Here is a 72,089-nt window from a genome sequence, read left to right on the forward strand (position 1 = left end):
ATGTATCACTACGGACTTTATTACTAAATTGCCTAAGTCTTCTAGTGGCAATGATACTATTTGGGTCATAGTGTATCGTCTTACTAAATCTGCACACTTCTTACCAATCAAAGAAACCGACAAAATAGAGAAATTGTCAAAAGTTTATATCAAAGAGATTGTCTCTCGTCATGGAGTCCCTATCTCTATAATTTCTGATCGCGACAGTCGATTTACATCTAGATTCTGTAAATCTTTACAATCTGCTCTTAGAACTCAACTCGACGTGAGTACTTCTTATCATCCGCAAATTGATGGTCAAAGTGAACGAACCATTCAAACATTGAACGATATGCTTCGTGCTTGTGTTATCGATTTTGGCAAAGGTTGGGATAGACACTTGCCTTTGGCTGAATTTTCTTACAACAACAGTTACCACGCAAGTATTAAGGCGGCACCTTTTGAAGCCTTATACGGACGAAAATGTAGATCCCCACCGTGTTGGGATGAATTAGAGGACAGACAGTTAACTGGTCCTGAAATCATAGACGAAACTACGGAGAAGATCGTTCAGATTAAGAAAAGATTGGAAACTGCCCGCAGCCGACAGAAGAGCTATGCTAATAATCGTCGGAAATCTTTAGAATTCTAAGTTGGTGATAAAGTTATGTTGAAAGTATCCCCTTGGAAAGGCGTCGTTCATTTTGGTAAACGAAGCAAATTAAGTCCGCGTTTCGTTGGACCTTTCAAGATTACTGAAAGGATTGATCCCATGGCGTATCGATTATAACTACCTGCTGAGCTTACTAGTTTATCCGACGTATTTCACGTCTCGAATTTGAAAAAAGTGTCTTGCTGATGACACCCTCGTTATTCCTTTGGATGATCTCCGCATTGATGATAAAATGCACTTCATTGAAGAACCTATAGAAGTTATGGATCGTGAGATTAAACGCTTGAAACAGAGCAACATTCCTATTGTTAAGATCCGTTGGAATTCACGAAGAGGCCCCGAGTATACCTGGGAACGTGAAGACTAGATGAGGCGGAAATATCCTCACCTCTTCTCAACCGCTAATGCCTCCGAGAAGGCTACCTAAAACTTCGGGACGAAGTTTTCATTAACGGAGATGTACTATAACGACCCTCACTTTTCCACTTCTGATTTTACTATTTTGCCCTTAGGATTTTGTGTGCTCATAAATTTCTATTTAGCAAAACGTCGACTAATGTAACATCCCGCCTTTTTTCGTTAAATTTATTTTAACACCGTTTTTTTTAGATAATATCTTTCGTTATCTAAATTCGTATCCCCCGTTAATAAGTGTTTCCAATATTTTCGTTATTTAATTATAACATCTCTCATTTACTCTAGTGTTTTTAAAATAATTCGTTTGGTTAATTCACGTGCTCGCTTTCAAACTCGAGGGACTAAGGTTGCCAAATGACCAAAGTCGCAACTAGGTTAAAGGGTCAAACCCTCCTCCCCACCACTCATTCCATTTTCTTTTTCTTTTCCATTTTTCTCTCATTTACTACTTCCATCTTTCACCATTTTCATCTTCAACAAAGATTCATCATCTAAATCCAAATCAAGAAGCTAACATCAAAACAAATTGTACTTTTGGAATCCTCTCTTCATCCTCTACGTTTTGGTACCAATTTCATAGCTTGGGGTAAGCTTTTCAAAATCTCTATATTTCATAAATTAGAACTTTTGACTTAAAAGTGTGTTAATTAGTGTCTATGGCTCGAGTCTAGCATGAATATGTGAATTATTTGCTCGATCTTGTTATTTTCCATAAATGTAACACCCTAGGAAAATCCCACATTGCCCACGGACATGAGTGATCATGGGATTATAAGGTAATACTCACGCTTAAATGACACAACGCGTTTTGGGACCACAGGCAGAGCAGGTGTGCGAGTACATTTTAGTTAAGCGTGCTCAGACGAGAGCACTACCAGGATGGGTGACCTCCTGGGAAAGTGCTTCTCGTGTGTGGTCGCCAAGAAAAATCCGTGCGCCTGCGGGCAAAGCGGATAATATTGTGGTCATGTTAAGCTGGGGTGTTACAGAATGGTATCAGAGCCACTCATGTGCCGTTGGGGGTGGTGGGGCAAACCTCATCGAGGACGATGAGTTCCTGAGGGGGGGTGAATGTAACACCCTAGGCAAATCCCACATTGCCCACGGACATGAGTGATCATGGGATTATAAGGTAATACTCACGCTTAAATGACACAACGCGTTTTGGGACCGCAGGCAGAGCAGGTGTGCGAGTACATTGTGGTTAAGCGTGCTCGGGCGAGAGCACTACCAGGATGGGTGACCTCCTGGGAAAGTGCTTCTCGTGTGTGGTCTCCTAGAAAAATCCGTGCGCCTGCGGGCAAAGCGGACAATATTGTGGTCATGTTAAGCTGGGGTGTTACAATAAACTAGCATGAACTTGAAATGGGTGTGTTTAATCTTGAGTTTTGGATGATTAAATGTTATTTAAATGTTAAAGTTCATGTATTAAATGTGTTACTAGCATCGTTAGCTTCGTTTTGGTATGTAGGTTGATTTAGAAAAACTTTGTTAGCATGATTGTTGATTTTATGATTTTTGGTTAGGGTTTGATAGACTTAAAACAAACTTTTGATGCATTGAATGCTTGTTAATGTTGTTGATAAGTGTTTAGTTACAATGTATATTTAATTACCTTCGAAACGGCATATCGTATGTGTAAATTGGATTCCCGAATCACCAATTGCATTTTTGAGCTTGAAACATTAAATAATGAACATTCAATGATTCTTTCGATGCAGATTTAATTGTTATAAAAGCTAGTTTTAGTTGATGATATGTTCTTAGTTGTATTCTTTGTCAAAATACCTTTCCAACGATATAAGATACGTGTTGTAAGTGTTTTCGGTTAATAAAATGTGCTAGAATGAAGTTTGATTAGAGACTTGAACATTTGAAACAGACAAGGCACCAGACCCCGCCCATTATCGCGGCGCGGCCACCATATGTCACGGCGCGACTTTTGCCTTGTTCAGGGGCTGTTCAACTTTGCATTTTTACGAAAATTTCTAACTATGCTACGCACCTCCGATTAACATGTAACTTGTTCTAACATGCTTATATATGATTTATTAGCTCAGAGAAATAGTTCGGGACTCGACCCGAATGTGTTGACTTTTTCGTTGACTTTGACTTGACCAAAGTTGACTTTTGTTCAAACTTAACTAATACTTGTTTAAATCGTTCTAATCTTCTTGTATACTTGATTCTTGCATGAAACTTGACAATTTGATTCACATGCTATATAATCGAGTCGTAATGAGCCATAGGACTAATTGCCCAACTTTGACCGACCATGTTTACCGATATTGATACAACCTACTTGTTTAGGTCAAGACTAGCATTCATTCATGAACTCGTTTACTTTGTGAAGTACCTTTATACTCATGCACTCGAGGTGAGATCATAGTCCCATCTTTCAATAACTTTTATACTTTTAAATCATGGGATGAGAAACATATACGTATCATACTTTTATGCTTTGAACACAAGTACAAGAACAAACATTCCACGTGCGAGTTAGAACAAAAAGGCCTCAATTCAATTATCATTAGTTACACTTGCAGGGTGTAAACGAGAACTTATGTTATGTGATCACATGGGCTTGACAAGCCCTCATTCGGACGGTTCGCTACCGTTAGCGGATGAAATATATTTTCGAGTATATAGTGTAGGTTCTAACACTATGATGACGGGTAGGGCTGTAAACAAGCCGAGTCGAGCCCGGGCTTGGTAGTGTTCGAGCTCGGCTTGTTTAGATTTCAGAAAGCTCGAGCTCGAACTCGGCTCTGTTCGAGCCTTAAATTTTGAGCTCAAGCTCAGCTCGTGCTTAATTTGAAAAGCTCGAGCTCGGATCATTTTAGGCTCGTTAAGTATCTAATAATATAAAAGCTCAGCTCGTAATATAAAAGCTCGACTCGTTAAACAAATCTCAAGCTTCAAACTAAAGCTGTTGCAACTTATTAGTTATCTTTTTGTCATGCGTACTACCTAATAAGTTTAATAAGAGGATAATGGCTAAGGCCTTCTCTCAAATGGCAGTATAAGCTAATCTTGACTCTCCTAGCCAATTTATAATGCATCTCTTTTATTGTATAGTTATCTCTGAGTCTATGTGGGAAGGGAAAAGTAGTAGCAATAAACTAAAAGTAGTGCTAACAATATTTGAATTTCAAATAAGAAAATGATGATACAGTACGTATGTGCATTCATGTGTGTATCAACATAAATTTCATAGTTAGATGAGAAAATGATATGATACGTATTCATATATGTAAATTCATATGTGTATCAACATAAATTCCAATTCGATTGTGAATATAGTTTATGTATCAATAATAAATTTTACTCACGAATAGCTCGTCATTTACAGCCCAAAATATTATTTATTAACATTAACATTATTTTTATTATATTATGTAATATGTAATGTAATGTAATTAATAACTATAACAATAACTATATGTATAATATTATTACAAAAAATGACATATTTAGAATATATAAATGAAAAGCTCGTTTAGGCTCGCGAGCCTGTTCGAGCTCGAGCTCGTTTACTAAACGAGCTTCAAAATTAGTTCAAGCTCGGGCTCGAGCTCGTTTAGGCTCGGCTCAAATCGAGCTTTTAACGAGCCGAGCTCGAGTAGCTCACGAGTAGCTCGGCTCATTTACACCCCTAATGACGGGGTACATGAACAATTAAGTCTTGATAATTGGGTGCTCCATAAAAAAATAACAACTTTGGAATGAAAACGATTTAGATAATCAACGTTATGGAAATACAAAATCCTGTGGTTCAAAAACAACGTTTACAAATACACCTATGATTTCACCAACGTTTTTCGTTGACAGTTTTCTATATGTTTCTCAGTTTCATACTTGGCTACTTGATACATGCTTCTGCATACTTGATTTCTTGCTTGGAGTCAAGCATACATGCATACGCTAGTGATAACACCTTTGGATTCAACTTAAAGCATACATACTTACGCTATTTGTAGCAATCGTGATTTTCAACTTATATTATGTCGCAAGTCATTTCAATTGTACTTTATAACTTTTGTAAACTTAAACTTATTGTCGAACCGTTTGGTAACTTAAAACTTTGCAAGTCATATACGTTTCAAATGAATGCGACATAATTTTGGTCAAACGCGTCTCATATAGGGACTATGACCACGTAACAGGACCTAAGTTAACGGCGCCATCAATGACGATTTTGACGGGTCATTACAGATGGTATCAGAGCGTTGGTTGTAGGGATCTAAGATATGCATTAGTGTGTCTGACAGAGTCGTCAGGATGCATTAGTTAATCTAGACTACAACCGGATAATTAACCATTGCATTCTGACTTGCATTAGCTATAGATAGCACTTACTTAACTACTTGTGCATTATACTTAAACCTTTCTTAGGTGAACTTCTTAATGGTACCAAATTTTTCATCATACGAATCCATATTCTGCCACTTTCTAGTAACACACGTAATTCAAGATTCATACTCGTAAGGATGACGACGACTTCATTAGTTATACTAGTTCGGGAACTCTGTCTCCTAGGTTGTTATTCACCACCGTCCCATCTTACTATCCACAAGTGATGTAAAGTTTCCACCACCATGGCAATCATTAACCACTACCGATGTTACACCGGTGTTCTTCACTATCTACCATTTCTTGATACTACAACCACTACTCTAAGTGAGTATCATCATCACTACTTATCACTACGGTTGCGTACTACTCGTTATCATAATTCGTTACTCTTTTTGTACCTAAAGACGTTATTGTTTGACTTGAACCGCACTGACGTGAACAATCAGTTATACACTTCCTGTGACGACCCGCCCTAATCCACCTGGACGAAGTCATCAACATTTGGTCCCATTGCAAGGTACTGTCCTAAATATGCAGGAATGACTCCAAGTAATATGAGCAAATGCACAGCGGAAGACTTCTTTCATACCTGAGAATAAACATACTTAAAAGTGTCAACCAAAAAGGTTGGTGAGTTCATAGGTTTATCATAACAATCATTTCAATATGTTAATAGACCACAAGATTTCCGTTTATAAATATATGTACACTCGCAAGTGTATAAAAGTATTCTATAAGTTGTAGGCACCCGGTAACAAGCCTTAACGTTCATGTTTTACCCTCTGAAGTACACCAGATTAGGTGTGTTTAAAATAACCTCGAAGTACTAAAGCATCCCATAGTCAGGATGGGGTTTGTCAGGCCCAATAGATCTATCTTTAGGATTCGCGCCTACCGTACATAGACAAGTAGTTTAATGTTACCAAGCTAAGGGTATATTTCTGGTTTAAACCCACATAGAATTAGTTTTAGTACTTGTGCCTACTTCGTAAAACATTTATAAAACAGCGCATGTATTCTCAGCCCAAAATTATATATTGCAAAAGCAATTAAAAAGGGAGCAAATGAAACTCACCATACTGTATTTTGTAGAAAAAATACATATGACATCATTGAACAAGTGTAGGGTTGGTCTCGGATTCACAAACCTATATTATTCATATATATATTAACACATATAATGATAATCGAACAAATTTATATATTAATAGTGATTTAATTGTTATTTTAAGTGGGTGTTTCATTAATAACTTAATTCATTATATTTACTTTATATACCTTAAATAAATATATACTATAAAAATATTACTATGATTGTATTAAATATAGTTTTCTTATACTTGTTAAATATATTTTTATATATCAATTGCTTATTTTGGTAAATAATATAAATAAAAATTATATTTTGTTATAATAACAATATTAATAATAATACTAATAATATTTGTAGCAGTAATAATAATAATAATAATAATATTAATAATGATAATAATAATGATACTAATAATAATAATAATTATTATAAATTACTACCTTAAGAGTATAAGCTCCAAAAATAAAACTGTCCCTGCCAAGGTTCAAACTCGACTCCTCTCGTTCACACGACACCTCCCATAACCAATTAACTAATCATCTGCTTTCGAATTAAACCCCATATTTAATCATTTTACATTGTTGCTGTTGGGTTTACGTGATTTAACCCAAGTAGAAAACCCACACGGCCCAGCAACCATCTTAGATGATCGAGTTGGGCTTGTGTAGCTGGGTTGCTACAGTAACATGCACTAATATAATTACAAAAAAAAATTCTGTTGAAGCCTGGAATCGAACTCTCAATCACCCGTAACCCAACTGACATGCTGAACCAATGAACCCTTGTTACTTTCTTCAATTAACTAGCAAGTTTAATTTTTTTAACCTTATGAAACTTATTGTCTTCTTCTTAACAAAACCCATTTAATTCATATCTTCATTATCATCATATCATCTAACATTATCACAGATTATCATCATCATTTCCTTAACTTCATCATCGTTATCATAGTCATTTAAACATCATCACTTTTATTCGTACTCATCATCATAAGTTTTATTATAATATCTTCCTCACTTAATCTAACCATCATCATACTTGTTTATTATCACAATTATCATAATAAACATCCATGAATCATTATCACCCATATCATGGAGTTATACGGAAGTCATAACACCCTCACCATTAATAAGCATTATTATGCTTTCGTGGCTTAGCAGCACAGAAGCATGAAAAGGTTTAGTACAGCAATCATCATCTTTCAACAAGAAAAAGGTTTTCGGTCCAATAATCCTAGAATGTAAACGGCCCAACACATTAATCTACTTGAAGCCCAAGATAATTTAGGATATGGATTGAACGTGAAGAGGGATGTGTTCGTGGTTGGATGTCGACAGGAACCAGAATCTTAATAACAAATAATCACGGTCCACTAATCTTCCTTCTTGCTATTTGTCGACTACAATTGAAACGACCCTACCATGCCTTATTAATCCACTAACCCACTAATCATTAAAGAACAATTCGGTTGTTGATTGATAAAAAGAAACAAAATTGTGATCGAGCTGTAAAGAGTATAACATCTTTTAACATTATTGACTCCATTATCCCCTTTCATCATCACCCACTATATCTACAACATCTTTATATAAAAAAAAATATAACATCACCTATGTGTCCCATTTAGGGATCGGCTATTAAAGGAAAGAGCAGGAAACCAAAATTCTTGAATTCAATATCATTGATTTACTTGCAAGTTCAATTATTTATATGTTGTATTGGGTATCGGATGAGAGGAAAAAAAATATGATATTGGTTGTTAGTGGTGATACAAAGGAAGGAGGAAACAATTGCAAGTGGTTTGATTTGGTGTTTTGTGATCAAAATAATTAGAAAAACAAAAGCTGCAGTAGCTTTTTAATGGTGGTTGAGTCTTGGTTTGATGGTGGTGATTGAGTGATGTCTCGGAGAAGAAGCAAGAAATGGGTTCATGGTGGTTTCATGGCGACGGTTGAGTGTGGTTTTACCATAACTGAAACAGGAACAGTTGCAGCACAAACATGTGCTATATCGATAAGGGAGGTGATGGTTTGATGAAGATAGTGGTTGTGATATTCAATCAAAACAGAAAAGAAAGAGTATTGATAAATTGAGTTTAAGAACAGAGATAAAATGGGTGTCTTTAATATTTCTGTTATATTTCCATTTGGCTGTGATCTTTTGCAGTCTTGTAAGCAATAGATACGAATAATTGATGCAGTAAACATGTTTGTTATTTAGCAACTGTGGTCGACAGATAATTCAATCAACAACAGAAGAAGAAGAAATTAAGGAAAACAGCCAAAATTTCTAATTAAAATCGTACACTTGTATGATATTGATAGTTAACAAATTTTGTTTCTATCTGATTATCTCTGTATTACTAATTCATAAATAAGATAAAGTTAATAAATTTGTAATGATAATAATAGAAATAATAATAATAACCTTATTAATAATAATAATATCAAATTAATACTAATAATGAGAATGATATTTAATAATAATAACAATGATAATAATCATATTATTAATGTTAATAATAATAATGACACTAATAATTATATTAATAATAATTATAATACTTAATAATAATAGATAATAATAATGATATTAACTTTACACTATATTATATAATAATATTTATTAAATATTATATATCACAATATAATAATAATAATTATTATTATTAGAATTCATATATAGACTCATAATATTATATATGTAAAATGGTAATTTATTTATTCTATTTATTATTTCACATTTTTAATTCCTAAGGTTTAAAGTATACATTATGGATTATATATGTCCATATATTTATATTTACATGTACCTATTTATTTACAAAGTAAAGTTCGTGAATCGTCGGGAGTAGTCAAAGGTCAAATGATTTCATATAAATAGTTCAAAGTTTTTGAAATTCAACATTACAGATTTTGCTTATCGTGTCGGAAACATATAAAGATTAAAGTTTAAATTTGATCGGAATTTTCCGGGTCATCACAGTACCTACCCGTTAAAGAAATTTCGTCCCGAAATTTAAGTGAGGTCGTCATGGCTAACAATAAAAATGTTTTTATGACAAATACAAGTTGATAAATGGAGTGTTATCAACATTGAGTAATATTTATAGAATAATTCGATTACTCGAAGTGTACATGTGACGCTATCACAGAAGACTGAGATAGAGATTTAACTTTTGACGTAGTCATGGTTAAATTCCGGAATTCAAGGGATTTAAAAGAAAATCTTGGAAATCTATAAGATCTGATTCTTCGGGATTTATGGAGATTAGGATCTCTTTAATTAAATGCGATGATCTGTCCCGATTACTTTGTTTGATATTCTTATTATAAATTAAACTCTTCCGTTCCATTATTCTCACCATTCCTATACTTTCTATCTTAGTTCATACATCCAAACGATTGTGAAAATGCTTAATCCAATTCTGATTCTTGTCCTCATCCTTACTATCGCAACAATCTTTCTCCTTTTCCAACTTTCACCAGAGGAATCTGCTTTCTTCTACTTCGCCCTTGAGGTTATAATGTTTTTAATTCTCCCGTGTCTTTATGTTGCGATAAACATTGATATACACTGTTTGTAATTCCTGTGTTTGTGATCGACTTTATATTTTCCTTTATTTTTTGGAGCTCCATGCTCTTGTTTTCTCTTCCCGATTCCAAGTTAAGCGAATAATGGTTCAGAATTTCGTAGATATAGAGTTTCGAATGATTATAATATTCTAAGCAGGAAGGAACGTAATAGCACGATTCGATTTTTAAATTTATCAAGATTACTGAAGATAAAACTATCAAGAATATATTCTTCTTGATATGTTCGGAGGTTATGTAGAATGAAAGAGTTATGTAACATGGCACATAATAATGATCTGTGAATCATGTTCCATTAGAAACTCAGCATGACTTACTGTAATATAATCACGTTGATCAAGTGTCATTATATTATACTAACTCATGCATCAGTTCCCAACATTACTTCAATAACATTCATATTTTAAGCTCGAAAGTTTACAGAATATAGAATCTAACAGTTTCTATATGATGTTACACTGATAGCACGAAGAGATTAATGAGTTCAAATAAGAATAGTTATGAAAATATTTTCAGAAATATGGAGGATATTTATAATGAAAGATACGTGGATATCTTGGAATTTCTAATATCGAAGGATGGTGAAGGAAATTTGTCCTCAAGAGTTTGAAGTCAGAAGCAAGTTATTCGCTAAAGATTTCATCAGGCTTTGAGTTATTTGGATTCTTTGAAGTCAAACTTATTCTTTGTGATTTGTCCACGGCTTCCTTCATAGTTTCGCATAATACGCTTTTCGATACTAAATTTTCTATTGAGTGTTTCTAACTTTCCATTCTTTATCATCAAACTCTTGGCCATCAAGACCATCTGAAACATGCTACTTCGTCAGTATTTTCAAAGTTAACGGATCTGGTTAAATGGTTATTAATGCGAGGTGTTTTCAGGTGTATTGTGTTTTGAGATGATTAAACGCTGATGGTAGTATGGTAAAATATAAAAGGGTTCTTTGGTATCAATAAATGAGCATGCAAATATATCAAGATTTTTATAAGGTTATTTCGAACGAAAAGTCGAAGTTGACTTGCTGGAGCTGTGACAAAATTGGCTACTTTGAAAAGGGATTGCAAAGTTATTTTTGCTAATAAATGCCAAAAGATCTGACGCGGCTACGTGTTAAACTTTTACTCAGTTGCCGAAAGTTTCTCAGGTGCATAACTATATGCATCAATCTTTTCTTCCATAGATGAAGTGCGGCTGGTTCATCCTCTCGATCGAGGTGTTTTCAAGAATCATGAAAGGTTTGAGCGCAGATTGTAATTGTCAAGATACAATTGAGGTTTAAGATAAAATCAAGTGGCAAACTTGAAGAATTGTTTAGTTTCATATGTTATAATCAATATTTTAATTCATTTTTTAATTATCCAATCTTGATAGTCCACAGTCGATAGTCCACAGTTAACAGTCCAATAATTCATATATAGTTTAATTTATAATATTCGAATTAATTAATATGTATCGTGACCCGTATACATGTCTCAGACTCAATCACAACTCAAATTATATATATTATTGTAGAATCAACCTCAACCCTGTATAGAGAACTCGATCATTACTGCATATAGAGTGTCTATGGTTATTCCAAATAATATATATAAATGCGTCGATATGATATGTCAAAACCTTGTATACGTGTCCCGATATTTAAAGTACGTAAAATAAATAACAAAAATTAAATGACGATAAATAAAATTATGAGAATGTAAATTGCGATAATTAAATTGCGATAAATAAAATGTAATCAGTTAGCTAGGAACAATTAGCTAAGAACAGTTAGCGTGGATTCTTAACAAAATTTCTCATAGTTAATTTGTTTGTTTCTATCAGATTTTATTTTGTCATATGTTTTCTTCATTATGCCACTTGTTGGATTATGGGAAGTCAAAATCCAAATATGAAATTGAATGAAAATGGTTATTCTGCGATGAACGGATACGTATATCGGTGGTTGTAAGTAGGATAGTAAATGACTGTTGAATCAGCTTCGACGAATGTACAATGTAACTTATTAAGATGAAATCTAATTATTCCTCGGGTATTACCTACCCGTTAAAAAAAAATTTACCATTAATATTTTGTACAAAAGGACTTTTAATTACAATCTTTATGAAAACATATATACCTATATATTTTCTTCAGATGAAATCATGAATTTAATGAGTTTATATGATATTAATCTCATTTGCTTTTCGGTTTGAGCTAGAATATGTAATCTCTAAAACTATTAGGAACCACATATTCTTCGCAGAATATCAATGAAGTTATGGATCAATACTTCATCGTTCATTGTTGCTGGTACTCCTTAGTATATATGGTGCGTATGATATTGATGTTCGTGGTAAAGATTTTGATGTTGAGGTGTGGGATACAAATGTTGATGTTGGTGGTGGTGATGGTACTGTTGATGTTGTTGATGGTGGTACTGGTTATGCTGCTGGTGCTGCTGCTGGTGTTTGTAACCTTCGCACCATATTCTCTAAAGCCACTACCCGAGCGCGAAGCTCGTTGACCTCTTCTATTACACCGGGGTGACTGTCGGTTCGGACGAGTGGATAAATAAGATCTAGAATTTGATATAGTATATGATCATGACGAGATACTCGGGAAATGAGAGAGAAAATGGTGTTTCGGACAGGTTCGCCGGTAAGTGCTTCAGGTTCTTCACTCAGAGGTGTATTCGGTTGGTGGAAGGGATCACCTTCTTCTTGCCTCCAATGATTAAGTAGGCTACGAACCCATCCCCAATTCATCCAGAATTGGTGATGACTAATTGGTTTATCCATTCTGGTTACACTGTCTTCGGAGCTTGAGTCGAAATCCATATCGAAATAGCTGTCGGAATCTAAGGAATTTGAACTAGTTGCGAGTTCCATCTTGTACGGTTAGATAAAGGATTTTCGATATGAGATGATTTTTGGATATCGGATGATATTCTAATTGTATATAATACCTAAATATAGTACAGAAGATCCCGTATATTACGGAGGGAATTAAGGAAACGTGTCAGATAAAGTCTAAAATAACAGATACACTAAGATATGGATTAGCAGATATGCTAAGATATGACTGTCTATACACTATCAATACAGTAATTGCAATAAGACGTGTCGAGACTGAAAATGATAAGTAGATATTTTTTGACAAATGGTGGTAAGCAAAAACTTTTAACATGCAGACCAGGTTCAAGTCTAGACTCATTAATATAACCTAACAACTACTAGGTCGAAGTCCAAACTCATTAATGCATCCTAACAACTACTAGTTAGACACACTAAAGCAAGACCTGGTTCGCTACGACCACCGCTCTGATACCACCTGTGACGACCCGCCCTAATCCACCTGGACGAAGTCATCAACATTTGGTCCCATTGCGAGGTACTGTCCTAAATATGCAGGAATGACTCCAAGTAATATGAGCAAATGCACAGCGGAAGACTTCTTTCATACCTGAGAATAAACATGCTTAAAAGTGTCAACCAAAAAGGTTGGTGAGTTCATAGGTTTATCATAACAATCATTTCAATATGTTAATAGACCACAAGATTTCCGTTTATAAATATATGTACACTCGCAAGTGTATAAAAGTATTCTATAAGTTGTAGGCACCCGGTAACAAGCCTTAACGTTCATGTTTTACCCTCTGAAGTACACCAGATCAGGTGTGTTTAAAATAACCTCGAAGTACTAAAGCATCCCATAGTCAGAATGGGGTTTGTCAGGCCCAATAGATCTATCTTTAGGATTCGCGCCTACCGTACATAGACAAGTAGTTTAATGTTACCAAGCTAAGGGTATATTTATGGTTTAAACCCACATAGAATTAGTTTTAGTACTTGTGCCTACTTCGTAAAACATTTATAAAACAGCGCATGTATTCTCAGCCCAAAATTATATATTGCAAAAGCAATTAAAAAGGGAGCAAATGAAACTCACCATACTGTATTTTGTAGAAAAAATACATATGACATCATTGAACAAGTGTAGGGTTGGTCTCGGATTCACGAACCTATATTATTCATATATATATTAACACATATAATGATAATCGAACAAATTTATATATTAATAGTGATTTAATTGTTATTTTAAGTGGGTGTTTCATTAATAACTTAATTCATTATATTTACTTTATATACCTTAAATAAATATATACTATAAAAATATTACTATGATTGTATTAAATATAGTTTTCTTATACTTGTTAAATATATTTTTATATATCAATTGCTTATTTTGGTAAATAATATAAATAAAAATTATATTTTGTTATAATAACAATATTAATAATAATACTAATAATATTTGTAGCAGTAATAATAATAATAATATTATTATTAATAATGATAATAATAATGATACTAATAATAATAATAATTATTATAAATTACTACCTTAAGAGTATAAGCTCCAAAAATAAAACTGTCCCTGCCAAGGTTCAAACTCGACTCCTCTCGTTCACACGACACCTCCCATAACCAATTAACTAATCATCTGCTTTCGAATTAAACCCCATATTTAATCATTTTACATTGTTGCTGTTGGGTTTACGTGATTTAACCCAAGTAGAAAACCCACACGGCCCAGCAACCATCTTAGATGATCGAGTTGGGCTTGTGTAGCTGGGTTGCTACAGTAACATGCACCAATATAATTACAAAAAAAATTCTGTTGAAGCCTGGAATCGAACTCTCAATCACCCGTAACCCAACTGACATGCTGAACCAATGAACCCTTGTTACTTTCTTCAATTAACTAGCAAGTTTAATTTTTTTAACCTTATGAAACTTATTGTCTTCTTCTTAACAAAACCCATTTAATTCATATCTTCATTATCATCATATCATCTAACATTATCACAGATTATCATCATCATTTCCTTAACTTCATCATCGTTATCATAGTCATTTAAACATCATCACTTTTATTCGTACTCATCATCATAAGTTTTATTATAATATCTTCCTCACTTAATCTAACCATCATCATACTTGTTTATTATCACAATTATCATAATAAACATCCATGAATCATTATCACCCATATCATGGAGTTATACGGAAGTCATAACACCCTCACCATTAATAAGCATTATTATGCTTTCGTGGCTTAGCAGCACAGAAGCATGAAAAGGTTTAGTACAGCAATCATCATCTTTCAACAAGAAAAAGGTTTTCGGTCCAATAATCCTAGAATGTAAACGGCCCAACACATTAATCTACTTGAAGCCCAAGATAATTTAGGTTATGGATTGAACGTGAAGAGGGATGTGTTCGTGGTTGGATGTCTACAGGAACCAGAATCTTAATAACAAATAATCACGGTCCACTAATCTTCCTTCTTGCTATTTGTCGACTACAATTGAAACGACCCTACCATGCCTTATTAATCCACTAACCCACTAATCATTAAAGAACAATTCGGTTGTTGATTGATAAAAAGAAACAAAATCATGATCGAGCTGTAAAGAGTATAACATCTTTTAACATTATTGACTCCATTATCCCCTTTCATCATCACCCACTATATCTACAACATCTTTATATAAAAAAAAATATAACATCACCTATGTGTCCCATTTAGGGATCGGCTATTAAAGGAAAGAGCAGGAAACCGAAATTCTTGAATTCAATATCATTGATTTACTTGCAAGTTCAATTATTTATATGTTGTATTGGGTATCAGATGAGAGGAAAAAAAAATATGATATTGGTTGTTAGTGGTGATACAAAGGAAGGAGGAAACAATTGCAAGTGGTTTGATTTGGTGTTTTGTGATCAAAATAATTAGAAAAACAAAAGCTGCAGTAGCTTTTTAATGGTGGTTGAGTCTTGGTTTGATGGTGGTGATGAGTGATGTCTCGGAGAAGAAGCAAGAAATGGGTTCATGGTGGTTTCATGGCGACGGTTGAGTGTGGTTTTACCATAACTGAAACAGGAACAGTTGCAGCACAAACATGTGCTATATCGATAAGGGAGGTGATGGTTTGATGAAGATAGTGGTTGTGATATTCAATCAAAACAGAAAAGAAAGAGTATTGATAAATTGAGTTTAAGAACAGAGATAAAACGGGTGTCTTTAATATTTCTGTTTTATTTCCATTTGGCTGTGATCTTTTGCAGTCTTGTAAGCAATAGATACGAATAATTGATGCAGTAAACATGTTTGTTATTTAGCAACTGTGGTCGACAAATAATTCAATCAACAACAGAAGAAGAAGAAATTAAGGAAAACAGCCAAAATTTCTAATTAAAATCGTACACTTGTATGATATTGATAGTTAGCAAATTTTGTTTCTATCTGATTATCTCTGTATTACTAATTCATAAATAAGATACAGTTAATAAATTTGTAATGATAATAATAGAAATAATAATAATAACCTTATTAATAATAATAATATCAAATTAATACTAATAATGAGAATGATATTTAATAATAATAACAATGATAATAATCATATTATTAATGTTAATAATAATAATGACACTAATAATTATATTAATAATAATTATAATAATAGATAATAATAATGATATTAACTTTACACTATATTATATAATAATATTTATTAAATATTATATATCACAATATAATAATAATAATAATTATTATTATTAGAATTCATATATAGACTCATAATATTATATATGTAAAATGGTAATTTATTTATTCTATTTATTATTTCACATTTTTAATTCCTAAGGTTTAAAGTATACATTATGGATTATATATGTCCATATATTTATATTTACATGTACCTATTTATTTACAAAGTAAAGTTCGTGAATCGTCGGGAGTAGTCAAAGGTCAAATGATTTCATATAAATAGTTCAAAGTTTTTGAAATTCAACATTACAGATTTTGCTTATCGTGTCAGAAACATATAAAGATTAAAGTTTAAATTTGATCGGAATTTTCCGGGTCATCACACTTCCCTCGGGAAACGCATCTTCAGGGTTGCACTAATCCTTTCGATTCAATACGAGTCACGTTAGAGACGTCGTTACACTTTGTTCATTTTAAATCTTCACGATTACGCGAACTTGATTTTATGGAGTGATGTAGGAATGGAGGTATGAGTTAGCATAATATAACGACACTCGATCAACGTGGTTATATTATAGTAAGTCATACCAAAGTTCTAATGACACGTGGTGGTGATTGGACTCGATCAACCTAGCCACCACCATGTCCAATGTACATGACTTTATATTTTGTTTTGAACATCTGAAAACTCCGAGAATATTGATAACAACCATACCAAGGACACACCTTTGATTATTGCCGAACCATATTATGCTTCCGAACGAATGACAAATTCTTTCAACTTCAAACATGTGTTACGCGCGTATACTATCTCGTTTTGCACGGTTTCATCGACGAACTACCAAAATGCATGATATGCTCACATCGAGGCGGAAACTTCTCTCGTATTACACTCGTACTTCCATATAAGGAAATCTTTTATCTAAATTCTCAATGGAGAAAGAGAGAGAGAGACTCTTCACGTTATACTAGTGTTCGCCATGAGGGTAAATAGTCCTAACGAATGTTTTCGGAAACCGATAAGAAAGTTGCTCTAACAAACGTTTTTCAGAAACTGACAAGATGAGAAAAACTTGTACAACTATACATTATAGGAATTCTATCTCGACACGGTGTGCCTTTGTCATTTGTTTCGGATCGAGATGCTCGTTTCACTTCTAGATTTCGGAGTGCCTTACAAGAAGCCTTGCGAACACGTTTAAACATGAGTACCGCATATCATCCACACACCAACGGACAAAGCAAACATACGATTCAAACCTTGGAAAACATATCACGAACTTGTATTATTGCCTTTAATTGATTCCTCTTACAACGATAGTTATCATTCGAGTATTAACGCCGCACCTTTTCGAAACTTTATATAGCCGCAAATGTCGTTCTCCTATTCGTTGGACCAAAGTAGGTTACAAGTAAACCACCGGACCCGAACTCATTTATGAAATAACTGTTAAGATCGTTCAAATCCAAGAAAGACCCAAGACGGCCCGTAATCGCCACTATGCCGATGTTAGACGTAAGCCTCTCGAATTCCTAGTGGGTGACCGTGTAATATTAAAAGTCGCACCTTAGAAAGGTGTAATCCGTTTCGGGAAACGTAGAAAGCTAAATCCGCGATATTTTGATCCTTTGAAAATCTTGGAGCGTATTGAACCCGTTGCTTACCGTTTCGAACTCCCAACTCAAATAAATTCCGTTCATCCTACATTCTGTGTATCAAACTTAAAGACGTGTCTTGCGAAACAAAAACTTGTTATCCTTTTCGATGAGCTTACTATCGACGACAACCATCACTTCCTAGGAGAAGTATGAATCGTGAAACCAAACACTAAAACAACGTAAAATCCCCACTGTCAAAGTTCGTTGAAATGCCCAAGGAAGTACCTTCGCTTATTCGTAGAATTGGCAACGCAAGATTTTGAGGAAGAAACAACGACTACTACTTCCAACCAAATTTCGGGACAAAATTTATTTTAAGGTGTAGGTAATGTAACATCCCGCCTATTTTCGTTAAATTTATTTTAACACCGTTTTTTTTTAGATAATATCTTTCATTATCTAAATTCGTATCCCCCGTTAATAAGTGTTTCCAATATTTTCGTTATTAAATTATTATATCTCTCATTTACTCTAGCGTTTTTAAAATAATTCGTTTGGTTAATTCACGCGCCCGCTTTCAAACTCGAGGGACTAAGGTTGCCAAAGGACCAAAGTGGCAACTAAGTCAAAGGGTCAAACCCTCCTCCCCACCACTCATTCCATTTTCTTTTTCTTTTCCATTTTTCTCTCATTTACTACTTCCATCTTTCACCATTTTCATCTTCAACAAAGATTCATCATCTAAATCCAAATCAAGAAGCTAACATAAAAAAAAAATCGTACTTTTAGAATCTTCTCTTCATCATCTACGTTTTGGTACTAATTTCATAGCTTGGGGTAAGCTTTTCAAAATATCTAATTTTCATAAATTAGACCTTTAGACTTAAAAGTGTGTTAATTAGTGTCTATGGCTCGAGTCTAGCATGAATATGTGAATTATTTGCTCGATCTTGTTATTTTGCATAAACTAGCATGAACTTGAAATGGATGTGTTTAATCTTGAGTTTTGGATGATTAAATATTATTTAAATGTTAAAGTTCATGTATTAAATGTGTTACTAGCATCGTTAGCTTCGTTTTGGTATGTAGGTTGATTTAGAAAAACTTTGTTAGCATGATTGTTTATTTTATGATTTTTGGTTAGGGTTTGATAGACTTAAAACAAACTTTTGATGCATTGAATGCTTGTTAATGTTGTTGATAAGTGTTTAGTTACAATGTATGTTTAATTACCTTCGAAACGGCATATCATATGTGTAAATTGGATTTCCAAATCACCAATTGCATTTTTGAGCTTGAAACGTTAAATAATGAACATTCAATGATCCTTTCGATGCGGATTTAATTGTTATAAAAGCTAGTTTTAGTTGATGATATATTCTTAGTTGTATTATTTGTCAAAATACCTTTCCAACGATATAAGATACGTGTTGTAAGTGTTTTCGGTTCATAAAATGTGCTAGAATGAAGTTTGATTCGAGACTTGAACATTTGAAACAGACAAGGCACCAGACCCCCCCCCCCCATTGTCGCGGCGCGGCCACCATATGTCGCGGCACGACATTTGTCTTGTTCAGGGGCTGTTCAACTTTGCATTTTTATGAAAAATTCTAACTATGCTACGCACCTCCGATTAACATGTAACTTGTTCTAACATGCTTATATATGATTTATTAGCTCAGAGAAATAGTTCGGGACCCGACCCGAACGTGTTGACTTTTTTGTTGACTTTGACTTGACCAAAGTTGACTTTTGTTCAAACTTAACCAATACTTGTTTAAATCATTCTAATCTTCTTGTATACTTGATGCTTGCATGAAACTTGATAATTTGATTCACATGCTATATAATCGAGTCGTAATGAGCCATATGACTAATTGCACAACTTTGATCGACCATGTTTACCGATATTGATACAACCTACTTGTTTAGGTCAAGACTAGCATTCATTCATGCACTCGTTTACTTTGTGAAGTACCTTTATACTCGTGCACTCGAGGTGAGATCATAGTCTCATCTTTCAACAACTTTAATACTTTTAAATCATGGGATGAGAAACATATATGTATCATACTTTTATGCTTTAAACACAAGTACGAGAACAAACATTCCACGTGCGAGTTAGAACAAAAAGGCCTCAATTCAATTATCATTAGTTACACTTACAGGGTGTAAACGTGAACTTATGTTATGTGATCACATGGGCTTGACAAGCCCTCATTCGGACCGTTCGCTACCATTAGCGGATGAAATATATTTTCGAGTATATAGTGTAGGTTCTAACACTATGATGACGGGGTACGTGAACAGTTAAGTCTTGATAATTGGGTACTCCACAAACGAATAACAACTTTGGAATGAAAACGATTTAGATAATCAACGTTATGGAAATACAAAATCTTGTGGTTTAAAAACAACGTTTACAAATACACCTATGATTTTACCAACGTTTTTCGTTGACAGTTTTCTATATGTTTCTCAGGTTCATACTTGGCTACTTGATACATGCCTCCGCATACTTGATTTCTTGTTTGGAGTCAAGCATACATGCATACGCTAGTGATAGCACCTTTGGATTCAACTTAAAGCATACATACTTACGCTATTTGTAGCAATCGCGATTTTCAACTTATATTATGTCACAAGTCATTTCAATTATACTTTATAACTTTTGTAAACTTAAACTTATTGTGGAACCGTTTGGTAACTTAAAACTTTGCAAGTCATATACGGTTCAAATGAATGCGACATAATTTTGGTCAAACGCGTCTCATATAGGGACTATGACCACGTAACGGGACCTAAGTTAACGACGTCGTCAATGACGATTTTGACGGGTCCTTACAACTAAATAGTAAATTTTTAGTCGACACGCACTGCTAATTAAAGTTTATGCATTTCTGTAATATTATAACTATTAAACTATATGTAATAAAGAAAAGTGACATTTATATAAATAATAAAACAATTGGGAATCTAATAAAAATAAATACAAGTTATGGACTAAAACTTAATAAAGATAATTGTTAAACTAATATAAAAAAAATAAAATATATAAATGAGTATATAGCCGAATATAATATATATATATATATATATATATATATATATATATATATATATATATATATATATATATATATATATATGTGAAAATATGATCGGCTAGTTTGTATTTGAAGATAAATACAAAATAATTTAGATCTAGAATTTTCTATAAAGGGCTAGATAATATTTAAGTTAAAAAAATTCTTTTATTTAAAGCTGGCCGAAATTTTTAAAAAGGGGATAAATCTTATTTTTTTTCTTTTTTAAATATAGAGGGGATAATTACTCTTTTAAAATGTGTGGAATGAATATAACAATGGGACTAGATACATTATTAAACAAGATAACAAATTCTTATCAACATTTTTTTAAACCCATCGGCATTATCACTAGCCATTTTTATTATTTTTTAATTTTTTAAAAAATCAATTTTTTTTACTATAAATACCCATCCACTCTTCATAAAATTTTGTCACAAAAAATTCAGAAACTCTCATTAACTCTTGAAGAAATACTTTGTAAGTTTCTTTTATTCTTTTTATTTTTTTCTCTTTCGGTTTCTTTTTTACAGGATGTTTTAATTTTGTTATTTAATATGTACGAAGTTAAATACATATTAGTATAATGTTCTAATGATCATAAACTAATTATATGAGATCTAAAATAAATGATAAATTTTATAAAGATGAGTTTAATAATTATGTGCTATTAAAATTGAATTATAAATCATTATACGATACGATTAAATATGTTAAATATGTAAAAATTATATATAATTGAAAAAAATAAGTTTTACAGGTTTCCTAACCTCTGTAAGAATTAATATTCACCGAAAATAATTCTTATAAATTTTATAAATGCTAAAAACAAATTTATAATTATTTATTGTATTCATTATATACTGAATAGTGTATAAATATGTAAAACTAAAAATAAAATAGTAAAAATTGTGAAAAAATTATTTTCACAGGTTTTATTAATCATGTATAGGTTATTAAAATTGAAACTTGAATATATATATTATTCTACATAATTAATTTCTATTTACTTGTATTGAGAACAGTTAATAAACAAATAAATATATAAAAATTCGAATAGAATTATTTTCAAGGGGTAATTATGATCAAAATATGTATTATTAAGATTCTGAAGTATTACATATTTTTGATAAATTTTATGATCAATAGATTAATTATTATTTATTTATTTACTATACGATCGCGATATATATATATATATATATATATATATATATATATATATATATATATATATATATATATATATATAATAGATAAAAATTTATGTAAATACTTAGGAACTGAAAAAATAATTTTTACAGATTGCAAATAACTTATATTAAATATTAGAATCGAAAATATAATTTATTTGCTATTCTATATATTTATTCTTCAATTAATAAACTAAAAACTGTTATTTAAGTATAAAATTTGAAATAAATAATATCTTCGGTATAAAAATATATTTATAAATTTTTATATTACCTTTACTGTAAATAGAACTTATAAAAATTGAAAAATAATTAATTAAGTCAAATTGGTATTTTATATGCATCTAAATTCTTTTTTAATGTAAACCGAAGGTAAAAATGGAAAATAAATACAAAAACATAATAAACATATTTTTATAAAATTTTATATGTTTATTATGATTATTAGACACTGAGAAAAATATAAAATATGATATTAAATTCTTTTACCTATTTTTAAGCATTTTAGTTACTAAACAATTCTTGAAGATAATATTAAATGCATAAAAATGGAAAATATTGCGTAGATTATTTTTATACAATTTTCTACTGATTAACATGCCTAAATAAGTGTATTAAAATTAGATATATAAATATTTAATATTTAGTGCAATTAAAAGCGAATTTATATATAAATAAACATAAATTCGACATATATAAATGTATAAAATATAATTATTAACTTAAATATTATTATTTTAAGTATTGGTTCACTAGATAAATGTGAAATATAAAGTTTTATACTTATCTAGTTATTTAATTAATTATCTAATTATTTAAGTGCATTATTTAATAAGTAAACTAATAATAAACAATAATACTTATAACCTAAAATAAATTAATAATGAAAATACATTATTAATAATAATTATGCTATAACTTATATAATATTATAAAGACTTATTATATAAGTAAACTAAATGTGACGTATCCCTATACGTGCATAATAAGTGACGATTATGGTCAAAAGATAACGTATGACTTATACGAACTTCAACACTACTTACGGTCGTATGTGAATGACGTCTAGGTTGCCCTTATGGGATAAGCTTGTGGATCTCGAATGTCATGACTTAGTTTCTGATCAAGAGTCCTGGGCCCCCGGTTACACCTGGTCATTCCGGACTTACTTGATAGCACCGAAGTTTGGGCAAAGTGTACAACATCTTAATGAGGATTATAACCCGAACATATCAACTTTCTAAAAATAGAAACCTACTTTAAATGGAAGCTTTCCAAAAGTAGAAACTTCTTCATAAACGGTCACTATTAATATAATTCATTATATTAATAAACAAACTTTTTCTGTTAGACAATAACTGACCAAACGTTATATCTCTAGGTTGAGATCTCGATCACTTACTCTCATTTCGATTCCTTCTTTCGTGGAATACTTCAACTACTCTTAAGTTGAACTTCATAGCCCCACTTTTTACTATTTCATAACTATTTACAAACTTTGGGGTGAGACACATGTTTGCTTTCAAACTATTTTACGCTTTAGACACAAGTACTTAAACTTTAACTATGTTGTCATGCTATGTTTCATGCTAAATCACTGCAATGATATCGTTAATTGTTATGCATAACGCAAACTTAGTTATTGTGAGTAGGCCTACTGAGAGCGACGTCTCTAACTAGTTGACCGTTGGTCTTTGGTTACATAATAATGATTTCAAAGACACTGACAGTTCAAGGTGTCATATGGTAACTTTGTTTAGTTTTGATATCATACACTTCAGCACTACTTTCAACTGTTTTAACTAAATCTCGTGGTCTAAAAACTTGGTTACTATTAATAAACCTATGAACTCACCAACCATTTTGGTTGACACTTTAAGCATGTTTTGTCTCAGGTGATGATTGCTAAAAGATTACTTGCTAGTTGGACTTGGCTGCTATGGAGTCCGCATTTATTATTTATTTAATTTTAGAACAATTACATTTTGGGTTTTCGTTTTTAATGACAATTTAATTCCGCTGCTATAATACTTTTAATTTTAAATAAAAACATCTCATTTAGAGTCGTTCTCGCTTTACACTTGTGTTTTGGTATTGGTTAGTCACATATTACCCCCGGTCCCATTTAGGGAGTGTGACAAACATGGCTATTAGTTAGAATAATTCCACGCTTCTTATCAACAACAAAGCTGGTAAATGAACCTGAACCTGCCGATTCAGTATCAAAACATCGACAGGCAGTCATATGGATGACAACCACCGCCGGAACAACTTTTTCCAGCACTTTGCTCTAATCGTCTGCACTCGTATTCACATTAACATTCTTTTTCTCTTTCAACCGACAATTTCCTTTGACTGATTATCCATCTCTTCAAACCCCAATTTTCACTATCTGATAAGTTAGGGTTTAAGTATAACCGACCGATTTGATTTTTTTTGTTTTTTTTTTTGTTTTTCGAATTCGTTCACCTTCCAGCTCCGTTGTTGTTGACGTTACCTGTATAATCAATGCTAACTACCGTTTTCACCAGAAGTTGCCGGAAAAGTTTCGCTGCTCTTTTTGCTCTGTTTTCTTGCTCGCCGAAATTTCGTGTGATTCTGTATTTCAGGTAGGAAGGATTTGTGTTGGTATAGTATTTAAATTGTGTTGCAGTTGTTGCTTGTTCTCCAAGGAATAGATTTTGAATAATACATTAATTTGGAATTTCATTAAGTTTTCGTGTTTAAATGGGGATGTCAACAGCTACTTTTACTTGTTGCAGAGGTGAACGTATAGTCATGTGAGTTGAACTCTCATGTGCGAACTGTATGGTACATTTCATTTTCAGCCGTCCACTAAAAGTAAATTAATTTTAATTTATTTCGTTAATTTTAATTTATTTCGTTTGTTTAGGCCAATGATATTTTTATTTGTAAATTGTAAATTCTTACACTCTTGAGCTGAACAGTAATGTGCCAACTACATGCAACGTTTCATTTTCAATATATATTAAGTAGCCCATTATTTCATTGAGATGCCATGAATTAATTTTGCAGTATATAAATAGATGAAAATAATAAAATAAAAATTTCTATATATTTAACTCTATCCATTTAATTCACAAAATAAATAAATTAATTAATAGTAAGAGGTAAACTCTAAAGTAATAGTAAGGGTGGTGTTTGATGTGAAGAATAAATATGAATATGAAGGAAGAAATCTAGTATATATATATATATATATATTGAAAAGCAACTTTTATTAGAAATAACACAATTACAAGTAAGGGCACCACCTTTGCAAGTAGCCCCGAAACGGAAGAATTTACATTAATACAATCACGATAATAGGTTTTGAAGAGAACAACCTTCCCGAAAATATAATCTAAATGAGATAACCACTAGGGTCATTTAGTCAAGTTAACTAATCTAGTCTTCGACCTATTGATCTTCTTGAAATCCATTCGAATGATTTTATTTGAATTTCATCTAAGGCCAACGAATTGTTCCATTTTTCCCGCGAAAGACCATTTTTTCTATGCTTTCAAATTAAATAAATGAACACCCACTCAACTGATTGCCAAACCTTTTTACCCAAGCTCGTCATTGAGACCGAATTGTTATTACCCCTACAAATCTCATTCATACTAAGGTTAATCATGTTATCAAGGCCCCACCACGCACAGACACGATCCCAAATTTCCAACACATGTTTGCAAAAGATTAAAGAGTGATACACGGACTCTAAGTCATTATCACAAAGCGGACACCTAACGCTATTCAAATCTACCCCCCTTTTGTCGAGTTCTAGCATGACGGGGATACGTTTCTGAATAGCACGCCACACAAACACTTCCACCTTTTTTGGTACTAATTTGTTTCGCATAGTTTCAAATGAGGATTTCATACCCGAATAAATAGTATCCTCGATAACCCGAGACAAGCTTTTAACAGTAAGATCCCCATCAGTAGCAAACGACCACTTCCAACAATCTTTAACTTTTCAATTAAATTGAAAGGACATGATTAAATTTGAAAGAGCTTCAAGTTCACCTCGTGTTCGACCGGAAGGTGTTCTAGACCAGGCCCACTTCAAGCTGGAGATGATGGTGACCTGATTAGGAACATCAACATCATCTGGTGCGACGGCAACAGCCTCTTGCGGGTGGTCAGCAGAAGCAGCAGCATGAGGGGAGACATCATCGACGACAGAAATAGCACTTTGGACAGCAGCATAAGTACTAGGTTAACAATGTACAACACCAAAATCAGTAGGGTAGCAGCAGCGAGTTCAAAACGATCCTTGATTAACGCATTCTTTGATGTTTCCAACCTGTATAACCTAGTTGGAGTATGTGCAAGAAACATAACATGAGTACATGCTTTATAGTTCTAGAAATGCAAGTATTTACCTAGAGGACGAATGTTCCAACTCGTATTCTAATGTATGTACGTGAGGCAGCTGATTATTTCGTGATCGTTTCAAATCTATCTCTCTCTAATCACTTCTATATTTGAACCTGAAACTTCTTGTTGAATATTAGGAGCTCTTCCAGTGGGGTATGTTGACATAAATTTAATGTTAATGATAATTAAAATCTAATCTATATATATATATATATATATATATATATATATATATATATATATATATATATATATATATATATATATATATATATATATATATATATATATATATATATATATATATATATATAAAGTGACTCCTATAATATTAAATATGGTGTAACAAATAGAGTTTTCCCTTATTATGATTTATTACGCATGTAAAAAATGATAGTAAAAATGGAAAAATGATAAAATATATATATATATATATATATATATATATATATATATATATATATATATATATATGATGATTAACCTTTCTATCTATTAAATGATGGTAAAAAATATATATAAAATTTGAGTACAAGGCTATTAAATATGATGATTAAGCAACTGTTTATGATTAATAATGTGACAACCCGGAAATTTCTAACCAAATTTAAACTTTAATCTTTATATTATTCCGACACGATAAGCAAAGTTTGTTAAGTTGAATCTCAAAAATTTTAAACTATGTTCATACATTCATTTAACCTCGACCAAGTTTCGACGATTCACAAACTATTATATAAATGGATACGATTATATATGTATATATATATATATATATGTATATATATTAACTTGAAAATGTTAACAAAGTATTAGATGTATAATACTTTACATAAATATATTTGTTTCAATATATGTTTAATATATTTATCAATGAAATTAAAATATCAAATGATTGAATTATCTAATACAATGTGTTATGGTTACGAGTCTCTGTTGTGAGGTCCACGTTGATTTGAGAAATCTTTCCTTTTTAACGGTATTCGGAATAATTGATAAAGTGGTATTCGTATGAAAACAAAGTGTCAAATAACGAGAATTAGACAAAAGTTAGTGGAAGACTAAAATTACATATTAATCAATTGATTTAGTTCAAATATACGAAAAAGTTTTTCGCTATAATGGAATTTGATTATTTAAAAAGTCTTTGATTAATTAACGTGAGTTGGAATATTGGTTGCAACGTGTATGTAAAACGTGTTTATGTATATTAGATGTATTTGATTTCAAATTAATTAAGTAAACGATTGTATTACTCGCTTATCGATTTGATTGATATTTAGATATGTCAATTAGTACGTTAAGAAGTTAAAATAAATGCTAGCACATAAATGAACTATACTTAGTTAAGTTTTTAAAATGAAAACGTTATATGATATAATATTCCTATTATGTAAACGATCTAAAAATGTTACTTTGAAATATAATTTGAAAAACTAAATATTATTAAATAGATATTTCAAAATATATAAATTAATATTTCAAAATGAATATATATATATAATTATATATATTTTCTTACAAAATGATGAAATATAATATTAACCTTGATATATAAACCTTTAATTTAAAAAAATTATTTTATATATATGTATATATATCGAACGACAATTTACAGAAGCAACTGACCAAAACAATCAAAAGATTAGGTTACACTTTGAGTGGGTTAGTTTTTCATTAATCTAAGTATAATTATTAATAAAGGTACACGTCGCGTAACGTAAAGTACCAGTTTTCTAAGCGTACGAAAATGCGTTCGGAAAACCGGAAACAGGATATTAGTCGAGTGACAAAGTACAAGACATCGGAACTAAAGTTACAAGTCAACCTTGCACGAGAATATAATATAATATATAATTAATTATATAGATTAAATATTAATTTTTATATAATAATAATTAACAAAGTGTCGGCAGAAAAGTTTGAGCAATTGTGAGCTGGCCATAGGGTTCATGCGATCGCATGAGATCCTATATACATCCTCATGTGATCGCATGAGGAGTGGGGGAGGAAAACATCTATAAATCGAACGTTTTTCTGATTTCTGATTCATTCTCTTATCTCCCAATCTCTCTCTCGCATCTACATATATATATATATACATATATATATATATATATATATATATATATATATATATATATATATATATATATATATTATTTTTATGATTAATAATATTATTATTAGTAGTAGTATTAGAATTATTATTAGTATTATTATTACATAAAATACTACGACGAAGTTTTGCTCGCGTATTTTCAAAACTGGTTTCGAATGGGATAGAGCTAATTATGGGTTATAGCTATGGAGGTTATGGGTAATGTTCGGGGGTATGCTCGTGAGGTCATTCTAGTGTTTCTTTAACGGGTAGGTACTGTGATGACCCGGAAATTTCTGACCAAATTTAAACTTAATCTTTGTATGATTAACATTTCCGACACGATAAGCAAAGTCTGTAAAACTGAATCTCAAAATTTTTGAACTACTTTTATATATTTAAATACCCTTCGGTTGTTCTCAACGATTCGCGATCCGTTATATGTAAATAGATACATATATATTTACTATAACTTGAAAATGTAACAAAGTTTTAATTGCATGATACCATACATTAAACTTATTAGTTTATATATCTATTTGAATATATATGATTTCAAGTTATTTAGTAAACGATAGTAATATTCGTTTGTTAATTCGATTGATATTTAGATAAGTGAACTAAAACGTTTAAGATGAACAAGTAAAACACTAATTTGCTACAGTACCCAAAATGCTACAGGTTTTTCGAAAATCACTATTTACTACAGTGAAATTGACTTTGCTACAGTGAATTGCTACAGTGAATTGCTACAGTAAAAATTGACTTTGCTACAGAAAAACACTATTTCAAAATAAAATATATATATATATATATATATGTATATGTATATACTACGAGACGATGATTTATAGAAGCAAATAACCAAAACACTTAATTGATTAAAGATACACTTAGAGTGACATAGTTATCAATAATTAAGTTTATATTTTGACAAAGGTACGTGTCACAAAATGTAAAATGCAAGTTTTCTAAGTGTACGAAAATACATTCAAAAAAACGGGAACCAGGACATAAGTCGAGTGATGACGTACGACTTATCGGAACAAAAAGTACAAGTCAACTATGCACGTGAATTTAATATAATATATAATTAATTATATAAATTATATATATTATATTTATATTTATTTAATATGTCGACAAGAGTTAGGACAAAATCATATGTGGGCTGGAATCTGATGTCATGCGATCGCATGGCCACAAGCCTAGAAATCCATGCGATCGCATGGAGGCAAAAATCTGGCCAAGTCTATAAAAGGCCACGAGTTCTGCCCGAATTCTTACACCTTCATATTTATTTCTTTCTTTCTCTCTGATATATATATTTATATTATTATTATTATTATTATTATTATATTATTATTATTATTAATATTATTATTAAGGTTAATATTATTATTAATCTTATTATTATTATTATTAGCATTATACATAAAATACTACGACGAGGTTATGTCCAAACGATTTCAAAAATGGTTTTCGAGCGGGATAAAGCTAAGGAAACTATGGGTTATAGCTATGGAGGTTATGGGTAATATTCGTGGGTAATATTCACAAGTCAAACCTAGTGTTTATCATCTCCATTACGTCTACATACTTTCCTACAATATTGAATCTCAATATTGATACGTTGAGATCTACGATTATTTGGTAATTCGAGTTTCGATCACATTTTGGTGAACGACTTTATATGCTGCTAAGGTGAGTTTCATTTGCTCCCTTTTTAAATGCTTTTGCAATATATATTTTTGGACTGAGAATACATGCACTTTATTTTAAACACAATGGATACAAGTACATACTAAATTCTACACTGAGTTTGAACCGAAAATCCCTTAGCTTTGGTAACTAGTAACTGCCAGTTATAAGAACTGGTGGGCGCGAGTAGTAGTATATGGATCCATAGGGCTTGATATCCCCGTCCGAGCTAGAGCGCTAGCCTTTTAACGGACGTATGCTATTTGAGAAGCGTACACGTTGGTTTGCGTGTGTTATTAAGATGATTATACAAAGGGTACAAATTATATTTACGTTAAGTTTAGTTACCAGGGTGCTCAATTTCGTAGAATATTTTGATAAACGTTTCTGGATGAAACAACTGAAATCTTGTGATCCACCTTTATGTACAGATTATGCAAAACATTAAAACTATGAACTCACCAACCTTTGTGTTGACACTTGTTAGCATGTTTATTCTCAGGTTCCCTAGAAGTCTTCCGCTGTTTGCTTATATGTTAGACAAGCTATGTGCATGGAGTCTTACATGGCATATTTTTCAAGGAAACGTTGCATTCACCAAATCATCACCATGTATCTTATTTTGACTGCATTGTCAACGGAAGTACTATTGTAAACTATTATTTATGATGATTGTCTATATGTAGAAATCATCAGATGTCGAAAACCTTTGATTTAAATATTCATTTATGGGGTGCCTTTTCAAAAGAATGCAATGTTTACAAAACGTATCATATAGAGGTCAAATACCTCGCAATGAAATCGATGAATGACGTGTTCGTCCATATGTATTTGGAGCGATCGTCACAGTTGGTATCAGAGCATTGGTCCTAGCGAACCAAGTCTTGCATTAGTGTGTCTAAATGATAGTTGTTGAGATGCATTAGTAAGTCTGGACTTCGACCGTGTCTGCATGTTAAAAGTTTTGCTTATCATTTCTTGTGGGAAATTACATGTTTATCATTCTTAAGTCTAGACACGTTTTCCTGCATTTATTGCATAAATAGTGTATAGACAAAAATTCATATCTTAGTGTATCTGTTACTGTAAACTTTTCCAGACATCTTCCGAAAATTTCTCCGTAATTTATGGAATTTGGTATTATATATACATATGTAAATTATGTATTGAAGAATACCAAACTAAATTCTATAATCTAATTCATATCAAAAATCATCTCCCTAATTATACAAGATGGATCCCGTATCTAGTTCAAATTCCTTAAACTCCGACAGCTATTCCGATATGGATATTCACCTGAATTCCGAAGACAGTGTAACCGGAATGGATCAACCAATCAGCCATCACCTATTCTGGATGAATTGGGGATGGGTTCGTATCCTACTTAATTATTGGAGACAAGAAGAAGGCGATACCTTCCATCCACCACATTGCCCTCTTGGCGAAGAACCTGAAGTACTTACCGGCGAACCTGTTCGTAATACCATTTTTTCTCTCATCTCCAGAATATCTCGTCATGATCATATACTCTCTCAAATTCTGGATCTTATTCATCCGCTCGTCCGAACCGCCAATCATCCTGGTGTAGTAGAAGAAGTCAACGAGCTTCGCGCTAGGGTAGTGGCTTTGGAGAATATGGTGCAAAGGTTACAAGCACCAGCAGCATCACCGGCATCAACAGTACCACCGACAACAACACCAACAGTACCATTACCACCACCAACAACATCCGCATCGCAAACCTCAACTTCACAATCTGTTCCACGAGCATCAACGCCATACGCACCGTAGTTACCAAGAAATACCAGCAATAATAACCGATGAAGTATTAACTCATTTCCCCTGAAGAAATTTTATGTATATTTAATATATATGAATTTTGAAATCAAAATAAATCTTTTCGTACCAAGTTATTACGTGTGAATCTTAACTGGTAGGTACTACTCGGTTAATTCATATTACTAATATGCTATGATGTACATCCTTCGTTAATGACTTAACCATCGTTAACTACAATCTCTGTTTCCAACTCAATGAATTCCATTTCATAATAAACTAAGTATATTATTCAATTATATGGTTGATTTTATACTTTCATCTTCGATGTATTCGAAACTTTCTAGAAAACATCATTCGTACTTTGCGAAGTTAGCAAGAGTTCCATGAGCACCAACATGATTCACTGAGAAAATATCAATAAAACTGAGTATTGATTACATTAGTGAAATACTCTGTAAAGATTATTAAATCTTTAATGTTTTAGAGATTATTCATTTCTAATTCAAGTCAAAAATCAAATGAGCTTAATATGATATTAGCTCATCAAATCTGTATTACATCTGAAGAAAAAATACATACATATATTTTCATAAAGACGGTAATAAAAATTCTTTTGTACAAATTATTACTTGTGAAATCTTTAACGGGTAGGTAATTCCCGGGAAATATATAAGTTCACAATTAATATGTTATACTGTACATTCTTCAACTTTGATTCAAAAATTATTAACTATGCTCACAGCGATATACAATCATTTCCATACAAATTCAATTACATATTCTGATATTGACGGATCAGAATCCAAGTCAAGATTTAACGGATGACATCATTCTTAGATCTCTACATCTTTCAAAGCTATACTTTGACTTCAAAAATGTGAAAGATCCTTCAGTATTGTTATTACTAAAAATAAACCTTGCAATCCCTTTTCAAAGTATCCAGTTTTACCACACTCCAACCAGTCAACTTTGACTTTTCATATTAGCCTTATTATAACTTTGACATATACGTTTTTGTTATCGGGGAATCTTTCGTGTTCCACCACATTAGCAGTAAATTTACCAACAACTTCATTGATCTTTGACCTTTCGAAAAATCATTATACTCATTGAAACCCTATCATGTACTCATCCACATCTTGTAACAATAATTACCATACCGACTACTGGGAATTAGCAATCAATATCTCGAATTTCGCAGTAATTCTACGCCAATAGTTATATATATATATACATATAATGTCTATCTTCAAGACTTACATACTTCGAATGTGAAGTTTCTGAAAAACATCCCAAACTATGAACTAGTTCTCTGAAATTAGAACAATGCTGATGAAGCAGCAAAAACTGTAAACGACCTTAACAGTCAAATGTTTGATGATAAAGAATAGTATGGTGGTAAAGCTGAGAAAAAGAGAAGGTTTGGAACTGGAAAACGGATTGAGCAAAGTATGAAGGAGGCTGTGGATAAATCATAAAGACTGAACCTGTCTTTAAAGAATCCAAATGATTCAGTGTCTACTGAAATCCTTAGCAAATACCTTGCTCCTTACTTTAAAACCTTTGTGGACAATATTCTTCATCATCATCTTATCTTAAATATTCTAAGATATCATCGTATCCCTCATTATAAATATCCTCCATATTTCTGAAGATATTTTCAAAACCATTCTTATCTGAAATCATTACCTTTTCGTGCTATCTGTGTTACATCATAAAAGAAACTATTTTAGTTTCTAAATTCTGAAACCTTCAAGTTTAAAATATGAATGTTTTGAAGTAGTGTTGGGAACTGAAGCACGAATTAGTATAATATAATGACACTTGATCAACGTGATTATATTACAATAAGTCATGCTGAGTTTCTAATGCAACGTGATAAAGGTTCACAGATCATACCTCATCATGAACCATGTTACATAACTCTTTCATTCTATCTAACCTCCAAACATATGAAGAAAATATTTTTCTTGATGATTCGGTCTTTTTCGAGGTATTCTGGTAATTTGACAAGTCAGATTATGCCATTACCGTTTCTTTCTTAGAACATTAATTATGTTCATTCCGAAATTCATACCTCCGAATTCTGGACCATTATTCGCTTGACTTAAAGTCGGGAAGAGAAAACGAAAGCATGAAGCTCCGTAATATAAAGGTGAATATAGGCCCGATAACAACCCCGAAATTTACAAACCGTGTATATCAATACATACAGCAATGTAAAGACACGGGAGAATGAAAAACACTATAACCCCAAGGTAATGGTAGAAGAAAGTAATTTTCTCTGGTGGTAGATGAAAAAGAAGAATGACAGATATGAAAGTTAGGAGTATATCAAGAATCAGAACTGGATGAAGCATTTCACAATCTTTTGAAAGTATGAAATGAGGAAGAAGATGTAGGAGTGATGAGAATAATGAAACGAAAGAGGTCAATTTATAGCAAAATATCGGACGCAGCAATATAGGCAGATTACGCATTTAATCAAAGAAAATCCTAATTTTCGCAAATTCCGAAAAATCAAATCTTATTTAAATTATGAAGATTTTCTATTCCTTAAAATCTGGAAATCAATCGTTACTACATCAAGAGATAAGACGCATCTCTATTCTCCATTTCACTTGATTACGATAACTTCTCTCATACGCTTCGAGTAATTGGATTATTTTATCCATATTATTCAAACATAGATAAAACTCTATTATCAACTCATATTCGTCATTAAAACATTTTTATTGTTAGCCATGACGACCTCACTCAAATTTCGGAACGAAATTTCTTTAACGGGTAGGTACTGTGATGACCCGGAAATTTCTGACCAAATTTAAACTTAATCTTTGTATGATTAACATTTCCGACACGATAAGCAAAGTCTGTAAACTGAATCTCAAAATTTTTGAACTACTTTTATATATTTAAATACCCTTCGGTTGTTCTCAACGATTCGCGAACCGTTATATGTAAATAGATACATATATATTTACTATAACTTGAAAACGTAACAAAGTTTTAATTGCATGATACCATACATTAAACTTATTGGTTTATATATCTATTTGAATATATATGATTTCAAGTTATTTAGTAAACGATAGTAATATTCGTTTGTTAATTCGATTGATATTTAGATAAGTGAACTAAAACGTTTAAGATGAACAAGTAAAACACTAATTTGCTACAGTACCCAAAATGCTACAGGTTTTTCGAAAATCACTATTTACTACAGTGAAATTGACTTTGCTACAGTGAATTGCTACAGTGAATTGCTACAGTAAAAATTGACTTTGCTACAGAAAAACACTATTTCAAAATAAAATATATATATATATATATATATATATATATATATATATATATATATATATATATATATATATATATATATATATATATATATATATATATATATATATATATATATATATATATATATATATATATATGTATATGTATATACTACGAGACGATGATTTATAGAAGCAAATAACCAAAACACTTAATTGATTAAAGATACACTTAAAGTAACATAGTTATCAATGATTAAGTTTATATTTTGACAAAGGTACGTGTCACAAAATGTAAAATGCAAGTTTTCTAAGTGTACGAAAATACATTCAAAAAAACGGGAACCAGGACATAAGTCGAGTGATGACGTACGACTTATCGGAACAAAAAGTACAAGTCAACTATGCACGTGAATTTAATATAATATATAATTAATTATATAAATTATATATATTATATTTATATTTATTTAATATGTCGACAAGAGTTAGGACAAAATCATATGTGGGCTGGAATCTGATGTCATGCGATCGCATGGCCACAAGCCTAGAAATCCATGCGATCGCATGGAGGCAAAAATCTGGCCAAGTCTATAAAAGGCCACGAGTTCTGCCCGAATTCTTACACCTTCATATTTATTTCTTTCTTTCTCTCTGATATATATATTTATATTATTATTATTATTATTATTATATTATTATTATTAATATTATTATTAAGGTTAATATTATTATTAATCTTATTATTATTATTATTAGCATTATACATAAAATACTACGACGAGGTTATGTCCAAACGATTTCAAAAATGGTTTTCGAGCGGGATAAAGCTAAGGAAACTATGGGTTATAGCTATGGAGGTTATGGGTAATATTCGTGGGTAATATTCACAAGTCAAACCTAGTGTTTATCATCTCCATTACATCTACATACTTTCCTACAATATTGAATCTCAATATTGATACGTTGAGATCTACGATTATTTGGTAATTCGAGTTTCGATCACATTTTGGTGAACGACTTTATATGCTGCTAAGGTGAGTTTCATTTGCTCCCTTTTTAAATGCTTTTGCAATATATATTTTTGGACTGAGAATACATGCACTTTATTTTAAACACAATGGATACAAGTACATACTAAATTCTACACTGAGTTTGAACCGAAAATCCCTTAGCTTTGGTAACTAGTAACTACCAGTTATAAGAACTGGTGGGCGCGAGTAGTAGTATATGGATCCATAGGGCTTGATATCCCCGTCCGAGCTAGAGCGCTAGCCTTTTACGGACGTATGCTATTTGAGAAGCGTACACGTTGGTTTGCGTGTGTTATTAAGATGATTATACAAAGGGTACAAATTATATTTACGTTAAGTTTAGTTACCAGGGTGCTCAATTTCGTAGAATATTTTGATAAACGTTTCTGGATGAAATAACTGAAATCTTGTGATCCACCTTTATGTACAGATTATGCAAAACATTAAAACTATGAACTCACCAACCTTTGTGTTGACACTTGTTAGCATGTTTATTCTCAGGTTCCCTAGAAGTCTTCCGCTGTTTGCTTATATGTTAGACAAGCTATGTGCATGGAGTCTTACATGGCATATTTTCAAGGAAACGTTGCATTCACCAAATCATCACCATGTATCTTATTTTGACTGCATTGTCAACGGAAGTACTATTGTAAACTATTATTTATGATGATTGTCTATATGTAGAAATCATCAGATTTCGAAAACCTTTGATTTAAATATTCATTTATGGTGTGCCTTTTCAAAAGAATGCAATGTTTACAAAACGTATCATATAGAGGTCAAATACCTCGCAATGAAATCGATGAATGACGTGTTCGTCCATATGTATTTGGAGCGATCGTCACAGTTAGACAAATATTGACCAACATATAAATATATATAATTACTATAGGTTCGTGAATCCGAGGCCAATCCTGCACTTGTTCAGTGCCGTCATTTGCATTAATGCTACGAAATACAGTATTGTGAGTTTCATTACTCCCTTTTTATATATATTTTTGGGACTGCGAATACATGCGCTGCTTTTATAACTGTTTTACGAAATAGACACAAGTACTTGAAACTACATTCTATGGTTGAATTATTATACTGGATATCACCCTTTTAGCTTGGTAGCCTAAGAATTTGGGAACAGACCCCCAAATTGACGCGAATCCTGAAGATAGATCTATGGACTTTGACACGTCCCATCCGGGTTACGGATGCTTTAGTACTTCGATTTTATATACAGATGAGTGTACCTGTATATTGGGGATATTCTAGATGCATTTGTTAATGTCGGTTACCAGGTGTTCACCATATGAATGATTTTTTAATTCGCAGGTTATGCGTACTATTTTGTACTCGGGTTACGTGTACAATTATATATCTAAAATCTTGTGGTCTATTAAAATGATGGAAATGAATGTTTATGATAAACTAATGAACTCACCAACCTTTTGGTTGACACTTGAAAGCATGTTTATTCTCAGGTTTGAAAGAAATCTTCCGCTGTGCATTTGCTCATTTAGAGATATTACTTGGAGTCATTCATGACATATTTCAAAAGACGTTGCATTCAAGTCATTGAGTTCAATAAAGATTATTATTAAGAAGATAACAGATTAAGTCATTTATAGATTGGATATATTATGAAAGGGTATGCTTGCCTGTTAACTTTCAATGAAATGAAAGTTTGTCTTTTAAAAGCGAATGCAATGTTTGTAAAATGTATCATATAGAGGTCAAGTACCTCACGATGTAACCATATATTATTGTATTCGTCCTTATGGATTAGGACGGGTCATCTCAGGTGGTATCAGAGCGGTGGTCTTAGCGAACCAGGTCTTGCATTAGTGTGTCTAACTGATAGTTATTAAGATGCATTAGTGAGTCTGGACTTCGACCATGTCTGCATATCAAAAGTTTTGCTTATCATTTCTTGTCGAAAATTATCTACTTATCATTCTTAAGTCTAGACGCGTCTTACTGCATTCATTGCATAGATAGTGTATAGACAAACTCATATCTTTACATATCTATTACAGTAAACACTGTCTGACGTCTTTCGAAAATTTCTCCGTAATTTATGGGATCTTGGTATTATATATACATATGTACAATATGTATTGAAGAATACCAAACTAAATCCTATAATCTATTACATATCAAAGTTCATTTCCCTGATCATACGAGATGGATCCCTCGACTAGTTCAAGTTCATCGGATTCTAATATGGAGTTTCATTCAAGCTCCGAAAGCAGTGTGACCGGAATGGATCAACCAATTAGTCATCATCTATTCTGGATGAATTGGGGATGGGTTCGTATTCTACTTAATCATTGGAGATAAGAGGTGATCCCTTCCATCCACCACATTTCCCTCTTGGCGAAGAACCTGAAGCACTTACCGGCGAATCTGTCCGAGACACCATTTTTTCTCTCATTTCCAGAGTGTCTCGTCATGACTACATATTATCTCAAAATCTAGATCTTATTCATCCGCTCGTCCGAACCACCGATCATCCCGGAGTAATAGAAGAAGTCAACGAGCTTCGCACTCGGGTACTGGCTTTGGAGAATATGGTACAAAGGTTACAAACACCAGCAGCGGCACCGGCATCAACAGTATCACCATCATCAACACCAACAGAATCATTACCACCACCAACAACATCCGCATCCCACACCTCAACATCACAATCTGTACCTCGAGCATACGCACCATAAATACCCAATAATACCAACAACAACAAACGATGAAGTATTGATTCATAACTTCATCGAGGAAATATTCTGCAGAGAATATATAGTTTCTAAAAGTTTTAGAGATTATTTATTCTAGTTCTAATTGTAAACCAGATGTGTGACCGAAATGATAGAAGGAAGAGTAGAAACCCTGATAGGATGGTGCACGGTTTACAAGCTAGATTTGTTTTACCAACAGCATCAACAGTACTGTCAACATCACAAGCACCGTCAGTACCGTCAACATCACAAGCACTTACAACATCAAAAGCTCCACCAGATCTATAATCACCGCAAACATCATCACTAATCAACAACTCGTATATTGTATCAACGAATTATGAAGTATTAACTCATTCCCTCTGAAGAAATTATATGTGTATATATATATATATATATATATATATATATATATATATATATATATATATATATATATATATATATATATGAATTTTGAGATCAAAATGAATCTTTTCGTACTAAGCTATTATGTATGAATTAAATAAGGGTAGATACTACTCGGTTAAATTCATATTAATAATATGCTAAGATATACACCCCTCCTTAACAACTTAACCATCGTTAACTACAATCTCCGTTCAACTCAAGGAATCCCAATTCATAATAAACCAAGTGTATTAATCAATTACATGTTTGATTTTACACTTTCATCTTCGATGTACTCTAAATTTCCTAGACAACATCATTCGTACCTTGCAAAGTGCCAAGAATTCCACGAACACCAACATCATTCACCGAGTAAATATCAATAAAAATGAATAATGAAGTATTGATTCATAATTTCATTTACGATAAAGTGATAATCCACGAAAATTAGAAAATTCCTAAAGTTTTAGAAATTATTCATTTCTAATTCCAGCCGAAAATCAAATGAGTTTAATTTAATATTAACTCATTAAATCTACATTACATCTGAAGAAAATATACATACATATATATTTTCATAAAGACTGTAATAAAATTCCTTTGTACAAAATATTACTTGTGAAATTTTTTTTAATGGGTAGGTAATACCCGAGAGATATATAAATTTACAATTAATATGTTACATTCTTCGATTTTGATTTAGCAAATCATCAACTCTACTCACTACTTTCACAACAATATATATTCTTTGATAGAAATCAAAACAACCATACACATTCAAATCCAATTACATATTCTGATTTTGAAATCTCAGAATTCAATTCGAAATATAACCGGTATCATCACTCTTAGATTCCTATATCTTTCAAAGTCATACTTTGAATTCAAAACTGTGCTAGAACATCACTATTATTCACAACACTCATAAAGATATTCGTATCATTCAAGATTCACGATGATTTCATACGAATATTGACGATGACAACCTACAAAATTCTTGAAAACACCCCAACTAAGGAATAATCGATAGAGTCAACCACTCTCATGATATCAATAGAAAGAAAGATTTACGCGTATAGCGCTGCCCCTGGAAAACTCTCGAAATCCAAGTAAAAGTTTAACACGTACCCGCGTCAGATCATTTGACATTTATTAGTAAAAATAACTTTTCGATTCCTTTTCCAAAGAAGTCAATTTTGTCACAGCTCCATCAAGTCAACTTCGACTTTTCAGTCAAACTAGCCTTATTATAACCTTGAGATATACGTTGTCTTTTCACCATTGTTACCAGGGAACCTTTTATATTTCACCACATTATCAGCAAATGTACCAGCAACTTCTTTATTCTTTGGCATAAGTCTTTCTGAAAAACCATTATATTTGTTCATTAAACCCCATCATATACCCATCCACATCTTGTAACAATAATTGCCATGTCAATTACCGGGAATCAGCAATCAGTATTTTGAAATCTTGCAGCATGTCTACGCCAACAGTTATATGTGTACATATAACATCTATCTCCTAGAATTATATACTTCGAATGTGAAGTTTCTGAAAAACACCCCAATCTACGAATTAGTTCTCCGAATTTTTGGAAAAAGTTGAATGAAGCAGCAGAAACTGTAGACAACCGTAACAGTTAAAAGTTGATGTTAAAGAATAGTGTGCTGGTAAAGCTCAGAAAAAGAGAAGGTTTGTAACTGGAAAACGGATTGAGCAAACCATGAAAGAGGTTGTGGACAAATCACAAGGACAAAATCTACCTTCAAAGAATCCAAATGATTCAGTGTCTGCTGAAATTGTTATCAAATACCTTGCTTCTGACTCTAAACCTTTACGGACAAATCTTCATCATCATCCATCGATGTTAGAAATTCTAAGATATCATCATATCTTTCATTATAAATATCTTCGATATTTCTGAAGCTATCTTCATAACTATTGTTTTCCGAAATCATTTATCTCTTCGCGATATCCGTGTTACATCATAAAAGAAACTATTTTAGTTTCTAAATTTTGAAACCTTCGAGTTTAAAATATGAATGTTTTTGAAGTAGTGTTGGGAACTGAAGCATGATTTAATATAATATAATGACACTTGATCAACGTGATTATATTACAGTAAGTCATACCGAGTTTCTGAATGGAACGTGATGATTCACAGATCATAACGTCATCATGTGCCATGTTACACGACTCTTGTATTCTACTTAAACTCTAAACATATCAAGAAAATATTTTCTTGATGATTCGGTCTTTTCTGAGGTATTCTGGTAATTTGACAAATCAAGATCATGCCATTACAATTTCCTTCTTAGAACATTAACTATGTTCATTCCGAAATTCATATCTGCGAATTCTGGACCATTACATGCGGTGCTAAATAGATAGAAGAGAAAACAGAGCATGAAGCTCCAAAATAGAAATGGGGGTATAAATTGCAGCAAATAGGAGAGAGCATTAGCTGTGAATGTCAATGATTATAGAAAAATAGAAGCAGGGACTCTGAAAAATAAGGAAAGATATAAAGGCCGACGACAATACATAAATTACAAACCGTATATATCAATAAGTATTGCAACGTAAAGACACGGGAGAACTAAAAAACACTATAAATCCAAGAGTATAATAAAAGTGAATAGATTCCTCCGGCGGCAGATGAAAAAGAAGAATGATGGATATGAAAGTTAGGAGTATATCAAGAATCGGAACTGAATGAAGCGTATTGAAGAATGCTTTAAAATACGAATTGAGGGAGAAAGAATAGAAGGTGTGAGCTGTAAAAATAAGGAAATGAAGGGGGTGGATTTATAGTGAAGTATTCGACAGAGTAATCGAGACAGATTATCGCATTTAACCGAAGAGGATCCTAATTTCCTTGATTACCGTTGAATCAAATCTTATTACAAAAATTTTCTCTAAATCCCTTGAACTTGGAAATCAATCCTATCTACGTCAAAAGATATGACGAATCTACACCTACTCATTTCATCTTTTTGTGATAATTTCATTTATACTCTTCGCGTAATCAAATTGTTTTATCCATATTACTCAATGATGATAAAACTCTATTTATCGACTCATATTTGTCATGAAAACATTCTTATTGCTATCCATGACGACCTCGATCAAATTTCGGGGACGAAATTTCTTTAACGGGTAGGTACTGTGACAACCCGGAAATTTCCGACCAAATTTAAAATTTAATCTTTATATTATTCCGACACGATAAGCAAAGTTTGTTAAGTTGAATGTGACGATCGCTCCAAATCCATATGGACGAACACGTCATTCATCGATTTCATTGCGAGGTATTTGAGCTCTATATGATACATTTTGTAAACATTGCATTCTTTTGAAAAGGCACACCATAAATGAATATTTAAATCAAAGGTTTTCGACATCTGATGATTTCTACTTATAGACAATCATCGTAAATAATAGTTTACAATAATACTTTCGTTGACAATGCAGTCAAAATAAGATACATGGTGATGATTTGGTAAATGCAACGTTTCCTTGAAAAATATGTCATGTAAGACTCCATGCACATAGCTTGTCCAACATATAAGCAAACAGTGGAAGACTTCTAGGAAACCTGAGAATAAACATGCTAACAAGTGTCAATACAAAGGTTGGTGAGTTCATAGTTTTATTGTTTCATATAATCTGTATATAAAGGTGGATCACAAGATTTCAGTTGTTTCATCCAGAAATGTTTATCAAAATATTCTACGAAATTGAGCACCCTGGTAACTAAACTTTAACGTATATATAATAAGTACCCCTGTTTTAACATACATGCAACCAACATGTACAATACACGCAAACCAACATGTACTAAACTCAAATAGCATACGTCTATTTTATAGTTCAGGCTAGGGTTTCTATACCTGGAACAGACGGGGATGTCAAGCCCTATGGATCCATATACTACTACTCGCGCCCACCAGTTCTTATAACCGGTAGTTACTAGTTACCAAAGCTAAGGGATTTTCGGTTCAAACTCAGTATAGAATTTAGTATGTACTTCTGTCCAATGTTTAAAATAAAGTGCATGTATTCTCAGCTCAAAAATATATATTGCAAAAGCATTTAAAAATAGAGCAAATGAAACTCACCTTAGCGGCATATAAAGTCGTTCACCAAAATGTGATCGAAACTCGGATTACCAAATAATCGTAGATCTCAACCTAGAGAACATATGTTGGTCAATAAATGTCTATCAAGCTAGGTCAGGTCATAGTGTATCACAATCCTAATGCTCGAGATCGACATATAATAGTTATCCAAAGTCGTTTCAAAAAGTCAATTTTGATAATAGTTCAACAAAACGAGACGTGCCTTATATAAGGATTCATTTACTCGGTTGGTAATATTTAAAAGTTCACTTTATCAGTCTCGTAAACAAGTTGTTTAAATCTTAAATGCAGATTCAAAAGCAATTTCAATTAACGTTAATCATAATTCAGTTGATCATATCTTTTAATCCGTTCATCGAAACTATTCGATATCTAAATGAAAAGTTATTGATTTTTCGCTAGCTTTCCAAAAACATGTATATCATATACCTTTTACCAGTAATATATGTATTTAATTCGTGATTCATTATAAACTGTTTAGCGATGAAATTTAGCATACAAGCATGTATAAATATATATATACTCGAGCACTAGACATGGATACACAATTATTATATAAAAGATAAAATATAAGTACTTACATATCAATATTGAGATTCAATATTGTAGGAAAGTACCTAGACGTAACGGAGATGATAAACACTAGGTTTGATTCATAAATATATCCCCGAATATTACCAATAACCTCCTTGGCAATAACCCGTAATTTTCTTAGCCCTATCCTACTAAAAAACTCATTTTGAAATCACGCGGGCAGAACCTCGTCGTAGTATTTTATGTGTAATACTAATAATAATAATAATAATAATACTATTAATATTAAAATCATAAGATTAATAATAATATTTAATAATAATATTTATAACTAAAATAAATAAGTAAATACATAATATGGAGCAATATATAAGAATGATTGAGAGTGTGATTAAATCGGAACCAGAATTCAGCATTTATACAACTTTTGCTGTCCCAAGTCGCCATCACTTTTTATGTCGACAAACTTTTTATGTCGACAAACATTACGTGGTCCGCATAAGGTGTCTTCATGAAAGTTGTAGATTTTTGAGTTACGGACGTCTGGACACCGGAATCACCCTTTTTCGAGTCAGTATGATTTAGTTATGATTTTTCTCGTGCAAGTGCGCAGGTTTAGTGATTTCCATCAATTTAACTTGAAATCTTGAGATGAAATGTTGTAGTCTTTTGGTGCTCATTAGAAATATTTATTTTATTTTTATTATTATTTTCATATAATTGAAAATCCATAAAATACTTTATAATCAAATTCTATTATATCGAAAAACGTGTTCGCACGTTTGAAACAAAATCAATTGAATATTATGCAGTTTAGTTCTCTATTAACTTTTCTCTAACTTTCATTATCTAACACTTTACCATTTTCCGGATACCGTTAAAAATGAACGATTTCTCGAATCAACGTGGACCTCACAACAGAGACTCGTAATAATATTATAATTCTTAAGGGACTCAGTAAATATCTTTTTAATTCAATCATTTGGCATAATCTTTTAACTCCGTAGTTAAATATATCAATCAGATAATCAAACCAATAAGTTTAATGCACACTATCATATACACAATACATTGTTACGTTTTCAAGTTATAGTATATGTATCTATTTACATATAATTGTTCGCAAATCGTCGAGAACAACCGAAAGGTATTTGAATAGTTCAAAAATTTTGAGATTCAGTTTTACAGACTTAGCTTATCGTGTCGGAAATGTTAATCATACAAAGATTAAGTTTAAATTTAGTCAGAAATTTCCGGGTCATCACAGTACCTACCCGTTAAAGAAATTTCGTCCCGAAATTTGATTGAGGTCGTCATGACTAACAATAAAAATGTCTTCATGACATATATGTGTTGATAAATAGAGTTTTATCACTGTTGAATAATATGGATAAAACAATCCGATTATTTGAAGCGTATGAGAGAAGTTATCGTAAAAGTGTGAAATGAAGAATAGAGATTCGTCTTAACTTTTGACGTATTAACGATTGATTTCCGTAATTTAAGGAATAGAAACTCTTCATAATCTAAATAAGATTTGATTCTTCAGAATTTAAGGAAATTAAGATTTCTTTTGATTTAAATGCGTAATTTGCCTCGATTGCTATGTTTTATATTTCGCTATAAATTGACCTCTTCCGTTTCATTACTTTTACCACCCCGATACTCAATTCTCAAATTCAAAAGATTATGAAAATGCTTAATCCAACTTCCACCGGAGGAATCTGCTTACTTCTACTTTGCCCTTGGGGTTATAGTGCTTTTAATTCTCCCGTGTCTTTATGTTGCGATAAACATTGATATACACGGTTTGTAATTTATGTGTTGTTATCGTTCTTTATATTCTCCCTTTGAATCTCCCTTATATTTCAAAGTTCCTGCTTCTGTCTCCTATAGTTATTGTCATCCCCAGTTAATGCTTTCTTTTATTTGCTGCGATTTATACCCCAATTTCTATTTAAGAGTTTTGTCCCTTCGTTTCTTCTTCCTGTGACTAAGCGTTGCTTGTAATGGTCCAGAATTTGTAGGATTGAAGTTTCGAATGATCATAACTAATGTTTTAAGAAATTGTAATAACACGATCTTGATTGGTTAAATTACCAGAAGTTACGGGAAAAGATAGAACTATCAAGAATATATGTTCTTGATTTGTTTGGAGATTAGGTAAAATGCAAGAGTCGTGTAACATGGCACATGATGACGTTATAGTCTGTGAATCATCATGTTCCATTAGAAACTCAACATGACTTACTGTAATATAATCACGTTGATCAAGTGTCATTATATTATACTAACTCATGCTTCAGCTCCCAACACCACTTCAAAAATATTCATATTTTAAACTCGAAGGTTTCAGAATTTAGAAACTAAAATAGTTTTTTTTATGATGTTACACAGATATCGCAAGGAGAAAATTGATTTCTGATAAGAATGATTATGGAATTATCTCCAGAAATATGGAGGATATTTATAATGAAAGATACGATGATATCTTATAATTTCTAATATCAGAGGATGATGAAGAATATTGTCCGCAAGGGTTTAGATTCGGAAGCAAGGTATTCGTTAATGGCTTCAGCAAATGCTGAATCATTTGTATTCTTTGAAGGCATGTTTAGTCTTTGTGATTAGTCTTTGGAGGAAAACATCTATAAATCGAACGTTTTTCTGATTTCTGATTCATTCTCTTATCTCTCAATCTCTCTCTCGCATCTATATATATATATATATATATATATATATATATATATATATATATATATATATATATGTGTATTTATAATATTATTATTATTATGATTAATAATATTATTATTATTATTAGTATTAGAATTATTATTAGTATTATTATTACATAAAATACTGCGACAAAGTTTTGCTCGCGTATTTTCAAAACTGATTTCGAGTGGGATAGAGCTAAGGAAATTATGGGTTATAGCTATGGAGGTTATGGGTAATGTTCGGGGGTATGCTCGTGAGGTCAATCTAGTGTTTATTATCTCCGTCGCGTTTACGTACTTGCCTGCAATATTGAATCTCAATATTGATACGTGAGCACTCATAACTTAACTTTTATATATCAATAGTGTATCCCTGACTAGTGCTCGAGTATATAGGATTATGCATGCTTGTATGCTTAATATTGTCGTTAGATAGTTTATGATGAATCACGAATTTGATACATATGAGATTGAGATAAGGTATATGATATGCATGTCGTTGGAAAGCTGACGAAAAATTAATAATTTTTCATTTAGAAAACGTATGATTTCGATTAACGGATTCAAAGATATTGTCAATTGAATTATCTATAATTTTAAGTGTTATTGTTAAAATGATTATCGTTATCGTTATCGTTATCGTTATCGTTATCGTTATTGTCGTTATCATCGTCATCATCATCATTATTATTATTATTATTATTATTATTATTATTATTATTATTATTATTATTATTATTATTATCATTATTATTATTATTATTATCATTATTAGTATTATTATTAAAATAATTAATATTTTCATCAAAAATATCATTTTATTATTCTTATCGTTATTATTAAAAGTATCATTAATATTAAAATTATCATTTTTATTAAAATTATGATTTTAATAGAAATACCATTGTTATTATTAAATATCATTATTATTATCAGTTTAGTATTATTATTATTAAAAATTATCATTTTAAATAGAATTATTATTTTTATAAAATATTATTATTATTACAGTTAATAATAAAAAGTATCGTTATTAGTAAAATTAACATGATTAGAATTGTCATTTTATCATAATTAATATCATCATTAGTAAATATAAATATTGTTATTGTTATTATTAGTAGAATAATAATAATTATTATTATTATTACAAAATAATACAACTTTTACTCATTATTATTATTATCAATATTATTTTATCGAATAAATATGTGATACAAAGATATTTTTACCACACGTAATATAATTACATTAATAATACATATCACTATATTTTGACACGTATTAAGTGAACTTAATAAATTTTATTACTTGAGATATAAAAAATATATATTTTTATCATATATAAATTTTAATATAAATTTTATTAATAAATGACTTGTATTAATTACTCTAATAAAATCTGATAAATATATAATAAATTATAACTCTAATACTTGAGATGTATTTACATATAACGACTATATTTAAATTATATAATAAACATGTATAGATTTTGGAAATCATTTTGGGTCTTAACTTTTGTTAACTTTTGCATGTCGATCTCGAGTATTAGGATTGTGATACACTATGACTTGACCTAATTTGTTAGACAAATATTGACCAACATATAAATATATATAATTACTATAGGTTCGTGAATCCGAGGCCAACCCTGCACTTGTTCAGTGCCGTCATTTGCATTAATGCTACGAAATACAGTATTGTGAGTTTCATTACTCCCTTTTTATATATATTTTTGGGACTGAGAATACATGCGCTGCTTTTATAACTGTTTTACGAAATAGACACAAGTACTTGAAACTACATTCTATGGTTGAATTATTATACTGGATATCACCTTTTTAGCTTGGTAGCCTAAGAATTTGGGAACCGACCCCCAAATTGACGCGAATCTTGAAGATAGATCTATGGACTTTGACACGTCCCATCCGGGTTACGGATGCTTTAGTACTTCGATTTTATATACAGATGAGTGTAAATGTATATTGGGGATATTCTAGATGCATTTGTTAATGTCGGTTACCAGGTGTTCACCATATGAATGATTTTTAATTCGCAGGTAATGCGTACTATTTTGTACTCGGGTTTCATGTACAATTATATATCTGAAATCTTGTGATCTATTAAAATGATGGAAATGAATGTTTATGATAAACTAATGAACTCACCAACCTTTTGGTTGACACTTGAAAGCGTGTTTATTCTCAGGTTTGAAAGAAATCTTTCGCTGTGCATTTGCTCGTTTAGAGATATTACTTGGAGTCATTCCTGACATATTTTAAAAGACGTTGCATTCAAGTCATTGAGTTCAATAAAGATTATTATTAAGAAGATAACAGATTAAGTGATTTATAGATTGAATATATTATGAAAGGGTATGCATGTCTGTCAACTTTCAATGAAATGAAAGTTTATCTTTTAAAAGCGAATGCAATGTTTGTAAAATGTATCATATAGAGGTCAAGTACCTCGCGATGTAACCAATGTTATTGTATTCGTCCTTATGGATTAGGACGGGTCATCTCAAATAATAAAGGTTATTATACATTATACATTAAAAGATAAATAATAAATTGTTTAAAATATATTGACATTAGTGATAATAAAACACTTAACATGTTTTAACCTTTAACATAATATAACATTTTCCTTTATTGTTTTGTCGAGTCTTTATAAATAATAATAATAATTACTTATGGTTATTTTAGTTGTAGTTAAGTAAATCTTCATTACTTTATTACGAGTAATTTGTAAGTCTTTACAAAATTATTATTATTATTATTATTATTATTATTATTATTATTATTATTATTATTATTATTATTATTATTATTATTATTATTATTATTTTGGTTATTTTTGTTTACGTTAATTAATTTATATTCTCTACTACTTATTACTTTATTAATAACTATGAAGAAATTATGAATTGTATGTACTAAAAATTTGGTTATAGTACTTTTGAAATAACTAAAATTAACATATGTATTGAATTAGATTTTAACAAAACGAATTTTATAGATTGGTAAATTTTAAGTAGAGTTTCAATTCAAAAGATATAGTATAATTAGTAAAGTAATAATAGTAACATTATTAAATAATCTATGATACTTAAAATAAAAATCTCTCCGTTACTATTACTATGATTTAGTATATTAGTATAATAATGAAAAGGATAGATTGTTGAATCATTATATAAACAAATTTCAAGAGTTTTGTCATAAATATCTTTAATAATTTCTTATATTTTGTCATAATTTCTCAATAATTACCTGAACGAAGTTACAAAATCCTTTCAATTGCATCAAATATATATCCTATTTAAAGGCCTATTAAAGAGTGTCTTCTTGCATTCTTATATTTGCAAGTTACTAGATTACTACATATAAAGGGACCTCTTCTTAACTTTAGATTTTTGATTGGTAAGTCCTCTAAAACTTTCATATTTTTCTTATGTATTATTTATTTTTATTTTGTTGTTTCGTTATCTTAATATACGCTTATGAATTTCATTTTCGCTTACAATTCTTCTTTGACGGCATATAGTAATTTATTTTGTATGAACTAACTTTTGATTGTTTCATGTTTCTATTTCTTTATTGAGATCTATTTTATATATTACTAACCAACCTCATTGTATTTGTATGTAGCAGTTTTTTTTTTTTTTAAGTACTCCTCTTTACAATATGTTACTTTTAGTCTTTTTGGTTATAACTATATTTAACATTTATGTATTTGTTTGCTATAGGTAAATTGTTGAAGAGATTTCAAACAATGAGAGTTATTACAAATAAAATGTATGTATACTTTAAGAGGTTTTCTTGATGCATAGTTTTGAGTTATACAAGTTTTTATGTAAGTGGACAATTACTTATATCTGTTATTTCGTGAAGAATTAATGTGATTTTTGATCGATAAAGGAAATAACGTTGTCATGGATTAAACATTGATATCATTATACCAAACAACACTCATATGATGATGTAGTTAACTTCTACTTAACAATTTTGGTAATATTATTCAAAAAATACTAAAGATAGGATAGCATATATAACTCGTTTACTCAATTGCATATAAGTACTTAAACACATAATATGTCACACATTATTACTTCATAATCTGTCATACCTTATCGCATTCATTTCCATAAAAAGCCTCATTGCTCCGGTTCAACAAAAAGCCTCATTGATGCTAAAAAATAATCAGTTATAAAACACCACCTATCAAAATAATGTAACCTAAACAATACAAACAACAATAACATAAAACTTGAAATTAGTAACATGCAAAGTCAGTGATTATAAGCCTCATTGCTTCATTTCAAAAAAAAAAAAGCCTCATTAATGCTAAAAGGTAATCCGTTATAAAACATCACCTATCAAAATACTTTAACCAAAACAATACAAACAAAAACAAAAATATAAAACTTGAGATTAGTAACATGCAAAGTTAGTTATTATAAAACATCAAAATTGGTTAATAGAATAAGAAATGAAACTTAATAAAAGGGTGCAAAACTCAATACTTATAGAAGATCAAACTGAAAGTATTACATGACTTGGCATTCTACTAAATTTGATTTTTGTATCTCAAACAAAATAATGAGCTATTTATAATATAGTCAGGAGTTCACTTCATATTCTCACTATAATTACATATTTTTGTACTCACATTGTTCAATTAATTATTTATTATTTATCATAATTTATTAGATGTCTTAATTATCATAAATACATCAAAAACTTAAAGGTTGTGGTTAAATTATTTTTACCAATTTTATTTACCTTATATTAAATGAGATGGGTAAAAATGCATATTTAATAACCTGATATTCCCTTTTTAGTTATAGATAGATAAAGGGGTGCAAAAACTCAATACTGTTATAATTTAAGAGTTTATAACTACTTTTAGTGGTCTGATTCTTGGCTATGGACTACTGATATTTAAAGAGAAATGAGAGAGTAATAAATCTTATTAAAATGAATGGTGCAAAAACTGATTACATTCGATCCTATATTTATACTATAAATTTTATTGTGCCATTCTATTCCTATGCATGCGTAAGTTCTGTATACAAAATTGACATCCACATAGCCACCTTATCTTGACTTTGTGGTATCATAACACTCCCCCTTGGATGACAATTTTATTAGAGTGCAACTAGTACTGTCTCATTAAAAACATTGCTAAAGAAAAACCCAGTGGGATAAAAACTTTAGTCAAGGGAAAAAGAGTGCAGTATAGAGTTGACTCCCCCTCAAGTAGACATCGTTGAGTCGTCACATCTTTTGAACTTGCCTCATGCCAATATTGTTGAAAACAGCGGTTGACAGTGCTTTGGTATAAAGATCAGCAGAGTTGTTGATTGAACGTATCTCATTTTAATCTGGTTGTCTTTTATGAGATCTTGAGTATATGAGAAGAATCTGAGGTTTTCATCTGAAATTGTATCATCTAAATCTTTTATGTACAAGTTTAGCCCCTGTGATTTGGGTACAGTCTCCTTCATGGTTTGCTCAAACCCTTGTTTCAATTCCTATTCCCTTTTAGTCTTTTCTGAGCCTTACCAACATACCATTCTTTTCCATCAAACTTATGACCGTTAAGACCGTCTATGGCTTTGGCGCCTTGTCAGCATTTATATTTTGTTCTGTCACTTTTGATACTTTTCTTTCATTTGTATTATGCAAACTGCATTATCTTCGTATATAGTTGTTGGTGAAGATAGTTGTTGGTCTTTTATAGCGTTCTAGTCCACAAGAATCAATAATGATTTGTGTCATTGATCTCAACCAAACACATTTTCAAGTAGTTTCATATAATGCAATCACTTCGTCATGATTTGATGATGTTGCAATAAGTGTTTGTTTTTGAGAACGCCATGATATTGCGGTACCCCCATTTAGGAATACATATCGAGTTTGAGATTTATCTTTGTGAGGATTTGATGAATGACTTGCATATACATAATCAACCAAATCTTATTTTGAAGCGTTAGAATAAAATAATTTTAAATCAGCAGTTCCTCAAGGGTATCAAAATATCTGCTTGATCCCATTTCAATATCTTTTTGTAAGGGTTGAGCTGAACCTTGTCAACAAATTAACTGCAAAAGAAATGTCAGGTCTTGTACAATTTGTAAAATAAATAATAACCCCAATTGCACTAAGATATGGAATTTCTGATCCGTAAAGATCTTCATGATCTTCACGGGAATAAAATGGATCAGTGTCAATATTGAGTGATATATCAACCAATGGTTTTGTCTTTAAAAATATTTTCAAATCTTTTCGGTATAGTTTGTTTGATGTACAAGTAAACCATTAGGCATATGCTCAATTTGCAATCCAAGGCAATACCTATTTTTTTTTCAAGATCTTTCCTTTAAATTTTTTATAAGTTGAATGATTTCATAGATCTCTTTATTTGTTCATATGATGTTATGATCATTGACATAAACAACTTACAATCACATATCTGGACATTGTTTTCTTAATAAGAACACATGTTTAAATAAGATTATTTGTATACCCTTTTTCTTATCAAGTAATCACTTAATCAGTTATACTATTGTATCAACTCATATAAAAATCTTTGTGATTCAATGGAATACATTTCCTTGGGTTTTGCATTAGATGTTTCTGATACCTTAAACCCTTCATGGATATTGATGAATATATATCATTATCAAGTGATTCATTTAAATAAGTAGTAATAACATTCATGAGATGCATTTAATTTTTTTTTTTTAGAAACTGTTAGGCTGATTAAGTATCTAAAAGTAATTGCATCCATAACAGGAGAATAAGTTTTCCTCATAATCCATTCATGGTCTTTGAGAGAAATTTTGAGTTACAAGTCTAGCTTTATTTTGTAACTTCATTTTTTCTCATTTCTTTTTCGGATAAAAATTCATTTTTTTCTCATACGTTCACATCTTTAAAAGTGATAACGATTGATCCGAAGACTTTTCTTTTATTGAGCGATTCTAATTCAGCTCGTATTGCTCCTATCCATTGAGTCCAATCATGTCTATTTTGACATGTAATGACAGATTTTGGTTCCAGATCATCATCTTTATTCATGATGTCATTATAAGTTTATATGAAAAATCAATATTTGTCATTTTGTTTCGGTTCCATAATATTGCATAATTTATTGCAATTTATGTATTTACATCGTCAATATCCTCTGCAAAAGGAATATTGATTTGTGGTTCTTCTTGAACACCTTTTTACCTCATTATCAACTGATTTTCTTTTTCGATGATTTTTATCTTTGGAACCAATTGGTCTTCTGCGTTTCTGGCATGGCAAAGACTCAAGAGTGACATTATTGCCAGCTTTTGGAATTTCAATTCGAGCTGAAAAATTTGCTGCTGGTATATATGATTTAGTCACTCTTTTTGTATCTGTAAATGTATCGGGCAATTTATTCGCAAGTTCTTGCATATGCATTATTTTATTTTATTTAATTTTTTTTGAATTTTTGAATTTTTGTTTCGCATTCTTTTGTGCGAGTATCAAGATACCTTAATTGATGTTCACATCATGAAACATCATTTTATTTATTTTTTCATTTCTCCCCCTAATCTAGGGAACATTTTTTCATTAAAATGACAATCAGCAAAAACGTGCTGTAAAAACATCACTCATCATGGATTCAATATATCTTATGATTGAAAATGTTTCATATCCAACATATATTTCAATCCTTCTTTGAGGTACCATTTGTTGTGGTGGTGCAATTAAAAATACACTGCACAACCAAATGTTCTAAGATGGAAAATATTTGGCTCTCGACCAAAATTAAGTTGGTAATGGAGAATATTTATGACTTGTACTTGGTTTAATGCGAATTAATGTTGCATCATGTAAATTTACATGTCCTCATATAAATATTGAGAGTTTTGTACTCATTACCAATTGTCTAGTTATTAGTTGCAACCGTTTATCTATTGATTCAGCTAAACCAATTTTGTGTCTGCACATGAGCAACTGGATGTTCAACAACAATCCATGTAGACATATAATAATCATTAAATGCTTGAGATGTTAACTCACCAGCATTATCAAGTCTCATCCTTTTAATGGTGTAATCAGAATAATGTGTTCTCAATTTAATAATTTGTGCAAGAAACTTTGCAAATGCCATATTACGGCTTGATAACACACAAACATGAGATCGTCCGTTAGATGCGTCTATTAGAACCATGAAATATCAAAATGGTCCACATGATGGATGAATTGATCCATATATATAACCTTGAATTCTTTCAAGAAATATTGGTGATTCTTTCTCAATATTCTTTTCATTAATCACCATATGTGATTTTCATTAATCACCATATGTGCTTTTCATTAATCACCATATGTGCTTTTTCATTAATCACCATATGTGCCCTTTTATTAATCACCATATGCGCTTTTAATCATATGCGTTGCGCTTTTCATCATATGCACTTTTCATCATATGCGCTTTTAATCATATGCGCCGCGCTTTTAATCATATGCGCTGCGCTTTTCATCATATGCACTTTTCATAATATGCGCTTTTTATCATATGCGCTTTTAATCATATGCGCTGCGCTTTTTATCATATGCGCTTTTTATCATATTCGCTTTTAATCATATGCGCTGCGCTTTTCATCATATGCGCTGCACTTTTCATCATATGCGCTTTTCATCATATGCGCTTTTAATCATATGCGCTGCGCTTTTCATCATATGCGCTTTTTATCATATGCGCTGCGCTTTTCGGTGCTACATAGGTATTTCTCATTTCTGGTTATCATTGACTGATAATCATATCCATTATGATATATATCAGAGAAACTTAACAAATTTCTCTTTGATATGGGAGAAAACAAAGCATTGTTTATCAGAAAATTCGTACCATTTGGTAATATGAATTTTTGTCTTTTCCGTTCCTTATATCAAGTTTGCAAGACCTGATATAGTATTTAAAATTCCTTCATTTGATTTAAATCAATGAAATATTTCTTAGATTTGATCATAGTGTGTATGTTACCACTATCTGCAATACGTAGGTCTTTACCATTTAATTGATGTTGAATTTCAGCAGGATTCATAATAAAACTTCAAATTAGATAAGCAAATAATGAGTTATATTTCAGCACAATAATCAAATTATATTACCTGCAAACAAGTTACAATCTGAAGTACATAAAAGATAACATTTAATAAACATATGTGTTATGGTCTCAAAACCATTTATTTAGGAGTGATACATAACAAGCTAGGCATCTTAGAAAATTCAAACCATTCAAGTCTCAAGGTAGCTCGGGGTTTATTTAATCAAGATTTTTCAACAGATTCACTCTCGTTTTCTTTTCTTTTGGGACTTATTTGTAGAGATAAACAAGATGTTCATGTATTCAAAAAATACTAGACTGATGATCCACATTACCAGATCATTAATAAGAATCTCCGGGATTCTTATAAGAGTGTCTACTAACATCTTCAAATTTATTCTTTCATGGATCACCGTTATTTCTTGATAATTAATATCGTATCTATCTTTGAGTATTTTCCATAATACACTTGGATCTTCGATCATATAATATGTAGATTCTAAGGACTCATCAATATGTTTGCCAAGAAAAATACTTGCTATTGCTTTCTCTTGTTCGGAACAATTGTTATTTTCATTCAGGGTTTCTAAAATACCGATTAATTCGAGTTGTTTTTCTACATTCATAACCCATGTTAAGTAGTTGTTCCCACTTGATACTAAAGGAGCAAATTTAAGCCTTTTCAAATTCAACATTTTCTATTATCAAAAAGATGAACAACATAAATCATAATCATAATCAACTTCTATTCATAGATAAATAATAAAATGAAATTAGAATCATTTTAAATTCATAAGTAGCAAACAACAGAATAATGGCATGATTACAAATGATAAAACCACAATAGCAGGATAGAATATAGGTTCACCCGGTGGTATATTAGCAATAATGATGATAGTTAGTATGACCAATACAATAGGAAAAATCATCCTTGTGTGAATCATCTTTACAAACAACTTTTTTTTAGAGTCGTAATCTGAGAAAATGAAGATTGATTTGTGAAAATGTGAAAACGGAGATGTTTATTTTATATTTGAAAATATAGTCGTTGTAACGTCGTCAGTTGACGTTAACAACCGTTATGTATATATGACCGTTGTAACGTCGTTAGTTGACGTTAACGACTGTTATGTACTCGTTGTATTAATAATAATTTTAATAAAAGAATTTTATTAGTACAAATACGATTACTATAAATAAATTTAGTATAAATACGTTTAGTATAAATACTAAGATTAAGAGAATAAACATATTATGCATAAATAATAAATTTTAAAAATAAACATTAGTATGCATGAAATAAATAATGATTAATTGCATAAGTAATCATAAATGTTAGATAACATAAATATAAATGTTAGTGAAGTTAATAAGAGTTAGATTACAGAAATATAATTCAGGCGGTATAACATACCATATATAACTTAACTAACATAAATATAAATGTTAGTGAAGTTAATAAAAGTTAGATTACATAAATATAATTCATGCGGTATAACCGACCATATATATAACTTAAATAATATAAATATAAATGTTAGTGAAGTTAATAAAAGTTAGATTACATAAATATAATTCAGGCGGTATAACCGATCATATATATAACTTAAATAACATAAATATAAATGTTAGTGAAGTTAATAAAAGTTAGATTACATAAATATAATTCAGGCGGTATAACCGACCATATATATAACTTAAATAACATAAATATAAATGTTAGTGAAGTTAATAAAAGTTAGATTACAGAAATATAATTTTACTTATGATGATAATAATATTTACCTTACTAATAAATAATAGAAGATATCGTTAAAGAATTTTTTACCTTGATTAGTGACTTGTGCTTGCTTAGATAAACCTTGATTATACGGAGCACTTCGTGCTGATAACGTGTTATAATTTATGAGTTTATAACTACTTTTAGTGGTCTGACTCTTGGCTATGGATTACTGATACTTAAAGAGAGAGGAGAGAGTGATAAATCTTATTGAAATGAATGGTGCAAAAACTGATTACATTCGATCCTATATTTATACTATAAATTTTACTGTGTCATATTCTATTTCTATGCATGCGTAAGTTCTGTATATAAAATTGACATCCACATAGCCACCTTATCTTGACTTTGTGGTATCATAACAAATACTTATAGAAGATCTAACTGAAAGTATTACATGACTTGGCATTCTACTAAATTTGATTTTTGTATCTCAAACAAAATAATGAGCAATTTATAATATAGTCAGGAGTTCACTTCATATTCTCACTATAATTAATGTTTAATTAATTATTTATCATAATTTATTAGATGTCTTAATTATCATAAATACATCAGAAACTTATAGGTTGTGGTTAAATTACTTTTACCAATTTTATTTACCTTATATTAAATGATATGGGGCTAAAAATTCATATTTAATAATCTGAGAGTCACTTTTTAGTTATATATAGATAGATAGATTATGAAAGAAAACTAATGAATAATTAGTGAAATGATGACATCATTTTTTTAGAGGTTTAAAGGAATTTAAGATGGGGGAAAAGGAACAAACCTAATGTCGTCATTTACAAGTTACAGCCAAATATAATTACTCCATTAAATATTAAATACAATACTTAAATATTTTAAATAATTCGGTTTGGAATTAGGTTTTCGGTTTAACTAAATTCAAAATTTTTAAAACTGAAAGAAAAACGAATTCATAATCGGTTTCGGTTTCGCTCGATTCGAAAATCGTTTTATATCTTGGTTTGATTTTTTTCTGGTTTGCTTTCTGTTTGATTTTCGGATTAAACGGTTTGAAATTAAATACTGACCACCCGTATCTTAAAGGCTAGGCTTGAATATAACAAAAAATCAACTGATACAATAATTCTGAAAGGGATGAAGTATTATTTATTTCATTCATTGAAGAGCATAATAATAGACAATTAAAAAGATATCTTGAATATAACAAAAAAATCAACTGATACAATAAAAGTATTATTTATTTAAAGGTTATTCTTCTTTCCCAAGAAAGTGTGAGGCCATACTTAAACATAAAATCGACTATTGTAAAATAAACTAGGATTTAAGTTGAAAACGTTCAAAATCATGGAAAGTCGATTATCAGCACCTTTTACATCATCTCCCCCAAGTTCACCCCAACAACAAAACCCTAAAACCACCTCAACGGCGATCATGTCATCAGCCCCTGAAACCCTAAAAACCCAAAACCTTAATCAAGAACAAGAAACCCAAAATCAAGAACAGGAAACCCAAAATCAAGAACAAGAAACCCAAAATCAAGAACAAGAAACCAAGATTCAAGAAGAAGAAGAGGAAGGCGAATGTGGGCTTTGTTTGTTTATAAAAATGGGTGCATGTAAAAAAGCATTTGTTAATTTGGAGAAATGTGTTGAAGAATGTGAAAAGAATAATGAAGATCATGTGGATAAATGTTATGAAGCTAGGTTAGCTTGGATGAAGTGTATGGATGCTAATCAAGATCACTATGCTGAAATATGGCAAAGATTAAAAGATGCTGAACAACAAGCTCTTAATCAATTGAAGCAAGAGAAACAGAAAGAAAAAGAAGGTGTTATTGTTGATGGAACAAATCAAGAAAAAGATAAGGATAAAGAAGTTGTTGCTGAACAAGAAAGTTAATTGATTTTGAGGTAATTTAATATGATGATTATGCTGAATTTTGGAATAAAGTTGTTAAATATTGGCTATCATAATTTAATCTATAGTGTAGCCAAATGATTGTTTACTTACTTGGCTATTTTGTTTAATTTTCTTTTATAACATGAAGTTTTGATTGCCTTCAAATTGATTGATAATGATATACAGGGAAGGTGAGAATTGTTAAATATAATGCTTGATAATGATTATGATCAGTTTGAGCAACTGTTGCATAGAACATCTTCAATGTTATTGAAATGGTTAGCCGTAATAAAGGACGATTAGTTGGCGGATCATTCCTTTTACAATCGAAAACTTTCTGAAATGATTAGTTGGTGGATCACTTCTATTAGAATTGAAAACTATGTGACTCTCAGTGTTTGGCTAAGCTTATTTATGTGGCTCATGGGCTATTGGAAAGGTTTAATGGTCCATGAGTTTTAATGGTCCACGAGTATAGTAGTTTTAGCAAAGGTTGGTTGCGTCTTTGAGCTTGATGTTGGATTCCATAGTTTTATATAGTGAACCAACTTTTGTGATATAATGTGACCCTATACACCAATAATTATCTCGTGTAGTGAGACTTATATATATATATATATATATATATATATATATAGGTTTTTGAGCCCGTGCGTTGCACGGGTGTGTAAAAAACCGTGAAAAAATGTAATTTGCAGTTCATATTGATATGTAAATAGCGATTTTAAAAAAATAGGAAAAATATAAGTATTATTTAAGAGCCAGTGGTGTTGACAAATTTTAAAAAAATTCTTTTGAGTGGCGTTGACAAATTTTAAAACTTTAACTTTCTTTTGCATTTAAGAGCCCGTGGTGTTGACGAATTTTAAAAGTTCTTTGGAGTTTAAGAGCCCGTGGTGTTGATAAATTTTTTAAGTGGTTTTTGGTGGCGTTAGTAACTTAATGTCTACAAATTTTTTTAAAAAAAATTCTTTTTAGTTTAAGAGCCCGTGGTGTAGACAAATTTTAAAAATTCATTTTGAGTTTAAGAGCCCGTGGTATTGACGAATTTTTAAAATGGTATTGAGTAGTGTTAATAACCAGAGGCGGAGACAAGGGAGGACTGAGTGGTGCCCAACCTCCCCCAAGTCTCAATAGAGACCCAAATTTCAATTGTATAATTATACATAAATAATTGTAAGCTTTCTTCAATGCCAAAATATCAAATATATATTATGTCTTAAATTAAATGACCAAACTTTTCAAGTCTCGTATATCCGTATTTAATTTACAATCGGCCCATTTATCACTTCAAACGTACGTTTATTATAACTAAAAATAATTATGATTTTATACTTTTCTCAAGATAATATTTTGTTATGGCTTGTTAATATAGCATTTTTTGATAATCATTTAATTATTGAGTAAGCCACCCTCAACATTAAATCCTGGCTTCGCCTCTGTTAATAACTTAACGTCTACATTTTTTAAAAATGATAACATATGTTTTTTATTGGAGAAATGAATATATTACTCCGTAAATCGTAGCCCTTTTAAATGGGAAATTAGGGAATCAAAAGATCGAAACCTCTTTGATGCGGAATAAACAATTTGTTCGTCAAACGACGCTTAACATCGAGCAATGTAATCAACGTCAAAATAGTGCCTTTTGTTTGTATGTCAACGTAATAAAGGTTGAAACGTATCTTTTTTTCAGGTTAATCTATGTTGTAATTGTTATTTATGTATCAACTTTTGTTTCTTTATATATTAAATTTTGTAGAATTCTTTATAAAAAACATTGTGATACATTATGTACTATGTATAGTATCTCAGTTTATGTGAATGTGATGTTTCAAGTCAAAATATGTATCCATAATTATGTATCTCGGGTAGCTTTTAGTTAGATTTTATATTTATTTTATATAACAATAATAATTTTATATATATATATATATATATATATATATATATATATATATATATATATATATATATATATATATATATATATATATATATATAATATATATATATATATATATATATCCTTAAATAACTTTCAACCACAATCAAGAATGACTTTTTTCGTTTATATATATGTATAGATAGATAGATATATGTACAAGATTTAAGATAAACTAAATTATAAGATAAACTAAATTATAAGATAAAGGAAAAATTCATCAAGACTTAAGATAAACTTTCTTAAAAAACGTACCTTGTGAGAACATCACATTAATTATAATATTTTGGTGCTCATAATAGTTTAAAATCCATGAAATTATGTCTGAGTGTTACTGGAACAGTTTGATACATGAAAAATTATTCTAAAATTATTCTGAATAAACAACAAATGTGTTTAATTGTTGGTACCTCTATCTCATGGCAGAACAACTAATGTGTGTATATATATATATATATATATATATATATATATATATATATATATATATATATATATATATATATATATATATATATATATATATATATATATAGCATTTAAGATTTAAAATTTGCACCACTTTTAAGTTACTAACAACACCTAAAATCACTTTTAAAATTTGTCAACACCACGAGCTCTTATACACAAAAGAACTTTTAAAATTTGTCAACACTACGGGCTCTTAAACTCAAAAGAACTTTTAAATTCTTTCAATACCACAGGTTCTTAAACTCAAAAGAATAATTATTCTGAAAAATCACTTAATTTTGCACTACTATTTTATTCACCGTGCAACGCACTGGCTCTAAAACCTAATATATATATATATATTGGTTATTGTACAAATGCTTTTAAAATACAGTGTACAAAGCAATTTACACCGTTGGATAGATGTGATTATAAATGAGATCCGATATTGAATAACCTAAATTTATTTTATAAATCAATGGAAGACGATGGTATTATTGTCAACTGAGGTCATGTTTCCTTAAAAAGTGTTGTTTGTTGAAAATTTCCTAATCATAATCAGCAGTGGCAGATCTAGAACATTTTGTTACTGGCAGCACAAAAAATTTAATGACCAGCTTAGTGATTTGTTGATAAATTTTTTGTTCGAAACTTAAATGGCTAAACAGTGAAAAAGTGTCTCTGCTAAACTTTTGCTAAAAATTAAACGCTAGTTATATATTTCAATCTTACCATTTTTTACTGTGATCACCTTTGTATGGATTAATGGAAAAAGAGTTTTACCGGTTTTTTTAAAAAATTTATAAGTTGGAGTAATAAGTAATGATAATCAATTACAATATTTTTTTGGTAAGCGAGAAAATTCTCTATGAACAAGCACATTGGCTCCCCATAGAGGGTAAAACCCCAGGTAATCAAGACCTCCGAGCGCGAGACCTGATACCGGGTATTGCACATTATATATGTGCACCATCTGGTCACACTCTCTTTCTGAACAATCGGGCATAACTAGAACTTGAACCCGGTTGTTTCACAAGTCATATTGATATTCGAATTTAGTTCGTGATGTCTTAGCTGTAATTCGTCCTTGTTGTAAACCTCGTGTACTATTTCCTTTGTGATTAATATAAATCTTTCTTGCTTTTAAAAAAATTGTGATACACAATGAAATGTGATTGTTAAACTAACAATCTTATTATTTTGTGTTAAACTTTAGCTTATAATTGTTTGGTTGAGTTTAGCAGGTTGCGGCTGTTCAATGATGCATTGGAAGTTGTTGATCTTGCTGGAGCATTGTTGTGTTGCTGTTTTTGTTGAAGGCCCAATTCCTTTGTGGATCATGTATGGGTTAACCATGAATAACACACCTGGTGTGGTGTTCAAGTTAATTTGTACACAGATGGGACATAGTTGGAATTGGTATCCATTATTACTTATATACACACATGTTCAAGGACCAAAAGTGTCATAGTTCAGAAGTTCTATAGTCCAGGGGTCTCATTGTCATTTGGTTATAGTTACTGTGTATATAAGCCTGTGAGATTAGGGTTTCCATTCATTCATTCATTCATCTGTAATCTTTTTTTGTCCAGTTTTCAATATTCAATCTGTAAAGAAGTTTTGGCTAATTTCAAAGTGTTTGGTTGTGGTTTTGTGTGATTATTCTGATCATACTGTTGTTTGTTCAGTGATACACAATATCCATAGAGAATGATGCACAACGTTATTTATTATATACTCAATGAGGCACAAGAGTTGCCGAGTTGGTCATCTTTTGTTTGTTTGAGATAAAATAAAGAGAAAAATTAAATCGCATTTCAGCAGTAACTTATTATATGTTTCATTAAGATGGTATTGAAAATGCAATGGACAATATCATCATTATCATCAAGGAAATATATGATTAAACCCACATTCATTACATTATTTTGAACTTCTAAAACTGCGATTCCCAATTTACGGAGTAAGACGATATGTTACATACAAACCACTACATCCACCACGTTATCATTTTAAATTTATTATTTCTAATTTGCCTAAAATACCCTTTTCTTTAATTCTTTTTTTACTAATTTCAAGTGGACATGTGTCATTTAATTGTGGCATCCTATCATAATCTATTTTTAACATTCATTATACTTGAACCAAATATATGTGACTGAGCAAACATAAGATATAATAAGATCTGTTACGATCAGTGTACCGGAAGGATCACCCTCCCAAATTTGAGGGTTTTTTTTCCCAAGAATCCTAAATTTTTATTCAAAATCAAGATTTATTAACATTTTGGTAATAGTTATAAGGGTTAAAGTCATAGATAGGTAATATACTTTTATTTTTGTCCCAATGTAGGCTATATACTTCAAAAAATACCAATGTAGACTATATACTTTCAGAAAGTGTACTAATATGAACGGACAAAACTTATTAACGAGATAAAAAAAAACTCAAGGATGACGTGGCATCCTACATGGAGAATGACGTTGGTGATATATTGGAACAAAACTTAAAGTATATAGCCTACATCGGAACAAAACTGAAAGTATATGACGTATTTGTAACCATATAAAAGGCAAAAATAATGTTAAATAATTAATTTTACCGGTTCAACAAGTAACTGGTAAAATATGTGTACATCGATACAACTTTTAAAAGTATATAGCCTACATTGGTAGTTTTTGGAGTATATAGCCTACATTGGAACAAAAATGAAAGTATATAGCTTATTTATGACTTTAATCCTAGTTATAACTTGATTTTAACAACTTAATTTATTCTGTAAAACCATTTGTTCCATATATAGAGATCAACTATCAATCAATTAATAAGATTAAATTTGATTTTTTATTTTGAAGCCAGGACAATTTCAATAAATGTGTTATTTTTTTCATTATTGGGGAGAGCGTTACCTTCAAATTGACTGAACAACCGATCTTTCTGGACAGGCAGAGAAGTTTGCTATTTTCACAGGACGGATCACTTTCGATGATGAGTCCCCACCACCAGCCGATGATATCGAAATGGGTATCTAATCACAGTCTGCTGACGACCCACAAATGGAAGAAGAGGATCCCAGCGAAGAAATAGAGGAAGAGCAAGAATATGAGGATGAAGAAGAAATGGGATACGTAAAAGAAACTGCGATAATAACCTCTCTAAGTGAAGGGACCCGTTCATATACACTATAAACGATTCACAATAGTTGATTTCATCGCGAGGTACTTGACCTCTATATGCTACATTTTACAAACATTGCATTCGTTTTTAGAAAGACAAACTTTCATTATATCGAAAGTTGACGGCATGCATACCATTTCATTATATATCTAATCTATAATTGACTTATTAATAATCTTGATGAACTCAACGACTCGAATGAAACGTCTTTTGAAATATGTCATGAATGACTCCAAGTAATATCTTTAAAATGAGCAAATGCACAGCGGAAGATTTCTTTCATACCTGAGAATAAACATGCTTTAAAGTGTCAACTAAAAGGTTGGTGAGTTCATTAGTTTATCATAATCGATCATTTCCATCACTTTAATAGACCATAAGATTTTCATTTCTCATAAATACACATCTCGTATCAGGCATTTCGCAAACTGCATAGAGATAAAAATCATTCATATGGATTGAACACCTGGTAACCGACCTTAACAAGATGCATATAGAATATCCCCCAGTATACAGCGCGCAGCTAATATACTAAATAATACCTCGAAGTACTAATGCATCCATACCCTGGATGGGGCTCGTTGGGCCCGATAGATCTATCTTTAGAATTCGCGTCAATTAGGGGCCATTTTCCTAATTCTTAGGTTACCAGACTTGAAGGGGCGATATTCGGTTTAATAATCCAACCATATAATGTAGTTTTAAGTACTTGTGTCTATTTCGTGAAACATTTATAAAAGCAGCGCATGTATTCTCAGTCCCAAAAATATATATTGCAAAAGCATTTAAAAAGGGAGCAAATGAATCTCACGATACGATATTTTGTAGTAAAAATATGCATACGACGGAACTGAACAATGCAGGGTTGGCCTCAGATTCACGAACCTATATCATTTATATATATATATTAACACACATAATTGTAATCAAACGAATTTATATATATATATATATATATATATATATATATATATATATATATATATATATATATATATATATATATATATATATATATATAAATTTATTAGTTATATCATTTTTATATTAATAATCTATATGTTTCATATATTTATTTTATATAATTAAAATAAATAAAAATATAAATTTTGTTATGTTATAGGTATTAGATATATTTTTGTATATATATATATATATATATATATATATATATATATATATATATATATATATATATATATATATATATATATATATATATCGTTTGTTTGTTAAAATTATAATAATACTAAAATAATATTAGTAATGATAAAAATAATAATAATGATAATAGGGTTAAAAATGATACTTTTAATATAAATGATAAAATGATAACTTTAATAAAAATGATACTTTTTGTAATAATTATGTTAATCTTTAACAATACAATACTGGTTATTATAATAATGATAATTGTAATATTAATAATAATACTTATGTCAATATTAATAATAATACTAATAATTATAACATAATACTAATGATAATATTAATAATAATACTACTTTCTAATAATATACTAGTAATAATAATAATAATAACTACAATACTAATTCTAATAACAATAACTAATAACGACAATAATAATAATAATGATAATGATAATAATAATAATAATAATAATAATAATAATAATAATAATAATAATAATAATAATAATAATAATAAATATAATAAATATTTATAAGCAAGGGAAACTACCTTAATGAGCCCTTTAAAAAAATGCACGAAGCCGGGCTCGAACCCGAAACCTCTCGCTCACCTGCTAACACCCATGACCACTACGCCATTTCTGTTTTATCTGATTTATACGTATCCCATTTATATTTATTCTATTTGTGTTATAATTCTCTCCTTCTGCACAACCAAATCCACCAGATGACCAAGGTAAAATCATATCCACAATTTACAAATTGGATTTAAAACTTGAAATTGACTTATAAACGATCTGTATTGGGTTCTTTTGTTTAACAAACAAAAAGAAAAAAAAATATTGACCTGCTGTACAGAACTATAACCTCGTTCATGAACTCCACGATTGAATTCAATTTCTAGGACGATTTAGCTAATGATTATAACATGAAAAAGACTTTAAATTATCTTTAGAAACTTTCTTAATCATTAATTGATCCAGAAACAACACACAAAGTTCGAATTTCTTGATGAACACATTGGTTGACTTTTTAAAATCCAAACTTTGACTTCGAAATTCTGATTTGTTAAGAGGAATTGAAAGCTCATTTTTGGCAAAAATATTGAGTAAAAGAATCTTAATAAAACTGCAATTTTACTTTTTGTAATGGTTTTCAAAATCGTGATTTTGGAAATAATGCCATAAAACAGATATGTCGAACTGAAATAAATAAATAATTAACTAAATAATCTTGTTTAATCTTGATTTACAGGAAACAGAGATGTTGTGTAATTGATAATGATGTTGGGAGGTCGAATGGACTTCTTAACTTTGGAACTAATCGATTTTATACACCAAAAGTGGTGTCGGTAGGATTTTTAATCCAAGAAAAAAAATAGAAAAAAAATTATAAAAAGGAGATTAGGACGTTCAACTGATTCTTGGCTGTATTAGATTTGTTGAATTCGACTGGTAACAAACTAGGGACAAGAACAAAAGTTCAGATCATGATGTTGAACTGATTTTGATTCCCAGTTCTAAATATAGGATTTTTATATAAATAATATTAATGAATAATGAATTAATGATTATAAATATTTTAATTATAATCAAAAATAATAATAAAAATAATAATATAAATAATAATAATAATATTAATAATAATAATAATAATAATAATAAGAGTAAAAATATTAAGTCATAAAAATGATAATTTTAGTGAAATTGATAATGATACTAACGTTATTAATTATAATAATAATACTAATTATATTAGTATTGATAATAATATTTGTAGTAATATTATTTATGTATATATCAAATTTCATATCTATATTTTATATATTTATTACTAATACTAATATTGATATTATTATTTAATATAATATTAATATTACTAATACAATTATACTTTAAACTTGAAATAACATATTTTGAGTATTTATTATTTATACATTTTAATATATTATTATTATATCCATACAATTACCAATTATGAATAGAATTCATTTATATATATATATATATATATATATATATATATATATATTACTATATATACAATTATGTTTTAAGTATTAAGTAGATAATTGTATTAATTATATATATTGAAATAAATAATATCTGAGTATAACATTTAATTACTTTGTTAACATTGATAAATTATGTATTCAATCTACTCTATATTCAAAATAATATGTTTTACTCATTTTAAGTTATTGTCCATAATAACTAAATCACATACTAGTACATTAATATATTTAGTTTATTATATATAATTATTTACATATATGATTATTTATACATATATTTCTGTTTACGATTACAGGTTCGTGAATCGTCGGGAATGGTCGAAGGTTAAATGAATCCATGAAAATAGTTCACATTTTTTGAGAGTTCAATATTATAGACTTTGCTTATCGTGTCGAAATCAGTTAGAGATCAAGTTTAAATTTGGTCGGAAATTTCCGGGTCGTCACAGTACCTACCCGTTAAAGAAATTTCGACCCGAAATTTGAGTGAGGTTGTCATAATTACCAATAAACATGTTTTTATGACCAATATGAGTTGATAAATAGAATTTTATTACCCTTGAGTAATAAAGATAAAATAATTCGATTATTCGAAGAGTACGAATGAAGCTATCATAAAAGAGTGAAATGAAGAAATAGAGATTCGTCTTAGTTTTTGACGTAGTCAGGGTTGAATTCCGGAATTCAAGGGATTTAAAGAAAATCTTCGAAATCTAAAAGATTTGATTCTTCGGCGAATAAGGAAAGTTAGATCTCTATAATTAAATACGGGGATCTGCCTTGATTACTCTGTCTGATATTTCCGTTATAAATTAAACTCTTCCGTTCCATTATTCTTACCATTCCTATACTTTCTTTCTTAGTTCATACATCCAAAAGATTGTGAAAATGCTTAATCCAGTTCTAATCCTCGATATTTTCCTAATTATCATTTCTGTCATCCTTCTTTTTCATTTACCACCGGAGGAATCTATTCACTTCTATTATTACCTTGGGGTGATACTCTTCTTAATTATACCGTGTCTTTATATTGTTATTCGTATTAATATCCACGGTTTGTAACTTCCGAGTTGTTATTGGGCTTAATATTTTCTCTTATATCTTGGAGCTCTTTGCCTTTTTATTCTCTTCTCGACCTCTAGTAAAGCGAGTAATGGTCCAGAATTCGTAAGTATAGAGCTTCGAATGAACTTAATGTTCTAAACAAGAAAGAACGTAATCGCGCGATTTGATTTGTCAAATTACCTGAATCAATGAGATTTAGGACTATCAAGACTATACTTTCTTGATATGTTCAGAGGTTAAGCAGAATGAAAGAGTTATGTAACATGGCACATGATGACGTTATGGTCTGTGAATCATCACTTTCCATTAGAAACTCAGCATGACTTACTGTAATATAATCACGTTAATCAAGTGTCATTATATTATACTAACTCATGCTTCAGTTCCCAACACTACTTTAAAAACATTCATAATTTAAGTTCGAATTTTTCAGAATTTAGAAACTAAAATAGTTTCCTTTTATGATATGTCATAGATAGCGCAGAGAGATAATTAATATCGGATGAGAATATTTATGAAGATATCTTCAGAAATATTGAGGATATTTATAATGAAAGATACGATGATCTTAGAATTTCTAATATCGATGGATGATGAAGAAAATTGTCCGTAAAGGTTTAGAATCAGGAGTAAGGTATTCGTTAATGACTTCAGCAGACACTGAATCATTTGGATTCTTTGAAGGCATATTTAGTCTTTGTGATTTGTCTACAGTCTCCTTCATAGTTTCGCATAATCCGCTTTTTAGTACTAAATTTTCTATTGAACGTTTCCAACACTCCATTCTTTATCGTCAAACTTTTGACTGTTTAAGTTGTTTACAGTTTTTTTTTTTTTTTTTAGCTGCTTCATTCAGCTTATTCAACAGTTGGAGTTTCGATTCGTAAACTGGGTACTTTTCAGAATTTCAGAATGGAATATCATAATTCTAAGATATAGAGGTTATATGTATACATATAACTGTTGATGTAGACATGCTGCGAGATTTTAAACTACTGATTGATAATTCCCGGTAATTGATGTGGTACTTCTCATTATAAGATGTGGATGAGTATATGAATAGGTTTTAACGAACAAATATAAAGGTTCTTCGGAGCGACTTAAACCAATGAGTAATGAAGTTGCTGATAAGGTTACTGCTAGCGTGGTGGAATATAAACGGTTCTCTGATAACGATGATAAAGGGGTAATCTTTATAATAAGGTTTATTCGAATGACAAATTGAAGTTGATTTGCTGGAGCTGTGACAAAACTGGCTAATTTGAAAGGGATTACAAAGTTAATTTCGATAATAACAACGCCAAAGGAGCTAGCACATATACGTGTTAAACGTTTACTCAGGTTCCGAGAGTTTTTCAGGTGCATAACTATATGCATAAAACTTTTCTTCCGTAGATGAAGTGCGGTAGGTTCATCCTCTCAATTGAGATGTTTTCAAGAATCATGAAAGGTTTGTACGCAGATTGTAATTGTCAATATACAAATGAGGTTTAAAATGAAATCAAGTGGCAACTTAAAGAATTGTTTAGTTTCATATGTTATAATCAATATTTTAATTCATTTTTAATTATCCAATGTTGGCAGTCCACAGTTAGCAGTCCACAATTAGTAATTCAATAATTCATATATAGTTTAATATATAATATTCGAATTAATTAATACGTATCGTGACCCATTGTATACATGTCTCAGACTCGATCACAACTCAAAGTATATATATTATTTGAGAATCAACCTCAACCCTGTATAGCTAACTCACGCATTATTGCATATAGAGTATCTATGGTTATTCCAAATAATATATATAGATGCGTCGATATGATATGTCAAAACTTTGTATACGTGTCCCGATATTTAAAATGCGTAATTAACAGTATTTAAATGACGATAAATAAAGTGCATAAAATAAATAACAGAAATTAAATGACAATAAATAAAATTGCGAGAATTAAATTACGATAAAATAAATTGCGATAATTAAAATGTAATAAGGAATTAGCAGTTAGCTAGGAACCGTTAGCTAGGATTTTGTTAGCGTGGATTCTTAATTAAATTTCTCATATTTAATTTGTTTGTTTCTAACAAATTTTATTTTGTCAAATGTTTTCTTCATTATGCCACTTGTTGGATTCTGATAAATCAAAATCCAAATATGAAATTGGATGAAAATGGTTATTCTGTGGTGAACGGATTCGTATATCTG

Source organism: Rutidosis leptorrhynchoides, chromosome 3 (genome assembly GCF_046630445.1).
Source record: "Rutidosis leptorrhynchoides isolate AG116_Rl617_1_P2 chromosome 3, CSIRO_AGI_Rlap_v1, whole genome shotgun sequence".
Classification (NCBI taxonomy): domain Eukaryota; kingdom Viridiplantae; phylum Streptophyta; class Magnoliopsida; order Asterales; family Asteraceae; genus Rutidosis; species Rutidosis leptorrhynchoides.